This window comes from Gopherus evgoodei, chromosome 7, assembly GCF_007399415.2.
Source record: "Gopherus evgoodei ecotype Sinaloan lineage chromosome 7, rGopEvg1_v1.p, whole genome shotgun sequence".
NCBI classification, from domain to species: Eukaryota; Metazoa; Chordata; order Testudines; family Testudinidae; genus Gopherus; species Gopherus evgoodei.
This window is the reverse complement of record NC_044328.1, coordinates 17,474,392-17,537,890: the sequence shown is the minus strand read 5'-3', so window position 1 is coordinate 17,537,890 and position 63,499 is coordinate 17,474,392. Positions and strand designations below refer to the sequence as shown.

Genomic DNA, 63,499 nt, shown 5'->3' with positions numbered 1-63,499 from the left:
TGTCTCTGCCCCTCTGATCGGAGATTTTAGGTAGCAGTATCTGTTTGTCCCACACATGTGCTCTGCCTCAAGCCTAACTAGCATTGTGCAGGCAAACCCCTCTTAAGCTGGGGCGGTCAAGAAGGAACTGAGACCAAATAAGTCTCTCTTTACCTTACAGTATAGAGTTAGCTTGATTTTTTTTCTTAGTTATATAGTGTTTCTGTTCTTTTTTTCACCATGTTTAAATTTTTTTTCCCCTCATATCCCTGTTCGCCCCCCCCCCCCGTCTTCCTGTCTGGGGATCGCCCCCAGTAAAGGGTATGCTCTGCTCCCCCAGGTTTAAATTGTACCTTTCCTGCAGTGAGCACACTCCCGCTGCGTCTGGTTCCTTGGAGAGGCTCACATTCTGCCAACAATTCAAGGTTGGATCCTGAAAAAACTGGGAGTTAAAAATGAAACTTCTCTTCATGGAGGGGGTTACTCTTAAACCGGCATCCAACCCCGATCCTGAATCCCATCCATGGCAAAGATTATCCCAGATCCTTCTACTTTTAAGGACGGAGAGCCAAGGAGGAAATCAAACTGACCCCTGACCAGCCAGAGCAGATTGCCGTTGCAGTTGGTCATCTTTGGACCGATGACTCCAAAACAGTACCCACAGGATGTATCACTCTCCCAGTGCAGACACTGCATGTAAGCATAAAGACTTAAAGGGTTGAGGCTCTGAGGTGGGTGGCACCAGCTGTCAAAGGCAAGAGCAAAGACCATACTATCTCTGCGAAGGTGGTACTGACAGGGAAACTGCTGGAACTAACTACTTCCAAACAATCCTTGTTGGACCAACCATTTCATGCAAGATCTCTACTGATTTCCTTGGTACTGGCAAGTCTGCACCAGCAAGCCCTGATGGTACTGATCTCCACTGTACCACAGGACTTGTTTTTCCTGAGATCTCATAGTGAATGAGACTCCAGAATCCTTGTTGCATGGTACCAGCACATCTTGATTCTCAGAATCACCACGAGCACCGTGGTGTGCGCCTCCAGTCTCCTTGTGAGCTCTACCACTATCCAGCAAGGACTCAGATAGTGACGAGGAGGATATCTTCTCACCATGGTCCATCTCTACATCAACAAGGGCCCTCCTAGTTGCATGCTCAGTCTGAACCTCAACCTTCTTGGTATGACCACCTATGGATACCACCACCCATGCCCTTTCCCCCACTCCAGTGGCCATACTGGGACCTGTGGAAAGCCTACAGGCACCATAATTCTTGGGCGTTTAGTGTCTCCTACCGGGACTCAATAAGATGGTCTCCTTAAGCCTCTATTTAGAGCACCAGAACCTCAAGAGGAAACTCTTGAGGAAGAGGAGGTCAGACTAGAAGAAGAGGCTATACCACCAATGAATATCCTTCCTCCCCCCCCCTGGTGAGGCAGTGATGCTCCCTCCGCCACCCAGGGCGAATGATTTTAAACTTTTCAGGATCTCACAAAAAGGGTGGCAGATAACAGTACAAATTCCTCTTGAGGTGAAAGCAGCTCACCACAAGTTGATAGATATATCGCACACCTCCTCTGCCGCCTGCTCGAGAATTGCTCTCCCTGTCAACAATGTACTTCTGGATCCTGCTAAGGTCAAAAGCCAACCTCTATCACTCCAACATGTAAAAAGGTTGATTAAAAAGTACTGTGTGCCCTCGAAGGATGCAAATTTCCTTTTTTCACATCCTCCACATAACTCCATCGTTATAGACGCTGTGAATTCCTATGGCAGAAATTGGAAAAGACATGATTTATTTGATAGGAAGGCATACTCCTTGGTAAGTTTGCAATTCAGGATTGCTAATTACCAAGAATTAATAGTGACGTATGACCACATGAAGTATGCTAAATGTTGCATTTATTGATCATCTGCCAGAAGCACAACAGGACGTTTGAAGCCATCATACATGAGGGACAGTTAGTAGCGAGAACAGCACTCCAGACCACACTAGATGTCATGGATACAGCAGCCCACTCACTATCTCTGACAGTGATGCGACAGGTGTTGGTTACATGTCTCAGGACTGCTGAAGGAGGTGCCAATGACACTCATAGATCTCCTTTTTGAGGACTCCAAACTTTTGGAAGACAAAACCGACTCATCACTCCATACTTAAGGACTCAAGGGCCACACTACACTTGCTAGAGATGGACACACTAGGACAGAAAAGGAAATTCAGTCCCCAGTCATCCTATTGATCCCGACCACACCAGTACCCACCACCATAGTGTTAATATGAGCCATAGCAAATGAGGCCTAGGATTCAAAAGTGAAAATTATCAGACCCGCAGTCCTCAATATCTCAGCCCTTGTCCTCAAAATACCAGTTTTGATGCCTTGGTCGAGGCTCCAGGGGCCACTCCCCACAACTTCAAATACCACTTACAGATCTTCTACATCCCTTTTAGATATCACCTCACTCTTTTCCTCCAAAATTGGGAAAATGTAACTTCCAACAGATGGGTCTTAGAGTATTCATTGGAAATGATCTCCATCTACTTCACTACCTTCCCTCTTCAGGGACCCTTCTCATGAGAGACTTAAGACAAGAAATGGATCACCTGCTATGCATAGAACTTGTTCCTGTATACCTCGGAGGCAGCCACTTTTATTTCCAATATTTTCCAGTTCCCGAGAAAAAAGGTTGGAGACCCATACTAAGAGCACTGAACAAATACATGAAGGCACAAAAATATCACATTAGCAGTGATTATTCCATTTATTGAGCAGGGATATTGGTTGTGAGCCCTGGACCTCCAGGATGCCTACTTCCATATATCAATCTAGCCATCCCACAGACAATTCCTCAGGTTTGCCTTCAGTCAGGACCGTTGCCAGTACAGAATACTTCTCTTCAGACTCTCATCTGCACCCAGATTATTCTCCATGGTCCTCTGTAGAAGTTGCTCATCTGTGTATATCAGGGATCATGATTTACCCTTACTTGGACAACTGTCTTCTGAGAGCCCACTCCTTCAGCGATGCCCTATGGACCACCCAAAGGACTGTGGATCTATTCACACAATTGGCTTTGCAAATCAATGGCTAAAAATCTACCTTTATTCCAGTAGAGTGCTTGGAGTTTATAGGGGCCAATTTCAACTCAGTACAAGCTAGAGCACTCCTCAGATGACACAGATTTCACACCTTCTTAGAGACGGTTCAAGCCAACCATGCCTACGCATGGATCAGGTTGGTCTACACTCCAGATAAACAGACTAGACAAATCTCTGATACTCTCCAGGGTTAAACGCTCCCAGAAATGGTGGAAAGACCCTATGAATATCCGTTCAGTGGTCTCATTCACACAGCACCATCCTCCCCACATTGCTTCTAACAATGGATGCATCCCTAAGAGGCTGGGGAGCCCCACAGGTTCCAAATGATCCCCTACAGTTGACTCTTCATATCAACCTCTTAGAATTAAGAGCAGTCAGAAATCCTAGTGCACACTTTTGTCCACTAATCAAGGACACTCATATGAAAATCATGACAGACAAGATAGTGTGCATGTTTTATATAAATCAACAAAGTGGCACCAGATCATCCTCTCTGTGCACAGAACCACTAAAGTTATGGAATTGATGTATTTGCCACAATGTTCTCATATCAGCCACTTATTTGCTGGGAGTACAGAATATAAGTAGCAGACAGTTTTAGCTGCAAGTTCTCACATGGCCATGAATGGGAAATGAACCCAGCAGTGCTTCACTGCATATTTTGTCACTAGGGAACCCTAGTAATAGCCTTGTTTGCCATTTACCTGAACAGGAAAGACCCACTCTATTGTTTCAGAGTCAGCCTCGGCAAACACTCATTAGAAGATGCTCTCCTTCTCCCATGGGACAGAAGCCTTTTCTACGCTTTTCCTCTGTTCCTTCCAATGCTGAAGGTTCTGATAAAAATAGAGAAAAAGCAAAACTTGTCATAAACATGATTTAAGGGTTAATGTCTCTTATCTGTAAAGGGTTAAGAAGCTCAGTGAACCTAGCTGACACCTGACCAGAAGATCAATGGGGGGACAAGATACTTTCAAATCTTGGTGGAGGGAAGTCTGTGTGTGCTGTTTTTTTGTTGTTGTTCATTGTTCGCTCTTGGGGCTAAGAGGGACCAGACATACACCCAGGTTTTCTCCAATCTTTCTGAATCAGTCTCTCATGTTTCAAAATAGTAAGTAATAGCCAGGAAAGATGGATTAGTCTTATGTTTGTTTCCTTAACTTGTAAATGTGTCTTTTGCTGGAAGGATTTTTACCTCTGTTTGCTGTAACTTTGAATCTCAGGCTAAGGGGGGGGGGAGGTCCCTCTAGGCTATATGATTCTAAATACCCTGTAAAACATTTTCCATCCTGATTTTACAGAGATAATTTTTACGTTTTCTTTCTTTAATTAAAAGCTTTCTTTTTTTTAAGACCCTGATTAATTTTTTCCCTTGTTTTAAGACCCAAGGGGATTGGGTCTGAACTCACCAGGGACTGGTGGGGGAAAAAGGAGGGAGGGAAGGTAAATTCCTCTTTGTTTTAAGATCCAAGGAGTTTGGATCAGTGTAGCCTCTCAGGGTAACCCAGGGAGGGGAAAATCTGGGGGCAGAAAGAGAGGGGAGGAGGGCTAATTTCTCTTTGTGTTCAGATCCAAGGGGTTTGGGTCTTGGGTTCCACAGGGAAGGTTTTGGGGGAACAGGAAGTGTGCCAAACACTATATTTTTTGGCTGATAGCAGCGTACCAAATTTAAGCTGGTAATTAAGCTTAAAAGTAATCATGCAGGTCCCCACTTTTTGAACGCTCAAGTTCAAAGTGTGGAAAAAACCTTGACAATACTAATTTCTTCCCCTGGCTGAAACAGACTGTGGCACCCATATCTGTCACAGCAAGCAATGTGTCCAGTCCCTCTTCAGCCCACTCCACACCTCTCAGAATTACAGACAAACCTACAGATCCTCCAGCTCAAGGCTTGGCTCCTTCATGGTTCCAGCACAGAAAGCTGCTGCTCCAAGTAGGTGCAAGAAGTATTATTACATTGTAGAAAATCAGCTACCGACTGCACTTACCTGAAAAAATGGAAAAAGATTCCAGGTTTGTTGTAATTCCAAACAAATTCCACCGGTATCTTCCTCCATCCCCTTCATGCCAGACTACATACTAGACCTGAAGAGGACGAGGATATCTCTTAGTTCCCTCAAGGTACATCTCGTGGCCATAACAGCCTTCTGCCAAGTGATAGAGGGATTTTGTATTTTTACCCATCCACTGACAGAGATTCCTCAAGGGAATAGAAAACCTCTTTTCTTAAACCAGGAACCCTGCTCCAACCTAAATGGGACCTAAATCTAGTTCTAAAAAGCCTAACTAGAACGTATGGTCACTTAGTTGTTCTCTTAGCATCTATCAATGAAGACCATGTTCCTAGTAGCCCTCACCTTGGCACGAAGACTAGAGGAAATAGCAGCGTTAATGGCACACACACCTTCACAATTTTCTTTAAAGAGAAAGTCACTCAGAGGCCACACCCAAAGTTCATCCCCAGGGTGACCCTTGTCTTTTCACATGAACCAGCACATTCACCTTCCCGCCTAAAAAATCTCCTCATGGCAACAGGGAAACTATATACTACATATGCTTGATGTTAGGAGAGCCTTGGTCTTTTGTTTGAACAGGACGAAGCTCTTCAGGCAATCTGCTAAGCTCTTCCTCTGTATTGCAGACAGGTCAAAAGGTACAATATTCGTTCAGAGATTTTCCAAATAGATCTCCAGTGCTATTAACTATTGCTCTCATGCTTATAATTTGCCAACTGCATTCAGAATTAGTATACATGCCATGAGATTTGTTTCCACCTCCGTTGCCTTACTAAAAATGTTCCCATACTAGAAATCTGTATGAGAGTGACTTAAGTGTCTGCTCATACTTTTGCAGGATACTATGCGATTACTAGAGACTCAGCTTCTGGTGCTATCTTTGGTTTATTGTAATCAATAATGGACTTGACTCCAAAGTCCCAATCCTCCATTGGGGATACTGCTCGGGAGTCACCTACAGTGGAGCACCCATAGGGACACTACTCAAAGAAGAGGAAATTACTTACTTTGTGCAGTAACCATGGTTCTTTGAGATGTGTGTCCCTATGGGTGCTCCACAACCCACCCTCCTCCCCTCTACTTCAGAGTTCTCAACAGGGGCTCTGCAGCAGAGAAGAACTGAGGGTGGTTTGCCAATGCAGCACTAGTTAGCCTTGACAAAGAGCACGAGGGAGGAATAGTGCATGTGTAGGCCGAACTGATACTGCTAGGTAAAATCTCCAATTAGGCGCAGGGACACAGACACACCTACACTGGAGCATCGATAGGGAGACCTCTTGAAGAACCATTATTACTGCACAAGGTAAGTAGCTCCCTCTTGCAATCATTACTAAGCATTTTTCCTGTAATAAAATAGGTACAGCTCTTGTACTATTCCTTTTGACTACAGGAAATCTCTGCTGTAGCTGCTCAGTTTGAGCTCCCATTGTGTAAAGAGATGCCTACAATTTCCATCCGCTGAAACGTAAATATAGATTTCAGCTTGTCTAAAGAGTAAGTTGAATTTCTCATTTTAACTATGCATCCGGCAATTGATCTCCTAAGTACACAGGCATTAAAGCAGCAGTCTACAAACGGTTATGCAAAAATGAATAATTAAACACAATGGAAAAATTAACTGACGCTTTGATTATAAAGTGTGAAATGGAAAGGCATTGTTTACATTTGGAAACAGTAACTGCAGCTATGATGCTGTTTTAAGATTAATTCTGCACTTCCTCACTTTAAATAGCTTATGGTAGCGCATGTTTGTTTCTTTGTTTTTTAAGAAGAGTTCAGATATGGTTAGTACCATGAGCAGGGCCCCATGATTCCACGATCTTGTGCTGTAATATATTGAGTTTTCATTTAAAACAAATTCTCTAGTTATTGAGTGTAAACTGATGGCAGATTCAGAAAGAGAGCAGTAACAATCTCAGATGATGACTGGGAGGCTTACTCTGCCTCATTTCACTTTGATAACCCTGAAGTCTAATGACGGCAACTTTAATGTCAGTAGTAACTATTTGACCACTGATCACTTTAGCTGCATTATCCAGCAAATGAGTTCACTCATCACATACCTAGCACATTGTGGGGATTTTTGTTTTCTTTTTGTTTTTTTAAAAAGACCTTTATGTGTTTGTAGCATGGGAAGAAAGGTTACTGCATCAGTCTACCAGGGTTCTGCCTGTATTCATAAACAATTAAAATTCCACTAAAACTTCTTATTCTTGTGTATCGGAGTAAACATAAAAAGTTTTGCAGTAGGGAGGCTTTAAGGAATTAGAAGTTAGTATTGATCTGATTGGATTGTTAGATTTCAAATAGAAATTTTTATCCATATCTTGCCAACATTTTAAAACAAAACTAATTAAACATTACAAAAGAAATCCAAGATTAAACTTCACTAGCAGCTAATTATAGGTTCTTTGGTGTTTTTTCTTCTGGAAAAATTTGTAACTAATGTTTGGAAGCCAAGCTGGAATGCATGAGGAGTTAATGAAACATGAAAGAAACAAATGCTTTGGGACAGCTGTTTTTAAAAACAAACAAACATGGTGTTAAGTGGTCATGGTAGTAGATCCAGCTGCTGTTGTGTGTTGGTGTCTGTGTGTACCTTCTTGCACCTATCTCTTATGTTTCTAGTCACTGGTAGAAATTTCAAATATACAGGAATGTCCTCAGAGTAGGATTCTTATATAGCATTCTCTTTGGAGCAGAGTAGAGGTAAAGTCATGTAAAATAACTAGAGCAGCACCACTGCTAACCTGTTTGATTTTTTGGATGGTGTAAGAGAGGCAGGGGGAGGCAAAGTAAGGGATGAAGCCGGCATCTTCTAGATGAAAACTGGCCTGTTAATGCCATATGTACAGCTGTTTAAATAGCACGCAGATGTTACTTACAAGCTGTTGTATAAACATGTAACTTTTGTTCCTGTGGCTAGTTCTTGGTTCCCACAAGGAGAAAGCTAGTTTCTAGGAGCTCTGTTCCCTTGTATCTATTCATGCTTCTTGATTTCTTTTTTTTATTGTAGCTAATCTTTAAAATGGGTGAAGTTTTAATCTCCCGCAAATTAAGCCCTTTGTCTAACTAGAGTATTAAAGGGCCAGACTAAAGTAATTGGTTGTGGGCCAAAGCTCCATATACCAGCCACAATCTGTAATTGATATCCTACACCTGAAAAGAGGAAGTTGTAGACTGATCCTTTCTGTAGTAACTAGACTTTTAGTTATGAAAGATATTTGCTTTGAGCATCACTCAGCGGGGTATGCACTTCTGAGTACTATTTTGTCATTTTTTGGGCTGCATTTTGCATATGAAAGTACTAGATGTGGGTACACAATTGCCCCTGATGCTGTCAACACTAATCTTAGGAGTCAGCCATTTCTCTGAGGGATATCTACACTACAGCACCAGAGCTATGGTGGCATAACCCTGTAGTGTAGACTTAGCCTACAGTAATGGAAGGGGTTTTTCCATGAGCAATGCTAGTTAGGTCAGTCTAGCTGTATTAACATATGGGCTTAGGATTTTTCACACTTTTGAGTACCATAGCAATGTTAACTGAAATTTTAAGCATGTACCAGGCCTGAACTGGTGAAGACCACTGCAGTGGTTCCTATTCAGACATTTATCTTTGCAATCATAAGGGCTGTAGGTTTGGTATTTTAATGAAACAGCATTCTGCAGAATGCTATGAAGGGTGTGTAAGTACATATAGGGGATAGATGTTTAGGGGTTAGGAAAGTGGTGTCAAATATATAAGTATCAGTTAAGGATAGGGAGAAGGCAGAAATCAAAAGCCATGCTTCTGTAGAGGAAACCCCTTCTACAGGTAAATAAAAGGTCAATGAAACCTTTTCAGGCCTGTTAAAAGACTTCGTAACTATTTTCAAATAGACATTATCAAAAATATGAACAAGTCCAGTAGTTTGAATATTCCCTGGACTACTCTTGAAAGTACAGTAGAAATTCTCTTAAACCTTTCACTTGAAAACACCAATTTTTTAAAGTCAAGTCCTTTTGGCAAATCTAGGCACTATTTTGATATCCATAATACATTGCAAGTCCCTGTTTCCATCACAATAGATAACAGCACCAGCTGCTGGTGGTTGTAACAGTGTGATAGCGTTATATTTGCGATTTTTGTATTTTAGCTTTCAGTTTTTAAGGACAGAGGAAAACTTTTTGTCAAGGAATTTGAGTACAGTATGAAAAATGACATTTTTATAGTAGCCCATTCAATATTTGGCCATATGGTGTTAAAATAACTGCAGAGCCTGTTGATGAGAAGGCATGTACCTGATTGCTCAGGGCCACCAAATGTGGATAGCTGCAGAACTTTAACCTCATATTGAACCTATTTTACAAGGTCCAAGCATTTTACAACAGATCTAGTGTATCATGTCTGTCTTTTTCAGACAATGTACATGGGGTCAACATACTTGTACAAGGAACCTTATTCAGATGTTTGTGCAGTCATCCTCCCAATTGTCACATTCTCCTATATTCCCTTTTGTCCTGTATTAAGTGACCTTTCTAATTTGATCACTTTTCTTTTTGAACAACAATTGAAAAGGCAATAGAACATATTAGATACAAGTATAATAGCTGTCATTTTTAATCTTCAATTTGCACATTGTGTATTAAAAGACCAAAGCTTAGAATTTTACAAATACCACTTAATCCATTACCAACCAAGTAAATTTCCCTTTATAGGGAATTTTTGCTGATATTTTCTTGATTAGCATTCTAATAAATGTGAACACTTATGCTTGCATGGCTCCCTTGGCTATAATTCAATGAGATATTTCTCACTATTGTTTACCAGATAGTATATAGCCTATTCCATTTATACTATATTGTTCCTCTTCATTACTAATATATTTCTCAACACAGTTATACTTAATATTTGTCTACAAAAAGGGACAGTCTTGATGCACTAATATGTCCTTAGCAGCCATTATTGACTGCTTGTGTTGAGATATCATTTGTAATGTTTCCAGTATAGGCCTAGGGCAAGTGAAGACCATGCTGTCCCTTCCACCCTGGACCACAAATATATGCATTCCTATCCTTATGGCTGCTCTGTATGCATGTAAATTTATTTTAAAAGGGGAAGTGGAATGCCTCACGTCTTCAGCATTGAATCAATCTGGATATGATTAATCCATGAATTCTGAAACATATTTGAGATGGTTTTGTCATCAGTCCTATGACTAATTGAAAGGCTTTAGAGTGTGTGTAAGCATTTGACTCTTGTGTCTTTAAAGTAATTCATTTACAGCTGAAGCAACTGCATTGACTCACTGAGTTGAGTTCTGCACTGGGGTTTCTGTTGACTCTTTGAAGCATTAGCAATACTATGAAAATAGCTGATTAGCAAAGGTCTCCGCTACCCTTCGTTCTTCCCCACCCTGTTTGTAGTGCATTGTGCCACTTTGAGTTTTTTAAAAGGTTGCTTTGAAGTCTTGCAGGTATATTGGAGGAAAGGAAACAGACCAGCCTTGCAAGGACATCCTTGATCCTTGGAGAGATGTCTAAAATTACTCCATCTGTAATTCAAAAGTAATGGAAAAGAAACAAAGTGCTTTTCCCTCAACCTTTTTCCTCTGTTTAGTCAGGATATGGATGAAGGCCCGTTGGTGGTAATGAGAGAAGCTATGGAAAAGTAAAGGTTGCTGTTGTTTTTAGTAGTGAAGCATTTAATGAGCATGACTAATTAGTATTTAACTAGCCAATAGAGGTTTTTCATTTCCCTCATTGGCAGGCACAAATAAGAGCCACCGAACTTTGCTCTAAAAAATGCTTGTTCCTCCCATTATCATTCATAATGATAAGCATATTTATGGAATTATCTGTTACTCTAACCAGATGTGTGCTGGAAGTAAACGCAAAATTAAAATGAGTGGAGAGTGCTTTTTATCAAACTCTGTCTGACAACTTATACATTTGGATTTGAATAACTTCAAAACCATTCTGCACGCAAAGGATTTTCAGACTGCCGGGCCATGTAGTACTCTAGGTGCTTTTGCAGGCTATTGCTGCGTCTGAGAGGAAGGCACAAGAACCTTGTCAAAAATTAAAGCCAAAAAGAGGGGCTAGCTTTGCCAGACACTAGTGGGATTTGCCAGAAAAGGATCCAGGAACTGGGGTGGAATACAAGTGGAGAAAGAGGTGGAAGCTTAAAGTAGTCAGTTTACAAGAACAGGTAAAGGATCAAAGCAACAAGGGGTCTGGGCAAGGAAATGAGGAAAAACAAGCGGACTGTACCATCTGCAGGGGAGTGAAGAGTTAGCTCGCAAGGAAGCATTTGGAGGAGAGCAAGACTAGATGGCAGGGGACTGTGTGCTAAGGAGCAGGGGCAGAAAAGATGGGGAACAAAACTGCTGGAATATGATTTTTGTTTTGGAAAGGACAAAACCTGTATCATATTAAATACTTTCCTGATATTTTACTTTTCTATGTAAACAGTGATGTATGCTTGTGAATGAGTGCTGGGGGTTGGGGCACAGTTCATGTGATTAGAGAGGAGAAAAGGCCAGACAACAATCTCTGCTCCACACTGGAAAAAATCCAGAGACTTTCTGAACTAGAGATTCCTAGAACCTTGAGCATTTCAATAGTAGAGTGAATAGTAATCCTGTGCCTGCTCCCCATCATGCTGCTCTCACGAGTGCAAAACCAAGTATTTATTGTTTGAGAATTTGAGCCACATAGTCATTAGAAAGATCATTTCCCTTCAATTTGAAATGAGGTTTCATGTTTGACCTTAGTCAAGAGATATTCATGAGGTTGATCTCTATGTGGGCATAAGATGCAGGCTGTGACTGGGGTCCTCATGGGGAGCCAGCCGAGGTCACTCACTTAAGGTGAACTGCAAAGAATGGGGCAAACAAACACCAAAGCTAGTGGATAATTCAATACTTAGATTTACCAAGCCAGCACTAAACAGCTTCTATTATACCTTACTGGTTACTCAAAAGTCCTAACAACACAGTTCCCTTGAAGTAACCCAGCCTTCATCAAGGTACCCAAGTCAAATGTGCTGAAGATTTCTGAAAATCTTATTTCATCATATAAAAGAAAAGCCTCTACCACTCCCAAAGGATCAGACACATTACCTTACAGGTTATTGAATATTCCAGATTTTACCCAAATACACGCATACAGCCAATTCTTATTAACTAAACTAAAATTTATTTAAAAAGAAAAGGAGGAGAGTATGATTAAAAGATCAATATTCATACAGACATGAGTTCAAATTGTGAGGTTCAGATACATAGCAGAGAGGGTGAACATTGTAGTTGCAAAGAGTTCCTTTAGAATTTAGTCCATAGGTTATAGTCCAATGTTTATATTTTAGGCAGTAGAGTCAGAACTGGGATCTCAGTCCTTGTGGATTAGGCTTCCCCTGCATGAAACCTCAAGCAAATTTGAGAGAAACAGGATCAAGACCCAAGGGTCTTTTTATATGGTGTTCTTGCATCCACTTGACTTTACAGTCCTGGGTAAACAATAGGCTTTTGATGTAACTGTCTCTTTTCTAAACACCACCAGTAATTAGCTACACAAATTAACATAGGATAATTTATCCATTAGGCAGTCTATCACAAACTTCAAAGAGACACATAGACAAGGACATTATTTCACCCAAGGTTCATCTAAATGTTAATATTAGTAGCTATAGTGACAGACAGGAACTGTCTCTTTACAGGGGTAGTATCTTAGATTTACACAATTACTATCACTTCTAACGATATAGGTTTACCTTTCAAAGTTCTAGCTACAGAATGGCCTTAATTACCATTTCTAACACGTCTTTAAAGGCCAGCCTTGGGTTAGTTAGCCAGCAAGCTGTTTAACCCTTTCTGGCCATGAGTTCTATTTTGTCTAAGATTCATTGCAATTATATAACTGTGGTAGCAATAATAATTTGCATGGTTATATTTAATTAGACAATGTCACGCAGGCCAAACAAATATGTGTGTGTAATCTCTGTAACTTTATCAGAGATTAGAGATTAGATCCCTACCCCAAGCTACAGGATCTGTATCAAGATGTCTTCGCTGCCCACCCCCCCAGCTTCTCCCTGAGAAAATGTTAGCTAAGCTAATTTGGGTTAAAATAGCAGTGAAGATACAGGAACTGGGGTGAGCAGCATGAGTTAAAGCCTATAGGGGAGGCTGGAGTTGATCTCGAGCTGCTAACCTGAGTTAAAGGTTGAGTTGCCATGTCTTCTGCTATTTTAACTGAGTTAAGAACACTCCTTTCCCCTCTTCCTCCAGTAAAGCCATACTATGTGTGGCTCTGAACAAGTAAGCTCTTCTCAGCCATGTTCCGAACAGCCCTGTCAGTCAGCCTGTTTGATATTGGTGTGACTCGCTCCTTCTCATTGCCCAAACTCTTTCATGGTAGAACTATCATCCTGTTGCTCTCCTAGGAGCCTTGTCTGACTCTCACTACCCTGCTTGAATTTCACCCACTGTGTAGGTGGCTTCACTTTGCAAACAGGGAACTCTCTCAGACTCAGGTCAGGGTGTTTTGCATTTTTGCCCATACCCCTGCAAACACTTGAAGCACACAAGTGGCCCTCATAACTTCAAGGAGATTCTTCCATGTTTAAGATTGCCCAAGTGTATGCAAAAGCTGCACCTTTGTCTGGATACCCAGTTGTGGAGGTCTTTGAAATATATAAACAGCCTTGTCCAATGGGTAGAAGCAGAGAAGGAAATTAGAGAAAGGAAAGAAGGGTAAGCACGAACAGAACTTCTTTTAGATGCTCCAGGCAGGGTATGGAGGAAAAGCAGCAAGGGAGTAAGTGCAGTTCTTTTTCTAACCCATGTGTTGTGTAGTGGGAGGGCTGCGAAAAACAAAGGGGAAGGAAGGGAAACAAATGAGCAACATTTCTAACTAGCCCCTGAGCTATGCTCTTTTGCGGGGGAAGGAAGATCCCGGTAGCAGCTCCTTCCCAGCCCCTCCTGTGACCGGAGCCCAGGGTCTCCCTGGGGCTGAGTTCCATGCTGTGCAGAGTCACATTCCCCACATAATTCAGAATTGACAACTCCCAAGCATTCAAAAAAATCATGAGTCAGGTCTCCGTAAATCATGAATTTGACTAAATTGGAAAATTGATTAATGGAATTTTTAAAATAAGTGACTGTTTTTCTTTGTCTTCTGGGTTCTAAAACTTTTAGGGTGCATGTGGATCACACATTAAAGCTTTCTTCCACAACCCCGAGGGCTGGAAAGTCTTAAAAAATGAAATGTGAGCATTTTCCATGATGGTTTGATTCCAGGAGCTGGGACCTTATGAAAAACACCAAATATTGCCATGGTTTGCAACACTGATGTCTCCTTGTCCTCTACTTCCAGTGCAGTGAAACCTCACTAGTCCCACTGCATGGGGAACTTCCACACCCGCAGGAAAAGGGATTGGCCCCTCTGAGCATAATTTAGAGTATCCCAAGGAGTATCCTTGAAAATCCTAGGCACTGGTCCTACAAAACCCTCTGTGTACTGCTCTCCCATTTGAGTCACTGGGAGCTGAACACCAAGGACTTGCAAAATTAGGCTCTTAATGTCCCCATAGAGAAGAGGGAGATCACAACAACTATACCCCATTTTCCAGCCACCTTTTTTTGTCCTTTGCAAGTGGACTCCTGCCTAACTTCTCAGTAGCAGATTCGGTCACCACCATTTGTATGGTACAGTACAGGAGGAAGGACAGCTTTGTGGTTAAGGCTCTGGACTATGACAGGAGATCTAGGTTGCAATTCTTAGCTCCATTACAGCTGAGAATTGCAACTCACTTAATCTCTGTGCCTCAGTCTCCAGTCTTCTCCGTTATGACCCTTTCCCCTCACCCTTTGCCTGTCTAGTTGGATTGCAAGCTCTTCAGGACAGGGACTGTCTCTCATGCTGTGTGTTTGCACAGTATCAAGCACAATAGAGTCCTGATCTTGGTTGCTGTCTAGGCACTTCTGTAATACAAACCATAAACAATACAAAAACCTGCTTAAACTGTAATTAAATTCCTGCAAATTAACATTTCATTTAGTTTTATATCATATATTTAGTATATGTAACGTCATTAAAGCATGAAGTGAATATAATTTTATGCTTCAAACCCATATGACAAGTCCAACTGTAATGATAATGTAGTGGATAAGATAATGCTGTTCATCTTTAAGACTCTTTTAAAATTAAGGAATTTTGTATCAGCTACTCCTTTCCTGTTATAGTTTTGTGTACAAGTACATAAGCATCTCAAAGGAGTGGATGCATTTAACTGATACCTACAATATGAAACTGTTACCAGCAGATGGTTTGCTCTTCCAGGGTTAACATTTCCAAAGAATGGCTCTTGGGCCTTGAACATTGCTACTAGAAAATGAGCAACATCCAGGGTTGTGGCATATGCTTCTTTCTTCAAGAGGAGTAGGCTTTACAAACCCACACTCTATAGTGTATTCAGCCATGAGCCAGTAGTGATCTGTCACTGATTCCTCTGTATGTAAACTGAGAATATACAGGAGGGATTTTTTACTCTAAATATTTTTAAAGTCTCACTGGATACAGGGACTCTATGTATATATTTCAAGAGTCACTTTCCTGGAAGACAAAATGTTTTAAAGGATGTTTGCCAAAACAACAATAAATACAAAGATACATTTGATGCTTTAAAGCAAGCCAATAAAAATAACATGTCTAGATTTAGGGTCAGAAGCATATTTGATATAACTAAACCTTCATGTCTCCAAGATCTAATTATGCTGTGATGTCAGTGTTTTGGTTAAATAAAACAAATACCAAGATTGTTCTTTTATATCATGGATTAAAATGACATTAATCTCTGGTCAAGATATCTATCTATCTATCTATCTATAAATTTGGTACCGCATAAACTGATTATCATACACTTTCTCTCTTTTTGTTGACCAGTAATCATATCGGTTATGACACAATTGCTGTTTCACTTAACCTCTCTGTAAAATGGGTGTAAATGGTATCTAGTTTGTATATTAATTCAAGTTCAGCAGTTTCTTGTTAGAGTCTGTTTCTGAAGCTTTTGAAAAACTGCTGAACTTGAATTACTATGCAAACTAGATACCATCAATTTAGGCTTAAATAGAGACTGGAATGGCTGCACCATTACACACACTTAATCTATTTCCCCATGTTAAGTATCCTCACATCTTCTTGTCAAACTCTGAAATGGGCCATCTTGATTATCACTACAAATGTTTTTTTTCTACTGCTGCTAATTGCTCATCTTAATTAATTAACCTCTTAGAGTTAGTAGGATAACTCCCACCTTTTCATGTTCTCTGTATGTGTATATATACGCTATATGCTCCATTCTATGCATCCGATGAAGTTGGCTGTAGCCCACGAAAGCTTATGTTCAAATAAATGTGTTAGTCTCTAAGGTGCTACAAGTACGCCTCGTCCTTTTTGCAGATACAGACTAACACGGCTGCTACTCTGAAACCTGTCATAACCCCTGGCAGTGAAAGTGGTGCCAGGGGACAAGCTGTCAAGGGACAATTTCAGCTGGGAAGGTAGTATGGCAAGGCAGCCAGAAAATGTGCTGATTCAGCAGCTTCTGTCAAAGGTGCTCTGGTGGGAGTTAAAGCAACCTTCCCTGGCAGGCACCTGAAGGAAAGTTGGCATCAGACACACCATCTACTGGTATGAGCATCTCCTGCAGAACAGATAATGTAGGTGTAATACAAACCAGTTAATGCTCCTATCATGCATTCCATCCTATGTTCTCAGCGTGCTGTACAAACCCATAGGGTGTGCCATGTGTGTCTCTCAAACCCACTTCTCACTTACCCCCTAGAGTCCCTGTTCCATGTCACAGCAGAATTTGGCTCTAAAGGATTTTCTATATAGTCTAGAAAGGAAGTCTTTATCTCAGGACTCGTTGTGCCACAATGTGATTCCAGCCCTTGTCTGGGGAGCTGGAATGGTGCTCCATTATTTCTGGTACTATCATTATAATAGGGAGGCGGCAGGTCATGGACTGGATGGTTTACACTTGCCTCCCTCCCACCTCAGTGAGTCTTGGAGCCATTTCCCACCCCCTAAACCAAGAGCTCCCTGCTTTGTACCAGCTGCCAGGAGCTGCTGGCTGTGAGTGTGGTTCCTGCTAGCTCTGGCCAGAGACTTCAGGGAGCTCACCAAGGGGGGGTTCTTCTCGCTCACTTGCTCTCTCCCAAGTTGCAGGAAGGAGAAGGTGCTTCACAAGCTGCTGGGACACACTGCTGCCAGTGCTAGAAGGGAGCCTGAGTGGGTGTTGGATTGTGATGTAGGCCATGGGCTGGCTCCAGGCACCAGCGAAGGAAGCCTGTGCCTGGGGCGGCCAATAGAAAGAGGTGGCAGTCCATCTGTTATTGGGGAAGCACGTCCAGGTCTTCAGGGGCAATTCGGCTGCGGGCCCTTCACTCCCTCTCTTCCTCTTCGGCAGCAGCTCAGTTGTTTCTGGGTTTTTTTCTTCGCTGCTTGGGGCGGCAAAAAAGCTGTAGCCAGCCCTGTGTATGCCCCTTTTGGTGGGGGGAGGGTGCCATGTGGAACCCAGTGCCCTGGGCTTCCTTGGCCTGAGCAAGCTGCCTAGTCTGCATTATTATCACCTATGAGAAGGGTGTTCTGGCACGCTTTTTTTTTTTTTTAAAGGACTCAAGGACTGGGCTACTGAATCCTTTCAAAGACCTGTTTTCATTTTAAAAGAAAACCCAACTGTTTCTGACTGTAAATGTAGGTCCTGATTCTGCTCTCACACTTGTGTAAATCGGGAAGTAGCTTCACAGAAACCAATGGAGTTACATTGGTGTAATACATGTATAATTGAGATCAGGCCCTTAAACCGACATCTCCAATCGCTGATATTACATATTGCTCCAGTTGCCACTGAATCCTATAAAATTTTCTGAATCCTCCAGTTGGAATTTGGCCTTTAAATCAACCATCAACCATCTGCTGTTATGTAAGTTTACTCATGGTAAATATTGCCACAATAGATTTTATATGAAAGACAACTAAGCAGAAGTACTTTTATTTCTTTGCAATAAAGAAAGTGTTTAAACTCAAATCCAGGACATGAGTAGCATTTTTAAATAATAAAATCTGCTTGCATGATAGCACAAATGAACTGAACACATGCCCGATCTTGTGGATGTTTTGCACATTTTCATTTTTTTCTCTTTGTTGGTAGAGAAGCTATATTTTTATTGTTCAGATTATGTACTTCATTTTGATTTGAGAACCTTGGAGCCAGTCAGAAGCGCTGGCAGTCTTTTTGGCACCCTAGGCAGCGGAAGGTCCCCCTCCCAAAATGGCTCCCCCGACAAAGGGGGCGGAAGGTCCTGCCCCCGAAATACCGCTGACGATAGCAGTGGCTGGATGTTCAGCCTCCGCAGTTGCCACCCCTGAAATGTCAGCACTCTAGGCGACCGCCTAGGTCGCCTAATGGATTGCGCCAGCCCTGGAGCCACGGCCTAGTCTCATTGATGTCAATAGGAATTTTGGCATTGATTTCAGTGGGACAAGGAATGGGTCAAAGGTTTCATGTCCTACAATATTTTCATGTACTGTATTGGTTCAACAAATGCTGTCAAGTACTCTATACCCAAAATGTGGGGGGAAATTTGGTTTACAAAACCTAATACAAATATACCTTTTTAAATGAAATAGTAAAATGCTAACAATCCTAAGGAGTGGGTTTTTTTTTTTTAGATCATATGTAAACATTCCCCAGGAGTGCTGCAAATGTACATTGTACATGATCAAAGAAATTCAGACCAACTGGTCTGATTTCACTGTGTAAGCTAAGTGCTGAAAATTAAATTTTCATGCTTTGTTTTAATCATCTGCAATGCTTCCAGTAGCATAAGTAAAGAAGGATAATGACTTAAAAATGGGGCTAGCTCCCCACATGGTGTAAATTGGAACAGATGTGCTCATGAAACAGAGAAGCGATAAAGGAGAAAGAAAGGGCACAACACTCCAGCCAACTGCTGTCTCCTTCAAGATCATACCTGTCACTTCTGTAGGGAAAATCTGCAGGGCAAGAATTGGGATCCTCAGCCACTTAAAACCTCACCAATGAACCCCCTTGGCAGACATTCTCGTAACAAGGGCTAGCCGAAGAAGAAGAAACAGGCATAGTAGCTCCATTGACTTCAATGGAGCTACGTTTAGCAATGTTTTTGTTGCTGTTGTAGCTATGAGGGTCTGATCTTGCGAACACAGACGTGATATTCTTTCATGAGTAGTTCTGTTGGCTTCAGTGAGACCACTTACAGGAGTAAAGTTGCTCCTGTGCATTTGTGTTTTCAGGACAAGGCCCTAAATTTTTAATCTGTAAAATCCATAGCACAAAGATGCACCTATCAAGTTGTTTTGTCAATGGTGGTTGAGATTTCTCAGTGTAAAGTTGGGAAATCCTGGCTGCTGGAGTCCAGAGGGTCTGTGAAGACTAGCCCCATTTCAGTTTGACAGCTGAGGATTATCAAACATATTGCTTTGGGATTGCTTTAGCTTGGTTTTTGTTTTTGTTTTTTTGTTCTGGGTTTTTTTAAGGGTGAGTTCAGCACTACAAAACTTAGTGAGGGGGCTTGAGAGAATTTATCATCTGCACTCGGAAAAAATGTGATTGATTTAACTTAAAAATGTGTGAACTCTGTTAATGTACTGTAAGCTATAGCACATGTAAAACAGAACATGGACAATATAATTCCATTATACTTTTATATGTACACAAGTGCCAGATTGTAAGGACCAAGTTCCTCAGCATTTTAGTCCCAAGACTCTGGCAGTATAAGGCACAAACTGACATGAGTTTTGTAGATACTGATCAGAATGGCACTGAATGTCTGCCTGGATTGTTTTCCCAGCATTGTCACTGACTGTTTGCCTTGTGCAGCCTTGGAGCCTGATTCTCAAAGGGGCTGAGCATTCACTTCTGGAAATCAGTAATTCACAAATGTGAAAAATGGGCATACCGATGCTTATCCATGTAAAGTGGTTCAAGATCTACAACTGAAAAGTGCTGTATTTAGATGGTGGTGTGTCCATAACTCACCTGAAATCTTTGTACAGAATTTAGAATACAGTACAATTGAGCTACAGGCTTCTACAGCTTTACATTGTGCAGCGTGACTACAGCATATTGCTACAGGAAAGGAAGTAAAAATTAGAACCTGGATTATTTTAAGTGAACTTCAGTTGCTGCACTGCAACAAAAATTTTTTCAAAAGTCTTCAGAAGTGCTATTTTCTCAAGAAGATTTTTTAAATAAAACTTGCCCTTCTGTACTTTTTCAGTATCTTCATGTGCTTTACATAAACTTAATTAAACCTCACAATCCTACCATTGAGAAAGGCAATGATATACCTGTTTTACAGATAGAAGATCAAACAAAAATACAGCAAGTAATGAACTGTAATATGAAAAAAACCTTTTAAATTAGGTGCATGTTTATTGCAAACATATAAATATATTATACAACCTCCCTGCCTCCCTTTTCCTCTTCTTTTTGGTTGAACAGCACTGCATCTGACTCTCCTCTCTCCATTCATGTTGCTGTCATCTACAATCTGCCCAATGCTTTTCTATCAGCCACCTTCTCTGATTTCAATTCCTCCCTCTTTTCCTCTCCTCCCCTCTTCATTCACCCGGTGACACTAGGTGAACTCTCTTACTCACCAAAAGAGCTGTTCACTGGACTTGGTCTTCACCAAGTCCTGCTCTCTCTTCCTCTGTGTTACAGAGTTTCCCTTCTCAGACTGTCACCTGGTTTCTTTCAGCATTACCCATCAGCCTCCCCACGCCCTTTCCACTCATGTCTTGTTACTCATCATTTCTGTGACTTCTAATCCATCAGCATTGATGACTTCTCTGCTCTCAGTCCGTTCCTTCCTACTCTCTTCCCATTCTTTCATCTATATGGTTGTTTCTCTCCATCCTTCACTCTCCTCCACCCTTGACTCTTTTGCCTCTCTCCAACTGCAAGGTCCACCTGGCTCACCCAGCCCTGGCTTACCCCCAACATCTGCTTCCTCCACTCCACCTCTTACTCTCTAGCAGAAGTCCTGTGCCCAGACTGCCTTCCTCCATTACAAATTCAGTCTCTTCTCCTTCACTTCTGCCATTTTTTGAGCTACATAACTCTACATTTCCAATTTAATTAAATCCCATGCCCTCAATCCCAGCCACCTTTTTGCCATATTTCACTCACTCCTCAGCCTTTCCCCTCCTCCTGCCTCCACACCTCTCTCTGCAAAGGATCTCACAATTTCTTCCATGAGAGAACAGACAAACTATGTGACCTTCTCCCTCCCCACCCACCACTCTCTCCTTTCTCCCATCATGGACAAGTCTCTTGTCAGTTGTCCTGCTCTAAACCCTCCACTTGGCCCAGTGACCCCCATCTCATCCTGATCTCCCTTGTGTCCACTCTCATGCCCTCCCTCTTCTCCTCAACCTCTCATTCTCCTCTGGTTCTTCCCCCCTCATAAATATGATCTAACCTCTCCCATCTTAAAAAAACTCAGCCCTTTACCACACTTGCCTCTCCCGCTACTGCTCTTTCTCCCTTCTCACTTCCTTTTCTGAGCTCACTGAACATGCTGTTTACAATTGCTGTCTGGAGATCCTCTTTTCCAGTTCCATCCTGGACCCTCTTCAATCTGTATTTCGACCCTTGTCTCACTAAAGTCACTAAGGATCTCTTCCTAGCCAAAGCTCAGAACCAGTACTCTGTGCTCAGCCCCCTTGAGCTGTTAGTCACCTTTTACACCACTGTCCATGTTCTTCTTCTTGAAATCTTGTCCTAGCTTGGCTTCCATGATTCTGTCCTCTCCTAGTTTTCCTTCTACCTCTCTAATCACTCCTTCAGTGTGGCCTTCAGAGGGTTTTCCTCACCTCCCTCTAACTTTCTCTGGGGGTTCCACAGGGCTCTGTCCTTGGTCCCTTCCCTTCTCCCTCTACACCTTATCACTGGGTAGTCTCATTTGCACAGACATTCAACAATCTCTACCCTAGCAACTCAGTTATTTACCTCTCTGCTCCAGTCCAACTAAAATCTCTGCCTATCTCTCTGACATCTGCTTGCAGATGTCTAGCTGTCAGCTCAAGCTTGATATGGCTAAAACACAGCTCCTGCTCACCATCCCCCACCCCTCCCATCTCCAATTTCTTCCTACTACCTTCTTCCCAATCGCTGTGGATAACATCACCTTCCTGTCTGTCACTGAAGCCTGTAACCTGCGCGTCGTCTTTGACTCACCCCTCTCCATATCCTCACATCCAGGTTCTGTCTAAATCTTTCTGCATAGCATCTGTTAAAATGTGGCCTTGCCTATTTATCAACACAGCCGAGACTCATCTAGCCCTCATAACCTCATGTCTTGATTAGTGCAACATCCTTTTTTCTGGCCTTGACAAATCGTCTTGCCCTGCTCATATCCATTCCCAATGCTGCTGCAAAGATCATATTCCTAGCTCAATACTTTGACTGCCTCATCCCTCTATTTGTGTCCCTGCATTGTCTCCCCCTTCACTATCGCATCACATATAAGCTACTTATCTTCACTTTCAAGGCCTTTCACAGCCTATTCCCACCCTACCTATCATCTCTCATTCACAATCATGATGTTGACTCTTGCCTCTGACTGTCCAATGATGCAGCCTCCATTGCCCACTTGTTAAATTTTCCAGCAAGCACTTTTGTGTTTTCTCCCATGCTGCTCCCCATGCTTGGGAGGCAGTCCCCATTAACAGTACAGAGGATCCTAATTATCTTCCTCCTGAACCCTCCTTAAAATTCTGCTTTGCCATGATGCCTATAAGCAATTTGACCATGCTTCGGTTGCTGGAGTGCTCAGATCACTGCTGATCATGTTAACCAATATTGAATCATTGCTTCCTTGTACTCTCCAGTCGCTGTCTATCTGTCTCTTATTTTATACTTACATTGCAAGCTCCTTGGGGCAGGAATCATCTTTTTGTTCTGTGTTTGCCCAGCACCTAGCACAATGGAGTCCTAGTCCATGACTGGGGCTCCTAGGCACTACATTAAGACAAGTAATAAATATGATTGTATTCAGTTTATGGAGACATGTATTAATCCCTCTTCACTCTTAGGGCTTGTCTTCACTTTGGGGCTAAATGGCACCATTGTGATCGATGCAGCGGTGTTGATTTAGTGGGTCTGGTGAAGATGCAATAAGTCAGTGGGAAAGCGCTTTCCCATTGACATCAGTACGCCACCTAAGTGAAAGGCAGAAGCTATGTCAATAGGAGAATGTCTCCCATGGACAGAGCACAGTGTAGACACTGTTAAATCAATGTAAGTTACGTCGCTCAGGGGGGTGGGTTTTTTAACACCCCGGAGGGTTGTAACTTATATTGACTTAAGGGGTAGTGTAGACAAGGCATACATCTATAAAGCCAGTAGAAACCCTTGTTAAAACTACTGACCTTTCATACTGTTTGATGTAGTTAATGCTATGCATGCACAATTAACATGTACAACCCTCAAAATTAAACCTTCTTACAGTCCTGTCACATTGATTATAAGAATAATCCCTGGCTCTTATTGAGTGCTTCTCAAAAGTAGGTCTCAAAGTGCTTTGCCAAGGAGGTCAGTATGATTATCAATAAAATGGGGAAACTGAAGCACAGAGGTGCGGTGATGAGATTCAATGTTACAAAAATGACATTTCTATTGATCCTCTTTCAACAGTCGCAGATGCTATCCTTAGCACTCTCATTTTTAATTATACTGCAAGGTGGCAGAAGTGTGTCTTCACAACCACGTAGACTAAATCCTTTGTTCAAAATCAAAGCTGTATGAAAGTTAGGCCCTCAAATCTGTGTTTAGGCACCTATATGGAAGGCCTGGCTTTTGAAAAGCTCCCATTGATTTCAGTGGGAACTGCAGATGCACTGTCATTGGGCATTTAGAGTCACAGAGGCACAAGTTCCAATCTTGCAAGATCAGCATATGGATTGTGAACATGTGCTAGAACCTACGGAAGGTCTAAACTATCATTGTTTCCTTTGTTAAAAACTATAAATGTTAAAAATATTTTAAAATTAGCTTTATCTTTTTAACTACTCTTTTTTTTATTACTGAAGCTTTAAAAGATTCCTGGACTATGTCTATTTCTGTACTGGCCCTTGCCCAATCACAAAAGATTGCACAATAACTAGTTGTGACATGGTACACCACTGAAATGCTGACCTAGGGAAATAAAACACAAAAAGAAATTTCTCTAAACCATAAGATTTCTTTAAACCCATAAAGGGAAGATCTTGGAGGCAAGGTGGTGCACAAACGTATTAGTACACAAAGCTTTCCGTTCCATAGACTTTAGTTCAATTTTGACATTAGACCATATCTAAAATATGTTTTACAGCCTCAAACTAGTTTCTAATGCATGCAGCGCCAGTTCCATGCCACTGTTGGTCTCTATTCAGGAAAGATGTATGGCTGAAAATTACAAGAGTTGCAAGCTCAGTTTACAAGAAAATGATTTTTCCTAACTGCCCATCCTGCAAAACCCATCCGTGCTCTGGAAATCAAGCTATGTTCATTCTTAATAATCATCACTAAAAAGAAAGTTTCTGCTGGCATAAAACTGCCATCAGTTACATCGGTGCAACCTGGTGCACCTCAGAGGGTTTGCAGAGTTGTCAAGGATGATGGAATTTGGACCTGCATTCTGATCAGGGAACCTAAGACTTCTTGACTATAGACTGCAAAGGGAATGAGACTGTGTTCTTAGTTGATATTTCTGCTGAATCCAATGCCCAAATATCTCCATTGATTACAATGGACTTTGGTCTGGCCCTTGAGCAGGAACATAATCAAGCTTGCTCTTTGATAACTGTGTTGGCTCTGAATGCTCACAGGAGTAAAAAAGTAGTAAGATTCTCCCCTACCCCTGTGTGATGTGATGAGTAAGAAAGTGCTATTGATATATGGTCACTTTCTAAGTAGAGTTTCACTTTATGGCTATGAATATCTTACAAAAGGAAAGTTTTTAATGGATGGAAAGAGTGCTTCATTGTTGAGATGATGTGCCAGGCAAGTCATTTGGGTTTTGCCACCTAAATTGTTTAGAAAGGTACCATTAGAGCTGATAGGCAGGAAGCACTTGGTGTTTTGGACCATAGACTATCAGGGTTGGAAGGGACCTCAGAAGTCATCTAGTCCAACCCCCTGCTTAAAGCAGGATCAAACTTCAGACAGATTTTAATCTTAGATCCCTAAATGGCCCCTTCAAGGATTGAACTCACAACCCTGGGTTTAGTAGACCAATGCTCAAACCACTGAGCTATCCCCCACTCCGTCTAGCACACCTTTAGGGATAGCTATAGCTGGAAAATGCCCCAGGCCATGTCTCCAAATGGTGGGCTCCTAAACATTGGTACGATGCACATTTCCTCTTCCTTTTTTCTCCTCTGGATGTAACTCTACTCTGGGCCTCCGGGCACTGTTTGTACCTTATTGTTCTGGGTAAGTACTCGTCTCACACATTAGGCTGACAGTTGCACAGAAGCTGCAATTATATTCTAATTATATGTGCCAGGGTCAATCTTACATCTGCTTGGAAATGCCACTGTGTAGCTCTTCTGCAGTTGTCCATAGCGGTTTGTTCATATTCCCCTCCCCCCTACAATTTGTTTTCAGTCCATGTTGAGGAGCTAAGAAATCACCAGTACTGCTGTTGGCCCTGGTACTCAAGGCAAAAGTCCAGTATTGTACAGGCAAATCATTGCAGATAGCAGGCAAAGTGCTATGATTTGTGTGGCCAAAGAGAGACATAAAATATAATCTACTTACGGAGTCAGCATTCTGATATCTCCAAACTCCCAGGGTGACATTGCTGTCCCAATCAAGTCAATGGAAAAACTGTCATTGATTTCAGTGGGACCAGGATTTCACCTCCAATGCTCATGCTGAATGGAAACTGTCCTTTAATTATTACATTTTGTAGGTAGGGCTTGAAATTTGGCCGGGAGGCTGCCCTTGTACCAGCTTTTTGCCATTCCAATGAAAAATTGCTGAAATTTGGCCAAATCATAATCCTCCAAAAAGTCTCAGCTTATACGTGCTTAGTAGAGACTTTTAAGTAGAGTCTGGCAGGTGAATTCTCTGAAGAGTCTGGCCATGCTAAGCATGCTCCAGCCATGCACTCAGTGCTCCTCCTGCTCGTTCGGAAGCAATGTCAAGGAGGAAGTTACCTGACTCAAATGCAGAGGGAACAAGAGCTGGACAGGGCTGGGGCTGGGGGAGTAGAGTGGGACAAGGAGCCTAATGGACTGAGTCCAGTGAGAGGGAGATGGGGTCGGAGATAAATTGGATGAGGAGCCTGGGGGTGAGAGACTGGGACCTCTTGGGCAAGAAGACTGGGATGGAAGAGCAAGGGGTGAGACTGGGCAGAGACAGGCTGTAGAGGACAGGGGCAGAAGGGTTAGGTGTGGGAGGGAACAGGGACAGAAGGGGGATGACTAGATAAACTCTTCCAGAGCCTGACATGGAACCCAAGATTTTGGTGTCTTACCCATTTCTGCGCTGTCAGCAAATATCTGTAAAACCCGTAGGCAAACTGTGTGTCGCATCCCCCTCTCTAGCTCCTGGTCTGCATAAAAGATGGCAACATACTACTGCTATCAGTTACTCCATTAGCTAAAATGGCAGAGGTCTTTGCAGTGGATTTAAAGGTTCCAACTGCTGTGCCGATGCCCCTTGTGGGTGTCCATATGGTTCCACGTGTTGAATATGTTTTTTTCAGTTTGCTTTTTTAAAAACATAGGAAATTACATACACAAAAATGTCATTAAATGAATTTTAAATGTGCAAAGTCAAGCATTCAGAAGTTAGGCAATGCCAGAATTAAGGCTGCCTGTGCAACCTTAATTGGGCCCCTTTGCATGTCTGCATTATGATAGTTTAATTACATGCTATTTTTCCCACAGAACCCTTCCTCATTCAGTGCCCAGGCTGGATGGTGCTCTGGGGTGAATCAGCATATGAAGGAGGCTATTGGCTATAGGACTTCGCCTATTTGTTGCTGAAGTTGGAAGGTGTGTAGTGAATGAGGCAGGGGAAGGCAAAAAGACAAAGGAGAGTGTCACAGTTAAGGCAATTAAATGCTATCCTGGGAAACTGGATTCTATCCTTGCTGCTGCCACACAGTCTCTGTGAGAGGTTGGGCAAAGTCATTTAAACCAAACCTTTCATAGGTGGACATTAGTTTCCTTATTTTCTGGGTACCTGATCTAAGACCCTAGCATCTGAGCTGCAGAAGTGCAGAGAACTCACAACTACGGTCAATGGGAACTGTGCTTTGAACATGTAAAGTGATCATAAGCTAAGTCCTCTGAAAAACCAGGCCCCTGGTGTCTCAAATTTGGTTTCCAAAATTAGTGGACACTTGTGACCTTAATGTCTCTGCGCCTCAATTTCCCAGGTGTAAAATGGGGATAAAAATACCAACCGATCTCATAGTTGTGTAAATAAAATCATTAATGTTTGTGAACCACTCAGGCGTGATAGTGATGAGCACCACAGAAAAGCCCATGAGGAAATTAATCATTCCAGCTTGGGGATAGTGTGCTGTAACGAAGGCATGGGGCTGCACACTGAACAACAGGGACAACACAGAATACTGAGCAGCTGCTTGCTCAGTGAGCACCATCCAGTCTGTGCACTGAATGAGGGTGAGGACCAGTGGAAAAAACAGTATGTGAGCATGTATTTAAAGACTGTCATTGTGCATATATGCAAGGGAGCTGGATTAAGGCCTCACAGGCAACCTTAATTATGCCATTTCCTAACTGACACATGCAAGACTTTGCAACCTGAACAGTCTTTGAACATAGTTTCTGTGTGTAATTATAGTTAAGCCACTAGAGACTTTTTGTTCTTTCTCTGCCCTATATCACACACAGAGGTAGTGAAGACTGGGTGCAGGCAGGGTCAAATCTGTCCTGAAAGTACTACTGGTTAGCATGGGCTACAAAATGAATTTGTCTTGATTGTTTCTGCAACAGCAGCATGCACCATCAAGGAGGGTTTTCAGACTCCCCCCCTGCAGCCTGAGCCAAGACAATATAGGGGTCAAGTCCAAACTGCCACAGACTGTGATCTAAAATGTGCGAGGGTGAAACAGTTTAGCAGTTCCAAAGTTTGCAGGGACAAGGAGACAACAAAGGAGAGGGGGAAAAAAGAGGAAGTGTGAGAGAGATGTGCAGAATGATTCAGTAACACGCGGTAAGCATCCCGGGCAGGCCTGGAGCTCAGAGAGCTGATGGGGGCAGGGGACGGTGGTTATAGCTTGAGATAGCGCTGTGATAAATGAAATGCTGTGACACATGCATGTTTTCTGTGGGTTGTAAGTAATCGTGGTTGCAACTGGGCTGGATCCATCGGGGCTGAACATAGACGAGCTTTTCACAGCCTCTTGCAGAATCGCACCCATTTTATTAGATTTAACTCATGTTTTTAAATCATCACAAAATTAAAGTTGGCTACACAAGCCTACTATGAAGCACTATATCTACATTCTTTTTGGTTTCTTGTTGTAATTTTGCACAACTCTGTTAATGAACTTCTCGAATGCAGTATATAATTAATTTCTGGTGGCTTCTCATGTGTCTGGTACCTCCAATCCTTCATGATATGCTCATGGTCACGCAGAAGGCAACTTCCTTCAGAACTCAAAATTCTATTCAATGAGAAAAAAGAATGCTCAACTGTAGCTGTGGTGACTGGGACTAGAAAGAGATGAATTCCTACTTCTTTCATCCCAGGAAACATAGCACAAAAATTGGGTCGAACCTCCAGTGATGATAAAGAAGAAGTTGAAGTTAAATTTTCATTAGTTCATAATATGATATTCCACTCTGTGTTCTAATTCTCTATTCTGTCCTGACCACAAGGCAGCTCCATTGCAGGTTGTGCCTCACTCACTTTATAAGACAGGCATCTGTAAAAGCTATGTAGAGGTTGATAGAATCCAGAAGTTGGTGGTGTAGAGATGTAAGAATCAAGGCCTTATACTTTACTTCTTCAGCTGGCTTAATAAACACTTTTTGTCCTCTTAATTTAAGGAGTCAGTATAAGTGCCCTAATTAGTCAGCTTCTGGACTGATGTCTTTGCTTCTTCCAGTATGTTTTCAGTTGATATCTCTCTGATTGATCCAAGTGTAGCTTCTATTGCTGGACAAAGATCTACTACTGTTGTAGCAGATGCCTGGATGGCATTGTTTAATGACCCAAGTGGTTTCAAAGGTAGACTTACAAGAGCGAATGGCTATAGTCTTTTCTGAACTTAGTAATAAAAGTAGTCCACTAGCCTCACTACTTAGATCCATCCCATCTCAGTAGATACTTTCCAAAGCCAGTAATAACGGTTGCAGTAATTTTAAGACAACAGCCAAGGATCGCTCATGAGAGAGCCAGTGGGTTTTCCCAGGTTGAAATAATTTGAACTTCAGTCCCAGTGTATCTTCAATTTGTTTCCAAGATGTTCAGTCCCTCTGGACTCTTGCTGAAATAAAAAGAGTATAATGAAGACATTAAATTTATAGCTTGTTAAATGGCTTTTGGAGATTATGCAACTCGTTCTAGTGCTAGTTGGAGTAGATGACATCTGCATTGTGTACAGGAGAGTTTAGAGTTACACTTTTCTCTAAGCAAAGATTGTACTTCACTATGTCTCCCAGAGAAGTTTGCAGTGCCATCAAATGCACAAGCAGCCATCTCTTTGGGGTTCAATTTACAAACATTTAATTCTTCTAAGATGCAGCCGATGTGTCTTCTATAAACTGAACATCTAGAAATGCATCTACTGGCCTTCCACTGACATCAAGGTAATGCATGCAGTGACTTAATACTTGACACCCATTTTAATCAGTGCATTCATCAGCCATGTATGCACATTTTCTGAATATGGTGAGAGAATTCATCACTTTTTCAATTGCTGAGTTCGCTGTTGCATTGCCCGCTTCTAACCAGTCAGTTGAGTTTCTTGCAGAAAGACGGTGAGCAATTGCTGGTCTTAGTCAGAACCAGTGTCCAACTTCAGGATTAACAAATGACAATGCACTTAACACTGGCCTCCAGTTTGTAGTGTTGTAGTGGTATCTCTTGCTTAAAGAGAAAGTATGATGTGACAGTCATGGTTGTTCGAATAAACTGTCTCCAGCATTTTTAACAGCCTTGGTTAGCACTTCTAAAATTGGCTTTGACAATGACTGGCTTATAAAGCTTTCTGCATATCGATGCAGTCCAGAGGACTGGTGTTTTGCAGCCTTTTCACATAGTTTGTCAGCTTTGGCTTTGCAGCTCAGTCTGGCAAACCAAGCTTCTCCACTTTTATTATATAAACCCATAGTATGCTCACATCTTGTATACTGCATGCAGTTCTGATTGCCCCATCTCAAAAAAGATATATTGGAACTGGAAAAGGTACAGAGTAGGGAAACTAAAATGGTTAAGGGTATGGAACAGTTTCCATATGAGGAGAGATTAAAAAGACTGGGACTTTTTAGCTTGGAAAAGAAAGGACTAAGGATATGATTCGACTGGTGTGGAAAAGTAAATAATAGGCCGCAGGTTTAAAACAAACAAAAGGAAGTACTTCTTCACACAACACACAGTTGTCAACCTGTGGAACTTCTTGCCAGAGGATGTTGTGAAGGCCAAACCTATAACATGTTCAAAAAAGAACTAGAAAAGTTCATGTGTAAAGGGAAACTTTGGCAAACCAGTAAAGTGCCGGAAACCACTATGGTTTATTATTAAAGACAGCCTAGTCAGCAAGCTATTAAAAGCAAGTATCAGCTTGACCAAGGCAGGAGGGGGAGGGGTTGGGTGCCACCGAAAGAGCAGCTTGACCCGTGTCCTTCCTGATAAGAATTGTGTTAAAATTGCTGATACATGTGTTTTCAAAGAGTAGGATATGCCCCAGGAATGTCTATTGAGGTCTCAAGGCTACAAGTTCTGGAAAAACCCACACCTGGTTAATCAATAATCAGAAGGAACCTCTTGCTTGAAACCGTTTACTTAACAAGGTTTCTTTAATTACTAATGTATAAATAAGAGGGAAAAGGTTGAGACGGGGGGGACTCATTTTGGGACTGGCCTGTCCCTTTGGATGCATCTTGTGTTCCCCAGCGGCAGACGGGCTGCCACTGTATCACTCAAGAGCCACACTCAGCTTTGGTAATTATGGGTTGGGGGTGTTTTACTAACTTGTTGCGGACGTGTGTAAGTGCTTGAGACTAAGTAAAGTTTAGCTTTAAGTGAAAGCACTCTTGTGTTGTCCTGTTTGTGCCAGCCATCTATCAGTCAGACAGCCGTGTCTCCCCTGATTTATTTCCTGACATCTCCTCGCACAGAGTAAAGTTATCAAGAGCTTTGGGTTGAAAGAACCGCAGGTAACACATGGAGGATAGGTCCATCAATGGTTATTAGCCAGGATGGGCAGGGATGCAACACCATGCTCTGAGAGCCTCTGCTTTCCAGAAGCTGGGAGTGGATGACAGAGGATGGATCACTCAATAATTGCCCTGTTCTGTTAATTCCCTTTGAAGCACCTGACACTGGCCACTGTCGGAAGATAGGTACTGGGCTTGATGGACCATTGGTCTGACCCAGTATATCCATTCTTATGTTCATATGTAAAAATTAATTATAATAAAAATGTTTAGTACAGAAAATCCCCAAGACAACAACCTCTCATGATAGCAACAATGTGAGATAATGACCTTGGTAAATAATGCATTTAAAAAAAAATCTTGGCCTACTAGGAAATGTATATTTATATAAGTTTCTTAGTCACAAATCTAGCATTCTGGAGCAGAGTCACTGAATCGTAGTCCAACAAACAAATGTTCCTTTAATATGCCCCTCCCTTCTCCCTCTACTGCACCCCACTCATGGTTGTTGTCCTTGGTCAGTGAAGACTCAGAGTATAGAGGTGCTTTCACATGAGTTCACCTCCCACCCTGGGAGGTTGTGGGGGAGAAACCACCTTGCTTGTTCCTCTAGCTGCTCACCACTCGCTCCAGTCACTCACTCTGGCCACTGTTGTTGGTCATGCACTATTCACTCCACCACTCCATTGTCGATAGCCATGTGCCATCACTTTCCGCTGCCACCTGCCACTGTGGCCTCTGCAAGCTGGTCTCTTCAGGTTCCACTCAGCAATCTGATTTCAGCTCTCAGTGGGGGAGCCTCACAACAAGTGCAGGCTGGGTTGTTTTTTCCACAGAAAAGGTGTCCTGCAGCAGGTCTAAGCACTTAGACCTGATTATTAGTGATTTCAGCTCTAGTGACCACATAACAAAACAAAAAAGATTCTCTATGGAGCCTAATAAGCTCTATCTTTAAATATGTGAGAAGGGCAATTCAAATAATGCCTGTGCCTCTTAGGCAGAGACCACACCACCAAGCATAACCCCTATCCCCTCCTCTCCTCCACTGGGATCTGCCATTCAAACCCTTTGCTTAGCAAGTGAAGTTCAGTTGAGGGTGACCAGTGCTTAATTTATAATTAAGAGGTGGTCAGGGCTCAAGCAAGTTTTTTACTTTCATAACTGATGTGGCAAGCCCAGGGCTATGAACTGCCAAGCCCTGGGCTATGAACTGCCAAGCCCTGGCAAAAATTAAGCATTGAGTGTCACCCCCTCAGGCAGGCTAAGCACAGTTCTGCTGCCCTTTACTCAGACAATAAGGATAACAACATTCCATGACCCCCACATTGAATACTAAAGTGATTTGTAACCCAGGACCAGCCAAAACTGATCACTTGGGCAGCACAGCACTGTCTGCCGGATACCTAGGCAGAGTAGGTGAGTTCATGTAAATACCATCTGGTCCTGAAGCCTCCCCTCCCCTCCCAGGGCTCATCACTAGCTGGCAGCGAGAGCTCATTCACACCTTGCTTACCAATCATAACTATAAATTATTCTGCTGGCCAACATTGCTGAAACAAATGTGCCGACATTGTCAGAAAAAACAACAGCTGTGTGAAGACGTTGTCTTTGTTCATACTTTTCAAATCTATTATACTTTTCAAGGTACAATATTTTATCATACTCTGTATATGCTTTTAAAGTGTGTATTAATGTTGCAATTTCAACTCAAATTTCCAATCAATGACTACATTGGCAACACTGATGTAACTAGTTGACCATTGGGGGTGGGAGGGGAGGGTGCTCGGGAAATTCGGGGTGGGGGTTACACCCCCACTGGGAGGGGTGTAGGGAAATCCCTGATTGGTCCCCATCACCCAGCTCAGACTCCTCGGAGGAGGAGGGGGGAGGTGTCCGGAGAGGTGGGTGTTCGCTGCACAGCTGGGGAACAGGGAAGGGGGCCCCGCTTGCAGACGCCCCTGGCGGCTCCTTGGTGCTTTACCTGCCCCTGCTCGCCCCTTTGCTGGGGTCGATTTTTTTTTTAAACTGGAGGAGGAAAAGGAGGCAGCTGCGCTTCGCATGCAGCTCCTAACCGCAGGGAGCCCGGCGGCAGCGGCTGTGCGCGGGCGGAGGAAGGAGGATGCGCCCAGCCCCTGAGTCAGCGCCCAGCCCCAGACTGGCAGCGGCAGAGCGCGGGCGCCGGGGCCGCGCGCGCAGGGCGCCTCCTAGGGCAGCTGGAGGGAGCGCACAGGGGGCGCCGGAGCCCGGCAGCCCGAGGCGGAGGGCGCAGAGCTAACGCAGCCCAGGCGCTTCCCCGGGATGGCCGCGCACAGGGAGCGCGCCCCGCCGGAGGTCTCCTAGGAGCAGCGGGGAGCGCCCACGTGGGGCGCCTCCTAGGGGCGTCCCGGCCAAGGGAGGGCGCTCACGGCAGGCCCGTCTCATTTGGCTGGGGACGTGCCGGGAGTGCCCGGCCCTCGCCGCGGGACCAGAGGGCGCGCAACTGGAGGCGCCTCCTGGGGCGCAGGGAGCTCCCGTCGCGGGCACCTCCTCCTGCTCCTGGCCGGCCGGAGCTGGGCAGCGCCCCCGGCGATGTTCACCCGGGCTGTGAGCAGGCTCAGCAGGAAGCGGCCGCCGTCAGGTGAGGGGAGCTTTGCGCGGAGGACTCGGGCGAGCCGGGGTCCGGAGCGGGACCGCCTGCTGGGGGGCTCCGGCGCCAGGTTAGAGCGCTCGGGGCGAGCTAACCCCGGGACGTGAACCCACACCCCCAGCCTCCCCAGGCCAGCACCAGCCTCCTGCCGCTGGGGCCAGGTTGGAGGTGAAGCTCCCCCGGCACCTTTGTCTCGGTCCCGATTATAGGGTTTGCCCTCGGGTGGTTTTTTAAACCAATGATTAACCCAAAGCAGGAGCCAGAGGTGCTGGTGCCTCTCCAGACTCTTCTGGTTTGCAGGCGCCTTTCGGCCCGGGAAGCTTTGGCTTTGTGTTGAGAAGAGACCACCGCTTCTCGCTTGCGGCTGCGAGCGGCTTCACGGCGAAGAGGAAGTTTAGCTGTAAGAGGAAGGATGGAGTTTTCTTTTTAGTGTCTCTGAAAAAATAAAGCAGCCGGAGTGGAATCCGGAGCCCCGCTTCCAGATGTGCTTTGGTTTGTTAACTGTCTTTTCTTTCTCTGCACATGAGTCATAGCTGCTGTGTGACAGAAGGGAGGCTGCATTGTAAGAAACTGTAACAAACACCAGTGAAAGTAATAGTGCCAAATGGCATTAGGTTCAAATCGGGCCTGAGTCTCAGAAGTGCTGAACCCCCACAGCTCCGCTGAGTTCAATGGAGTTGTGGGTGCGCAGCACCTCTACAAATCAAGTAGATAAAGTCTCATTCGGGTGCTTTAACTAGCTGAGTGATACAGAGGAATAGAAAGAAGGTATGAATGTATGGTTTCATTGTATCAACCTGCATATTTTACTGCCTTTCCTCTCAGTTATGCATGAACTACAGCTTTTTATGAGGTTTAGTATGACTGTAAAAGTCCACTATAATTTCTCAAAGTATGCAATTGTGCAGGGCTGCCAGGGGGGGTGGGTGGGGGGGAGGAAGTGGGACAATTTACCCCAGGCCCCAGGTCCTGCAGGGGCTCCCACAAGAATATAGTGTTCTATAGTATTGCAACTGTTTTTTATGGAAAGGGCCCCCAAAATTGCTTTGCCCCAGGCCCCATGAATCCTCTGGGCTGCCCTGCAATTGTGCAGTTCTAAAATAGCGAATACATAGCTTTAGCTATCTAATTCTCATGTAATGGACTTAGTAATACTTATAAAGCAAATCAAAATATGCAGTGGCCGAAAGCAGTGGTGGCAAGTTTCAAATCTGAAACGTCAGTGTATCTGGATTTTTACAATATTCAGATATAATGATGTTAATTAGACGTGAGCTAACTGAATACAGGGCATTATTGATGATTCATATGGTTGTAGAGCTGTCCATTGCTTTTAAGATGCTTAAAGTGAACTTTGGTGGGAGGGGGTCATACATACCTCTGACGTTTGTGTTTGCCCTCACTGTTGTAGATGGACACAGTCCATGTAGCATTTTCTGTCTTTAGGCACTTTTTTAATGCTTTGTATGCTTCTGGGGCTCTAATATAAAACTGGTAGGTTATGTTTTAAGCACAAGATTCAGAAACTATAATTTAGCTGTAGCATAGTCTTTTCCACTGTAGAGGCTCTACAGGAGGGAGTTGGATTCTGTTGTAGCTCATACATCAACCAAAATTTTAATTAAATTCTGATTAGATAATCTGTATTACTGGTGGTGACTTCCTAACCAGAAAGAACCTAGTTTGACTTTCAGATCCCAAGTTGACTTTGGAGAGCTGTCATCTAGAAAGACCATCTTCTTACATTTGATATGGAAGTCATTGACATGGAACCGCAGAATGCCATTTTTACAGACACACTTTCAGAATATTACAGCACTTTAATACAGAACATTTTACAACAGAATTTCACTGACCCAGCAGGTTCAGTGGCTCAAGGAAACTAACATAACATATATTATTCTTTGTGAAATAATTTGGATAAAAATAACAAACTAAGGATCTTCGGTAGCAACATTACTTCTGGATTGTACAATAAGATTACGAACTTGCAAGTTCCTCATTAAAGCCTTCCAAAGAAAAATCGAGTGTGGCTTTTAGTCTAGGTTGTTTTTGTTGTTGTTTTGTTTTTAGTTATGTGCTTGGGTGAATGCTTCCAGAGTTGCTACAAATGCAGAACATACTTTTAATTTCCTTCCGTATAATTAAAACTAGAATCCCGTTGCCATCTGTTGTTGGAGACACTCAAAAGAGGATGTTAAGGCTTATGCTGTGAACAAACCAAAGTGGCAAAGGACAACTCTTTGTAGCCCATAGGTCCTTTAAAATACAGCAGCTACTAGAAAAAGTTGATCTATTGGACTCATCAAGTGGCACTTGGATACATGGAAAGTAAGGGGATTTTCCCTTGTTAAGGGGAACAGTTAAGACAATTTCTCATTGTTTCATAACCTTGGTTTATTAATTCAGGACTGTTGCTTGTTAGTGGAATGGCATTCTTATGATCACAGAGAAATGTGGTAGGCTAAGTGCACTTTTAAAAACAAAAAGCCCATCTGTCAGTATTCACAGCTTTCCAAAGGACCCAGGCCTGATTCAGTGTGAAGAAGGAGCAAATGCATGTGGTGCAATCAAAGTTCTCTCAAGATAAGTTTGTAAGAGAATGGGAAGGATTTTGTTAACTGTTCTGTGAATTGATGCTATTTGTTTAAACACTGGGAACAAAGGAAAAATGCTATTTATAAGATGCTATATCGGTACATACTTGGCTGATTAACTGGTCATGTCTGCTGTCTTTTGTTAATAACTTTGCAGAAAACATATATGGAAAAGGATAAGCAAAGAACAGGCATTAAATGGTTGATGTAACAAAGTTTTGTAAGATGCATGAATTTTTGCTGTGTGATATGTTGCCGCAAGGCACAGTTTATTAAAAATTTGTTATATGTCTGTAGTTGCAACACTTCAGAATTATGGGCAGGGTTTTCCAAAGTGTCTATCTAACAGGTGCACAAGTTTCCACTGAAATTCAAAGCGGACTTGTGCTGCTAAATCACTTAGGAGCATCTGAACATCTCACCCCAGGTACTGAATCGCCTTATTGTTTGAAACAGTAAGCATGTAATGCTAATGTTTGGTGGTTTCTTCTGTTTTTTAACACTATCCTTTCAAAGCAAGGTCCGGAGCCTGGAGTTCTGATTTGCTAGTTAATGTTAGCATGGAACTTCTTGTTTGTATAATACAAATATTTGCTGTTTCAGATACTGATAGTGTCAAGTGTGGTAATTAGAACATTTTAAAAAATTACCATTGCCTTTTCATTTATCACTTATAAAAATATTTATTTACAAGGTATTTTTGTGTCTTGTGTAATAGTATTTTGTGATGGTCAAAAACAGATAATATAGGATTGCTCCCTAAAATAATGCTGCAATTAGTATAAGTGCCAAACATTAGCTTTGTTTGTACAAGCAACTGGCCACTGCACATAATATAAGAAAATGCGCTGTGATCCTGTAGTCAGCGGAAGTTTTGTTGAAGTAAAGACTGTATGGTGGGGTCCCGTGTACAACTATGTTGTGAATGTTTATAATAGTATTTTCTCCACTTATTGGTTTCCTTGTCTGTTGAAAAGATAGTGAGTTTTTTTCCACCAAAACAAGAAAGATCAGAGTTATTTTACATCTTTATCTACTACTGTACATTTTTATCTTCTACAAAAGTTCAAATAGAAAAGCTCCCTTTTTCTGTAATTCTTTTGCATTCTTCTTACTGGTGCACATAATTATCTGCTGTTTAAAAAAGAAATGAATTACTCTATCATTTGGATATTAGGTATTGCTGGCACTGGCAAGCATGCAGTTTGTATGTAAACTACATGTCAGCATAATTGCAGGGCTTCTGATGGAATAAGATGATCTTATGACAAGAAGAGGGACAACTAAGGATCAGAGAGCATATTTCATATACTAAAATAAATTTCACTGTTATATTCTAAAAATAAATTAATTGTGAAGAATTGTATATAAATTCCATTATAAGTGTGATTTTTCAAGAGAGTTCAGTAGAACTTTGATAGAAATGTAGAGATTAATTCCTTGAGTAAGGTCCAGGCAAACCTTTTGCCTATTTTAAGACATAAAGAAGTATTCTCTATATGGAACACATGAACCTGTTGAATCAGACGGATTTAAGCAATTGTGTATAGAGTGGAGAGCTATGATCCTATTGGGGGCAATTCTTATACTAGAAATATGTATGTGAGTGCTCGGTAACTGAGATGAGGGTGCCTTAGAACTGTATATAGTGAAAATGCGGAGCTACAACGATTCTAATATTATCAGAAGTATTTTGGGCCTGTTTCCCTACGGCTTTGTACCTTTGTAGACATTTACACTTGTGCAGAAGGGGAAAGGGCCTATTATTTATTATGTATATTATGGAAGTGACCATCTGAAAATGGGGTCCCATTGTGCTAAACTCTGTGCAACACAGTATTGGATCGCTCCTGCCCCGAAGAGTTTCTGTGGAAGTAGACGGGAAAGACAAAGGGTCAGGGGGAAAGGGAAGTAACATGCAAGCAGAGTGAACAGTGGTGGTCTGCAAACATCCTGTTAGTGCCACAGTATTTTTGGGAGGGGTGGGGGGAATCGAGAAGTGGGTATATCTCATTTACATTTTTTAAATTCTTTCGGTATGGTTTAAGGAGAAGGAGAATAGCTAAATGAAAAGACAAGAGAGGGGACATTGAAGAGTACGGCAGAGGAAAAGGAGGAGGGTAGGAAGCAGGGGAACTTAGAGGGTAAATAGAGTAAGACTGAAATGAAGAGACTGTGAAGGAGGGGTTGGAGTGGATGGCCAGTGAACGCAGGGGAGAGAGATTGTAGAAAGCAGTCTGATGATATTGCCTGTGCGTGCTGCAGTTGCTCCTTCTGGGTAGAGAATTTCTCTGGCCCGGATGGGCTGGGTCCTCCCTTGAATTTCTTTTTGCCCAAGCCCTCAAGGCTTGTTAGGGAAGATGGCTGCCACATGGGACCGTAGCCCCACCACTCCATGACCACTTGGGAGAGGTTAGCATTGCCAGTGTCACCAGACTGGCATGATCCTTGTGTCCTGTCCTTGCAGAGAGGCATCAGGTGGGGAGGAAGCTCTTTGCCTTTCCTCATCCCCAAGGCAGGCCACAATGTGGTCTGTCATCTAGTGTTCTAGAGATATCATGGAAAAAGAGAAGCACAGGTCTATCTTGGGATTCTGAAGTCAGTCTGCTTCAGAGTCCTCTCAGAAGTAAATATCCATATTGCCACTCATCTCTCAAGTTATGTGCTTCTGCCATGCTTTTTAAAAAACAACGGATGAGTAACCATTACTGTCCATTTTGCTTGGTAGAGCAAAAGAAGACTAGACATAAAATCCAGCTTCCATAAAGGGTATATCTAATAGGTCTGGTTCGCCACTGCTCTGCCCATGGGGTAGTTATTTACGCTTGTGGGTGGAAAACACTGCCATTCTGATTTGGTCACTGTGTACAGACAGTGGATGTTTGCAGAACATGAGAATCTGACTCTATACAAGTGACAATATTTTGCACATTCTACCCCAGGATCCCAACATGCCTTGTAGACCCATTAATTAAACCTCACAACTTCCTTTTGAGGAGGGAAGTATTATTATTTCCATTTCCCAGAAGGGGAAACTGAGGCATGGAGAAGTTAAAGTGCCATGTTCAAGTTCACACATCAAGTCAGTGGCAGCTGCCAGGAAACAATCTAAATGTTCTGATTCCCAGTTCTGTTCTTTCACCACGAGACCACAGTTCATCTCAAGGGAAACCTTTTTTTCTTTTTATTTATATGTACAACATCACAGATGTTCCTGGTGCTTTACGGACAAATAAATTACAGTTCTGGTCTGAAGAAATTACATGGTCCAGATCCTTCTTATGCATGGTCTTCTGCATCTCTATGAAAGAAGTGCAGGATTGGGGGCTTACTTAGAGATGACAAAAGGAGAGATCACAACAGATGAAGGAGCGACATGCTAATGAAATGGCTTGTGTATTATAGTATACTCTTAGTATGTGTCCCACTTGCTTTGTTAATTTAAAATATCCTCCATTTATTCTCTTTATATTTGATTGATTTGGTGCATGAGGGTGGGTCTCTCCTTCTCCTTACGCTGTGATACGTGAATGGAGTCTGTGCAACTTTAGATGCTTTGACCCTCTTGCAGAGTTTTATTCCCTATGGAAAGAGAAACTTATATGAAAGATGTCCATCTGACTGTTATCAGAGACAACTCATCAAAAGACTTCAAAAAAGCCTCCAACAACCAAAAGCCACTTAGCACAATAGGCTTTTCTGGAATGCCAGTTTTCCATAGGTTTTCAGTCTTGGCATTTATCATTCTAACTATCTGCTGATGTTTGAATCTCTACTCTGTATAATGCTTTTTCATTTTCTTCTTCTTTTTTTTCTTTTTGGTCAATTGCTATAATAGTTTTAGCTCCACACTTGAGGAAGAGCCCTAACCTGGGTCCAAATATGTATTGAGAAGATCCATATTTTTGAACAGTGGCTTTGTTAAGGTGAAATGAAGGACTTATAAAAATAAACATGCCAATAAATAGAAATGCGATACCAAACTGTTAATAGAATAGGGGTCTGATCCTGTTCAAATTCCTTACATGAATAGTCCCATTGACTTCAATGGACTACTTTGGTGAAAAAATGAGCAGGATTGGTCACTACTTGTGTAGTTTCAATCACAAATGCCCTTTTGTATTTATTATTAATAAGGTGACCTAAGTAAGAGCGTTATTGATTACAGTGGGGTTTTGAGTGTGCAAGGAGTGCGTAATTAGACTCCCAATCTTATAATGTCTAGCAATCTTAGATAGGGTTTTAGGACTGACCTGAATGGCCAAGACTCCCACTGTCTTTATTGGAAGTTTTGGGCATGCAGCGAATGGAAGATCACACTCGCTCTGTGTTTATTATAAAGCTTTTCAATTCAGCAGTAAAATACTCGGAGCCCTTCCAAGAAGAAGGACTGCTGAATGGTAGCCAGTGAAGAATTTGTTTCTATTTGGCCTCAGCAGCCTGCGGTTTAATAAAGCCATCTCTTGTTAGTCAGTCAGATGTCGATTCAGCAGTTAGACCATCTCTTGCTTCTCCTCAGACTTCGGAACATTTGTGAGAATGCTGTCTGGCGTATTAGTCGGATACAACCCTGCACTCTTTATTCAGGCAAAACTCCAGTTGACTTTAGAAAATCAAAAGTAAACTGCCAGACAGTATGTGTCTTCCAAGACTGTACGAGACCATTCCACTACCTGTCTAGCTGCCCTCCCAGTAAAATGGTTTGATCTGTAGGCCTCATCACCTCCTAAACAAAGCATCGCTTTTCTTTCTCCATCTGTGGCCCCGACTCTATCATGGGAGTGTTCATTTCTAAAAGAAATCTCATCTAGGCAGCTTACCAAGATTTGTCTCATAACTTCGATGTGTGTGATCTAAACCAGCCAATAGCACTGACAGTGCCAGAAACAAGCTCGCAGCCCTTTTACAGCTGAGGCCCTGGTAGTAATGTTACATGTCCATAAGGCAAATTAACTCAGATAAGACAATGACATTATCCGCTCTTGAGTTCCCTGATTGTAAAGCAGCTTTTACATTTCTTAGGCTTTGCCTTCACTGCAGGGTTAGCTTGAGGTTTTGTCCCCAGCCCGACCCCCATCCACACACAACAATTTCTATTCTAGCTCATTAACTGGGTTGTCAGGGTGGGCTGAACCTTGAGTGCTGCTGATGCTTGAACTTGTAAAGCTGTGGGGATGCCACAGCAGGAGTTACAAGAGCGCATCAGCTGCTAATCAAATAGCTCTTTTTAGCCTGAGTGGTGTTTGCAGTGTGGTCGCTCCACTCGAATCAGGTTGGTGTGAGTGGAGTAACTGGATTGTACTAACTCTGAGCAAACTGTAGCAGCGAAGACAAGCTCTTCGAGACGATGCAGAATGGAAAAATACATGTTTCTTTTCAGTGCAATCACATCTCCTTTTAAGAAAGCAGCTATGACTTGAAGGGGTTGAGGAAGGTAGTGATGGGATCAGAGAAATGCATGTGAGACTGTTCATTGTTTTAAAGCTGGTGTATTTATTTTTCAGAGATTAATGACAGTGATGGCAAACCAGGCGGCAGCAGCCAACAAACCCTAAAAGGAACCTCAAGATGGACTACGTCACTAGAGAACCTCCTAGAAGATCCAGAAGGAGTGAAACGATTTAGGGTTGCTATCTTAACTATTAATGTTTGCATAGACTTAAACAGCATTTGACGCTTAATATGTATCCGCATTAAATAATGGTGATGTACCAATGGCATAAGGGTATATACATTTGTATATAACTAGATGTGTGAATTAAGCATTGGTGACAGAATAGTTGAGTTGGGGCATTTGCTATGCTTTTCACATGGTATCCTCTGCCAACAGCCTATCCTTGGGCACAGGGAAAAAGACTGGTTGCACCTTTCTAACCAGAGAACAGATGACAGGCAATGTCATGGGTACGACAGGAGTAAGGGTTAGAAAGCCACAGTGGGCTAAGTAATGGAGCAGAAGGAAACTTGGTCTTTTCTGAAATATTACTGTCTCCTGTCATGTAATATCCACTACTGGGGCCTGATCCTGTAACCTTTCTCCATATAAATTATTCCAATGACCGCAACTGAGCAAGAGTAACTGAGTACAGGCCTGATCCTGCATTGTGACCTGGGCAGGTGAACTGAGCAGAGCTCCTTTAATTTCAGTAGGGCTCCGTGTGGGAGCAGCAGCCTGCCCACAAAGATCACAATGCAGGATTGTGACTCAAGTATGTTGGGGGTGGCCCATCAGCCCTCAGTCTTGCAAGCCTTTTATCATGCTAGTAATCAGCGTAACTATTTGCATAAATAAAAACTATTTACTTGAGTAATGATTTGCACAATCAAACCCAGAGGCTGCGGTGAAATGATTTTATACAAGACCACTCTGGAAAGTGCTACTACTGTTACTAGACTGATCCAAATGCTTTTAGAATTCCCGGTACCAGCAAATAATTTAATCTTTCTTTTTTCACATTTGACAGTGAAAATTGAACATCCCAGAACTATAAATATTTCAGTCGTTGTTTTTATACACATGTTAAATATATATATATTTTCCATTTTAAAAAATGCTTCGCTTTAGGAGGAATGTGGTTTGTTTAAACACTGTCTGGAGAGTGCAAATACATCTTTTGATTTAATTTACTTTAAGATAATTTATTGTTACTGATGATCATGTTTAGAAGCACTTTCATTTGCAGTTTTTGCCGGTAAAGAATGTCAAATGAAAATAGACTAGAATCACAAGTGATCTATGAAGCTCCTTAAAACAGATCTTTATGCTTATTACTACTGAATTTGTGTATTTCCTGTGTTCTTTTTGAATAACAATTTTAAATTGATCAAGTTATTTAATGATAATAGATACATTCCTCTCATTAGCTGGTTGACAGAATTTAAGACTAGAATTTAGATAGGCTAGTTCTTATGGATTGTATTTTTTAAAACATTGAATATGTTGTTTATTTATAGTCCAGTAGCACCTGTTGCTCCCTAGGTGGTGGCCTCATTTTGTGCTGTACAAAAAAATAATAAAAGACAATCCTGGGCCCAAAGAGCATCTAGTTTCTACAGACTAATAGTGGGAGGGGAAATAAACATCTGAAAAATCAGACCCTAACATTTTACTTTTTTTTTCTTTCCCCAGGAATTTTTAAAGAAAGAATTTAGTGAAGAAAATGTTTTGTTCTGGTTAGCATGTGAAGAATTTAAGAAAACGCAAGACAAGAAACAGGTATTTCCTTCAAAATTAAACTTTACCTGTTAAAAAAGATTCCATGGTAGCATTAGGGGTTATAACCTGTCTCCTACTTACCTAGTTAGTTAGCTGTATTTCATGTACGTGCAGACAAATATATTGAAGGAATGTATCAGAAATCATTAAAACTAGAGCTCATTGTAGCTAGCTAGTAAAACAAATTTTATTCTGAATCAGAATGAAAACCAAAATTGATATTTCCTGTGAAACCAAAATTCCAAAAGAATTCAATTTGGAACCACTGAAATGTTTTGTCTTGATAATGTCTAATCATTGTTTTTTGATAAAGCTAAACATGTTTTGTTTCAATAATGGTGTAACTTTACAATATAAACTGTATTATAATATATTTAATATTTGATATATAATACATATAATTAATTATTTTACCATATACAAATTTAAATAAAATGAATAAAAACAAGAAAGTTGAAACATTTTACTGTCTCAAAATGAGATGTTTTGACATTATGGAACCAAAACAGTGGAAATCATTTATTTAGACTTTTACCCCTCTCAAAAATTTCTTCAAAATTAGCATATTCCTGTGATTTGTTTAGATTTTGACTGAATTACATTTTCGACAGAAAACTGTTCTGTTGAATATTTTTTGGTCAGCTCTAATCATGACCTCTTTATGCTGCATAGGTGCCAATCCTGCAATTGGATTCACATAAGCACAGGGGTCTAATTGCATTTTCTGATTGTGGGATCAGAAGCACGTTATGTGGAATCAGGCCTGAAATGTTTACTGGTTTTCTCTTTTTTGCTCCTGCAAATACTGGAGAATGTTTCGACAATTAATACATGTAATTTGATTAATGTTTTAGGCTGAGACATCCAAAGGAAGTTAGATGCCAAAATGCTATTGACTGTCAGTGGGAGCTGGGTGACTAATTCCCCTAGGCCTCTTTGAGAATCCCAGCTTTAGACTTTCTATCAGGCCATCAAAGGCTAAATTATGGCCTTTGTTGCTGGACGAGCACTTTGCAGCTGGATAGTCCAAGTGATGGTACTCTGCAGGGAGATAGCGCTAGGGAGTTTGCTGAGCAGAACTCTTTACACCTAATCTAGAAAGGTGCATTGTACACTCCCCAGTGTGCCGGCAACCATCAGAAATAGGAGGGAATGGGGACACAGGTCTCATCCCCATGGTACCCTCAGTACCATGAAATTGTTAGCCTTCAGAGGGAGTCTTGCAGGTGTAAGTCAAGGCTGGATCTAGACTATGATGTTTGCTCCCACAAGACACAGGAATGACTATGGATCAAGGCTGGTTGAAAATTTTCCCGTAGAACTCTTTTTTAGTGGAAAATTGGGTTTTCAGCAAAATTAAGTTTTTTGTGCAGAGTTTTTCTGTTTGCCAGAAGCTGGGAATGGGTGACAGGGGATGGATCACTTGATGATTACCTGTTCTGTTCATTCCCTCTGGGGCACCTGGCACTGGCCACTGTTGGAAGACAGGGTACTGGTCTAGATGGACCTTTGGTCTGACCCAGTATGGCTGTTCTTATGTCTGCTTTCCACAGGAAATTTTGATTTGTCATAAAAAGAAAAAATTTACAACTGAAAACCAAAATATTTTTCAGTATTCAAATTTCTGCCAAAAGAATTTCTGCAGCAAAGGAAACACATTTTTCAACCAACTCAACAACAGACCTCACTATGCCTAGAACTACACAGAAGTAATATCTTGGGCTTGGTTGTCCCTCAGTAAGGTCTATGCATACACATATAGATGGACATACTCAAAACGGAAACAACTAATCAGGTTGTTTTTCCTATAGTCTGGAAAGGAGAGAGATTGGGATGAGGGGGGAATGATTTTTGTTTCTATTTTAAATATTTCTGTTCTGTATTTGAGGAAAAACAGATGATATAGTCTCATCATATGGTGATGATAACACTCTTTCCATTCTGCTAGTATCTCTGCAGGATGTGAAACAAGCTACTAAAGTTTGACATTGTAAAATCAGAAGGTCCCAAAAACTTGCATCCAAGAGCTTGCTGGATCATTAATGTTGATCTTCACTAAGTCTTGGAGCACTGGGAAGTTCCAGAAGACTGGAAAAAAACTAATGTGCTAATTTTTAAAAAGAGTCAGTGGGATGACCATGGTAATTATATGCCTGTTAGTCTGACCAAGATAACGGAGTGGTTGATATGGGACTTGATTAATAAAGAATTAAAGGAGGGCAATGTAATTAATGCAAATCAACATGGGTTTATGGAAAATATATCCTACCAAACTAACTTGATATCTTTCTTTGATGAGATTATAAGTCTGTTAAAGTAATAGTGTTGATGTTATATTTAGACTTCTGCAAAGGATTTGACCTAATACTGCACGACATTTTGATTAAAAAACTACACTAATATAAAATTAACAGGGTACGTGTTAAATGGATTAAAAACTAACTGATAGGACTCAAAATTTAACAGTAAAAAGAGACTCGTCATCATGTGGATATGTTTCCAGTGGGGTCCATGGGTATTGGGTTTTGGCCCTATGCTATTTAACATTTTTATCAATGACCTGGAAGAAAACATAAAATAATCATAAAGTTTGCAGATGATACAAAAATAGGGGGAGAGGCGAATAATGAAGAGGACAGGTCACTTGGCAAACTAGTTGGAACCAAACAGTATGCAGTTTAATATGGCTAAATGTAAACATCTAGGAACAAAAAATGTATGTCAGACTTTCAGGATGGGGGACACTATCCTGGGAAGCAGTGACCCTGAAAAAGATTTGGAGGTGGTGGTGGATAATGAGCCGAACATGAGCTCTCAATGTGACACTGTGATAAAAAGAGCTAATGCTATCCCAGGAAGGATGCATAAACAGGAAAATCTCAAGAAGGAGTAGAAAGGTTATTTTACCTCTTGGTTTGGCACTGGTGCAACTGCTGCTATTTTACCATGTCCAGTTCCAGGGTCCACAATTCAAGAAGAATGTTGATAAATTGGAGAGGGTTCAGAGAAGGGCAATCAGAATGATTAAAGGATGAGAAAACATACCTAGCCATAGACTCAAAGAGCTCCATCTATTTAGCGTAACAAAGAAAAAGTTAGGGAGTGATTTGATTGTAGTTTATAAGTACTTACATGGAGAACAAATATTGAATAATGGACTCTTCAGTCTTTCGGAAAGATATACAGGCGAGTCTCATCTTACGCCCATTTAACGTGCGCAAATTTAGCTTTGTGCGGTCGGCAAAAGCAAAAAAAAAAAAAGAGAGAAAAATAACAATTTTAATACTGTACCTGTAGTGCGGGCGATTCCGCCCACCATTACACTCAATGTAATTTTGACTATAAGCGATTTTCACTTTATGCGCTGACAGAGGAACGTAGCCCCAGAGTATGATGAGACTCACCTGTAACACCATACAATGGCTGTTAGTTGAAACTAGACAAATTCAGAATGGAAATAAGGTGTACATTTTTGATAGTGAGAATAATTAACCATTGGAACAATTTAGCAGGGGTCGTGGTGGAGTCTCCATTACTGACAATTTTGAAATAACGATTGGTTGTGTTTCTAACAGATCTGCTCTAGGAATTATTTTGGGGAAGTTCTCTGTGTTATACAGGAGACCAGACTAGATGATCACAGTGATACCTTCAGAGCTTGGAAGCTATGAATATGTGGGAGCTGCTCAGATATTACCATGATGGCAGCTATTTAAGTTAGATAGACTGGCACTGGGTACATTAATTAGCTCTCACTTCAAGCCTTCCTAACACAAGTGGCAGCATTCTGCCTGGCTGTTGTCCACATGGTTGAGAAGCTGTCTGTGCCCTGTCTTCTCCTCAGCATGCTAATTGCAAGACAAGACTCGCGGGGCCTAATTTAGCCTTGGCACAAAAGCCATTACACATAGCACCTGTTCGGTCCTTGTTATTACAAATCAGTGCTGAAAGTAACCCACTGTGCACAATATCACTTTGGTATGGTATGTGCAGTATATAAGGCCTGGTGTCTAGATATGCTGGTTCCCTTCCCTCTTCTTCCAAGAGAACTTACTTTCTTCACTGGTGGATGTGGATCTGGCATTGCAGCTGGTTCGCAAATAGGGAGTATCTTTTTCTTCACACAGGCTAGATGTTTTCTGACTGTATGATGCACAGTGGCCCAGGCCCTGCTCAGGAGTTAGGTATCCTCCATTGTAGCTTAAACAGGTATCAAATTGTATTCTAAGATGGATACTGCATGAAAAGTCCTTCTGTAGGATTTTGCAGTGGGATGATGACACTTTTTTCCTTTATAAAATAATCCACATAGTTTTTTCATTGTTTCTGTTTTAGGACTGGGCACACAGACACAGGAAATGGTAAACCGACATACAGAGATAATAGTGCAGTGACTCCTCAGATGAATTGCCATATTGAATGGACAATGATTAACTAGTTCCCATTTACCTTCAATTATTCAGTACCAGTTTTTATGCAATGTATGCTGTCAGCAGTCTAACAGTAACAAAGCTTCTGGAGGCTAGAAGAATTATAATACATTATGGATTTTCAGTAGGGTTTGAAAGTTATTGCAGATCGATCAATCTGCTATCTGCTTTACAGAATTAAACAGAAACTTTAAAGATAGAAATCATTCTGTACAGTGTTTATTATAGCATGAAACACTAATTTGTCTCCTGAAAGTTATTACTGCAGCAATCACTGTAATACTACATCAGTGAGGGAGTTAATTTATATATTATGCTAATATGATGCTTCCCAGGGATACTCAGAGTTGTGAGGCACCTTGCCACAATGTGCCCTTAGTGTGAGGAGGCCTTATCTGTCTCTGCTGGGGCCCTCACTGTCACTCTGCAGGTTAGCAATAAGCCCCACTCCAACACTGAGCCCTCTGAATGACTCCCTGGAGTGTCAAGGCCTTGGTATTCACAGATTTGCTGCTTCCAAGAAGCAGGATACCCAGCTTACCAGTTCCCCTCAGATCACCACTCCGCTTAACACACAACACTTAGGGTATGTGTACACATTCAGTGCTGTAGGGCCACAGCTGTGCCATTACAGCGTGTCTGGTGAAGACGCTCTAAGCTGATCAGAGAGAGGGCAGAAACTATGTTGGTGGGAGAAGCTCTCTCGCCGACATAGCACTGTGCACACAAGTGATTATGTCGATGTAACATATGTCACTATGGGGTGGTTTATTCACACCCCTGTGTGACATAAGTTATGCCGACATAGGCTGTAGGGTAGCCGTAGGCTGTGGTGTGTTTACAGTGAAATCGAACATAGGGTTATTTAACAAGGCATACAGATTCAAGTAATAGTAAGTAGAACATTGGAAATAAATTGTTACATATGAAATAAAATCATAACATGCATGCTAGAGCTTAGGTTTAATTAACAAGATACTCTCATGTCTAATAAAATATTGCAGACCAGTGCTTTACTGTGGGGCTGTGAGCCTCTTTTCCCGAGACAGCCACACCATTAGCTTGCATCCATCCTCAGTGGAGGATAAATCTTGTCCCTTCTGCTGTGGTTTTTTTTTTTTAACACAGTTGCAGACTATTGTCTCTTACCCAAGGAGGTCTCCTCTTCACAGAATTATTTTGGGTTTCTTTTTAATTTGTAATCCTTAGGCCAACACCTGGCCTATTCAGTAAACACACTCGGTTCCATGGATGTCCATTATTCTATATGCTGATTGAGGTAGCCCTGAGTCCTAGCCTTTTGGGCCTATTTTCTTGTCAAATGGGGCCTGTCCTGCGGTACTAGGGGTCAGAGGCAGGTTTGAGGAGGTGTACTGCCTTACTAGCAACAGCTACTGGAGACATTATGCCTGCAGAGACCAGGAGCTGGCATGGTATCTCCAGGCGTACTGTGGAAAGTATGCTCACAAGCAACAGTTACTGCCTTCTGTAACAAATACTACATATGCTCCTACATCGTAACCTTGCCTATCCTTATCAGTGTGTCTAGTGGGCGAGGACAGTGTGTCTAGCTGGCACCACTGGAGCCTCCTACCCTCTACCGGAAGGATGCCAGCTGCTAAATTCGTGCACAGCAGTGTCTTTTGCCTTCCTCTTTTAGTGCCCTGCCACAGACACTGGAGTAGCCATAATTTGGCCCTATATAATTTGCAGTGTTTTCTCTCACAACAAATACTGTTCACAGGCAAAAACGTTTAGGACAGAATGAGAGTTGCAAATAAATGCCACTGGCTTACAATGTTAAAATTCGAAGAGAACACAACAAGCTGGTGGCAGAACCAGGAACAGGACTCCTGGCACTCAGCCCAGGGCTTTAACTGATAGCCTGATCTGCTCCTTCATGTGTATTGAAATGCCTAATGTGGCAGGATGGTACCTTGCATTCCCTACCCCTTGGGCAGTAGTTTTCACTATAAATTAAGAAGTCCAGTTCATACTCTTATAGGGCCGTATCCAAAGCCCATTAGTGAGAAGGGGAAATACTCCCATGGGCTTTGGATCAGTCCCACAACTGTTAAAAAATTTCAAAGAATGAGACTTTCCTGCTCTTTCCTTCCTTAGCCACCTAAGTCTTTTGTCCCTATTTTTCTACATCTGTGTATTCAAAATTTATTAAAGTCATCTCCCACCACATTTTACATATTTGTCTTTTCCGACGGCTTCTCTACACACACCTGCTCTGATTTAACTTATGATGTCATTTAAAAACCAGTTTAAACTGTCACTGAAGGCTGTGTGGACACTCTTATTTTGGTTTAAACCAGACTTATTTCGATTTAGATTAAACCCATTCTTTATCAAATTAAGCTAAAGCGGAATAATGGTTGGTTTTTTTGTTTTGTTTTGTTTTTTGGTTAAAGCGTTCACACACACAGGCTGGTTAACCAAACTGTTGCAAATTCGTGCACAGACACCCTCCAGGTGAGTTCAGACCCCCCTAGTAGCCTAAATGGCTTAAAAGCATCTCTCTATGACACAATATTATTATGACCTCTTGTGTCAATCTGTAGCATAATTTGGCTTTGGACAAGTCTGAATAACGTCAGGATGATGATTACATAAATGCGCTGGTAAAAAGTTTTTGAAATGCCTTTACTGCTTATATTCATTAATTGAGGGTCATGCTACCTCTCCTCAGCTTGTCACCATCAGTGCCCTCCACAATTGGGCTGATGACTCATGCAGTGTCATTTTCAATACCTCTTCCACATTAACTCTTTTTTTTTTATAGTCACCCCTCTGTTAATTAGTTAATGTCAGTAAAGCTGATCACCGGATGTGCTATATAAATGCTGATTAGTGTTCTTAAGTAGAAGTATTGTTACGTTCAGTGGCCAGCTTTCAAACAACTCAACAGTTTTAAAAATATGTTAAAAACAATAACAGAAAGCCCCACCACTAGTGCCTGGTACACTTCTTCTGGCACCTGGACACTATTATTTTATTGATCAAAACTGATTCTTGTTTAATTAACAACATTTTTTTAAATTAAAAATAAGGGTGAGCATTTCATTAGAATCGGTTGTGTGCAGTTGCTGTGTGTTCATGATTTAAAAACAAACAAACATCAAGACCTTTTGTATCTGCTCATAATGTTAAAATATTTCTTCCTTTTCAAATGCACTTTAAAACTAAACACAGATAGGGACTAAGAACTATACAATCATATGGAATCTTTTTACTTTTCAATTATGGGAAAAATTTAGCAAAATGCTACAGTGAAGATTCTCCTGTTGCGTATGGTAGCAGAAATATATATAGCACCTTTCATTTCAAAGGGTCTCAAAGCACCTTGCAAACTTCATATGTTCAGGAATCTCTGCTGCCACTTCTAGGCTGGAACGTGCCAATGGTTAAACAGAGCTCAGCAATGCTAAATAACAGTTTAAATACCAGAGTCTAGCTTCTGATGAACATCTGGGGTTCCCCAGTTATTTCTTCTGGGAACCGTTCATGTGTCTGAGAGCAGAACTTGACTCTGGGAAAGGAAGTAAAGAGGAATATTATATCCATTTGAAACAGCAAGGGGGATTTCTGTAGACAGAAACCTTATTGTCCAAATTGGAATTTGGCCAGGACAGTGGGGCAAGCACATGTATACTAATGAAAAGTTCCAAGGGATCTTTAATGACCACACGAGTAAGATCTCAGTTTTAAATCTTATTTATAAGAAACACAGTTCTTTTTTATCACCCAGCTGACACACAGAAGGATGGAAGAGTGCCATCTACTGAATCACTGACATCGCTTCCTTACTTCCTGCTCAGCAGTGGTTTTCCTGGAAGGTCTCTGAGGGCATGTCTGCAGCTGGGTGCTGTGATTCTCAGCCCAGATAGACAGACTCACAGTAACTTCACTCAAGCTTGCATGCTAAAAATAGCACTGTAGGTGTTGCAGTTGGGCTAGCCACCTAAGCTGGGATCCAGGGAATCAGGTGAGCTTGGACTTGGGTGGCTAGCCTGGAATGCTGCCTGTGCCACAACATCCAAACTGCCATTTTAGTACACTAGCTCAAGTGAAGGTAGCATGAATCTGTCTACTTGCACTGGGAATCACACCTCCCAGCTGCAGCGTAGGTATACCCTGAAGCAGGGGGTCATCAATAGGCGGACCGTGGGTCAAATCCAGATCACCAGACACTTCTCAGTGGACTCTGAAATCTTTTTATTTACTTATTATCACCATTATTGTTATTTTTTATTATTATTTTCTCCGGAGTCTGGACCTTGACTATACCTTGACTAAGAAATTTGGACTTTGATAAAAAATAATTGACTGCCCCTGCCTCAAAGGCTCCTCTACATTAGAAAATGTTGCTGCTTTAACTATACTGATGTGATTAAAGTTATCTACCTTCGCTGTTCCAGTGTAGAAGAGGTTTTACTGATATAGAAGTGTTTTATTGGTATTGCTTATTCTGGTTGAGGAAGTGAAATAAGTTATCCTTGTAAAAGGCACCTTTATACCAGTATACTTGCATTTCCAGTAGGGTTTATATCAATATAATTGTATTGGTTAAAAACCACATCTAATGGATATAGTTATATCAGTAAAAGCAACAAGGAGTCTGATGGCACCTTAAAACTAACAGATTTATTTGGGCATAAGCTTTCATGGGTAAAAACCCCACTTCTTCAGATGCATGGAGAGCAGGCCTGAGTGACCCTACCCTCTTTAGTGTGAAATTGACAAAGATCACAGCCCTGGGCAGTATGGCTCCCCAAAATACTCCTTCAGTGTGAGTTACTGTATCTGTTATATCCTAAGGTTTCATGCTCCTGATGAATAGTCTCTTAAAAAAAAAGGCTGCTGCACAATGCGTGCGTGCTATCAGCTGTGAGAGGGTTAATTCTTTAGACCTTAGGAACACACTAAGATAGTCAGACATGTATAGGTTTTTTTTTTTTTTAATTATCCCCACATGTCTATTCTGAACTGTAAAACATAAAAGTATTTCGGTGATTTGTTCCTGGCCAAGGGTTTAAGTGCTTTCCTCTTCAGTCTCACTTCCCATCACAGATGCAGTGTTCTGGCTTGTGCTGCTCTATGAATACTGTTCCTCATTAAATAACAATACAGAATATTTATGGTTACCCATTGCTAATTATCTTCTAGTGTCTGCTGGTATGCAGCTCTAAGCATGAAAAATTTAGAACACCAGTTTGAGATTTACATCTCAGGTGGCTTTAAAATAATATAGTCTCCCACTGTGCTCATTCTTTTATCTGCTTCCATGAACTTCCTAAGCAAGGAGAGTTTTGTAATTGATTTCAGTGGGAGCAGGATTGGGGTCCTTATAAAGTGCTTTGAAGTGAAGAGTGCTGTATGAGTGCTAAGCATTATCTTTATTATCCTGCTTTATGAGAGAGAGGCCACTGAAACAGAACCTATGTTGCAGTCAGAGCAAATGATGAAAAATAAATTACCTCAAATAAGCCACACCTAACCTCTTCAGCTACAGTGGTAAGCCCTCTCTGTGCAGTTACATAATTGAATGATCAGGGCTTGATCATTACAAGGTATTGACTTCTTGAATGAAGTGCTGAGCTCTGTCAGCTCCATTAAAGTCAATAAACACTCAGCATGTTGCGGGATTGGGCCTTCATGAAGGAGTTCCTCTTCCTCAGTAATGAATGAAATGATGTATATGTCAGTGTTAGATATAGTGTGGCCACAAGTATATGATTTCTGTTGGTTGCTCTCTTTGCTGTTTCTTTCTACAATACAAAGAGGAAAGAGAATTTACTGCATGATGTAGCATTCTGGGGCCTGATTCTCCTCTCCTGCCAGTTTTATTCCTGATTTACACCTGTGTAAGTGAGAGGAGAATCAAGTCCTTTGTATTTAATCATAAACGTTTCAGAACAGACATCAGGAGCTGGGATAGTCAAAGGCACCTAAAGGAGTTAGGTCCCCAAATACGATCTGGGTAACTAACTCCCTTGTGATTCTTTGGAAATGCCAGCCAGAATGTACATGAAAAGACTGACTTACTGCATACTTCCTTTCTTTTGACTAAATACCTTATTTCTAAGATGTTGCCCCTGATAGAGGCATCTCACATGCTGTTAGCATGTCTTGAAGGAGGACTCTGGCAAAGTTACATGTTCCCATTGTAAATATTTGACCTTTCACAGATGCAAGAAAAAGCTAAAGAAATTTACATGACTTTCCTGTCCAGTAAAGCTTCCTGCCAAGTCAATGTTGAAGGGCAATCCCGTCTGAATGAGACAATATTGGAAGAACCTCACCCACTAATGTTTCAAAAGCTGCAGGACCAGGTAAAGTTATTACATTTACCCTGCTCACTTGAGGACATATTTATGGTTGGTGTGGAAGGATGCAATGAAGGTGGCGGGGATAGGGAGGTGTGGGATTATAGGGCCTGGGCTGTTGTTGTATATAGTGTCGGTTCTGCCAGAGCATGCACATTGCCAACTAACTGGTAAAATGAGCTCCCATGTATGTATGAAAGCAAATGGTCTTACAAGATACACAGGGATGCACGCTCACTGGACTCAGGGCAGAATGAAGGGTTGGATGCCATGGGCTGTACTGTGTGGTGGCTTGCTGACCTGGGCACTTCAAAGGACAGAATTTAATCTGAGGGAAGATGAATGAGGCAAAGTGGGGCAGAGGAGTCCTGCTCTGGCAGCCTATCAGTGTGATGGAGAGGACACTGCCCGCATACTGGCTAGCACAGAAGAGCCCAGGCTCCAGGTAGGTCTATTCTGGCCTAGTTAGCTTTTAAAAAATGACAGTGAAAAGCTCTAAGAATAAACAGCTTGCTAAATTCTTTGTTCTTCTCAACTGCATTCCATACCCTATAGGGAACATTATACATTGTGCAATCTCTACAGAGTTCCTGCTGCTGCAACCCTCGCTCAGGGAAAACTCATAAGCCATCTGTGATAGCATAAGGTTCCTTAATAAAGTTGGGAGCTGGTGACTGCATGCCACTCTGCATTTGTTATGGATCAAATCCTCAGTCCAGCTCCTGGGCTGGGCACTTAGCAGATGCATGGAAGGTGGAAGTGGAGGAGTCCCATCCCCATCAGGCATGGAGAGGTGCTTCGTGGAGTTTACTTCTGCTGAAATAATTATCATGCAGGAGTGAGTATCTGAGGCTGTGTGAAGTGTCACCATCCTTTCTCCCCACCTCTGCCACACTCCCAGAATATGATGCCCCCACCTGTTCCGCTGAAGGGGCTTTCAGTGAAAGCTCGATAGGATTTGCCTCTGTGTTTTTTGTCAGAATCTGGAGAACCCATCAGCTGACTGATTTCATGCCCATGTTTTGCTGTGCACTCACTTAGACTGAGACACTAGTGATGCTGATTTCAGTAACAATGAATTCTGTTACTGGCTGCCTTGTGGTCGCTGGAGTTTGCTTCAGGACTTTTCTCCTTGGTTGATTTCATCTGCTCATTGACTCAAAATGGGACAGATGTCCTGGAATACCCCCTCTCATCTCCTTGTGCTTTAGAGAGGGGGGCTGAGCTGGGAAGTGAGCCTCTATGTCCCAATCCAAAAATCTCTATAGCTCGAGGAAGGGTTTGGATCTGCTAATGCAGATCTGAACTTCCTCAGAGCTTGAGAGGGCTCGTTCCTAGGATTCCAATCCCAGCTCATCTGGCAATGCAAAACTTTGGGCAGAATTTTGTAGCTGTCCACTTTGGAGACAGGTTCTCTTCATTTTTTAACCCACTTTGCCATAGTCTGTGGAGTCACTGACTCTCATCTGCAGCTTCCAAAGAGTATGGCCATTGCCACTTCCAATTGCACCCTCCTCGGGACTTTTGAGTATTTGTATTTTCCCCTTGGCTCATGTCTTTTACAGCAAAGCAGTTCTTTGATTTAAACAGCATATTTAACAGAGTTAACATCCCATGCTGAATGCATCTGTCAGGTATTGAAGTGGGCTGAAGAGCAAAGGTTCAGCTCCCTTTGAAGTGGATTCCAAATGATTAACAATGGAAATGTCTAAAGCCCAATTTCAGTGTAAGAAAGCAAAATCTTTCATGGAAGAATCTGTTTGATTTAGGAGAGATGGCAAAGGAAGTGTCCTTGTAAACCCCGATGTTACTATACATAGTAGGTGATTACATGACTGTAACAATGAAATTGGAGAGAGTACAAAAGGCTTTAACTGTTCTCCATTTCAGCAGAGGGATCCATGCATAGATGGGAACAGCCAAAGAAGTATGAATTAGAGATATACTAAACCAGGTTCGAGGGGAGTCCCGTTAATGTGCTACTCAAGAATGTCTGTAAATGTTTTAAAACTAAACACAGGACATCTGGGGATTGCTGCAGATTTCCACTGTATGGAATGCAGCCTTTGTCTGATCCTGCTACATAGTATTCCAGCAGCAATTATGCTCTTCTGTGGCTTGAATCCTTATTAAGTCACAAGGAGTGGTATAATTTGCTCCACAAGGACAATCTGAGATATGACTGTGTTTATAAAGTATAAAAGGGCACAGCTTGAAGGCCAGACTCTGACCTTATTCATGGCAAGTAGCAATTTACTTCTCAAGTAAATCGATTGATTTCACTGGGACTTCTTGTGGGGGTAAGTTCTATTAAATGTTAGTAAGAGTATCAGTATTTGGCCCTGTGTATGTAGTTATTTGGATACAGCTTCAGCACAAAGGCTGCTATTCAGTATGGGGAAGTGGGACTTCAGTGGTTCATAGAACCCTTGTGAATTTCAAACTCTTTGCCCAGGTACATGCACCTGTACTGTGCAGAGATGCCAACGAATCTCATCCATTCAGTTTAAAGAGAGAGAAAACTCTCTTTCTGCACGTCTATAAAAAAACCTCAGCAATCTGCGTCGTTGTCACACTCCAGGACTGTTACCAACTTGGTTTTGATCTTTACAGTATTTGCCCACCATGAGAGGTGGGTGCCCTGTTGTCACCATGAAAAGGAGGGGTCTGTTAATGTAAGTCCCACACTCTGGCTCATGAACCTCTGATGGGCTGTGTCTTCACCACATTAAAAAAATGTGTATTTTACATTCAGATTGCTCTCTCGATCTAGAATGCTAGTGGACATGCAACACCGGTAATTTTTATCTTGATGTAGCTAGTCCAGGTCAACTGCAGGTGGGAAGTATACGGTTAACCTCAACTAGCCACATCAAAACTAAAACTAACTGCACCTTGTCACTGCTAGCATTCTACCTTGAGGTAGCCAACTTGAGTTAAAATTCATTTTAAATCCATTTAGCATTTAAATTAAAGCAGAGAGGTTTCATATGGTTTACATATAAAAATGAACAACAGTTAGTATGAAAGCCCCTGTGTTATTTATTTTACAGGCAGGATATTACAGCTCATACACACACATGTTTTATGTGATTGATGGTTTTCAGTAGCTAAGATTACTGCAGACGTGAAAAGAACAAGCTTTCTCTCTACAAGGCAGTAAGCTACAGTTGCATTAACAGTTTGAAACATTTTAGAAATGAGACCCATAAAGCTAAAGTTTCAATTATCCACACATGGAATTTGTAACCCTACGTATTGAAGCAGCTGAGAATCCAAAAATTCCTCTTGTGCTTTTGTTTTGTTTCAATTATGGTTTGCAGTTATGGTTTGCAGTATTTGTTTTCTCCCCTAGCTTTTCTAGCCCAAGCAAAATAGTCGCAACCTAGACAATTGAGAACACTAGAGACTTTTTGGTGGTGGTAGTAAAAATCCAAGTAAGTTATAGGAGTTTGCTTAGAAATAGATGGAAGTAGGAAGGGAGAAAATAACGGAGTTGGAAGATGAAGCTGAGTTCAAGAATGGCAGGGAACTAGAAGATCTGGAAGAAAAAAGACGATGTGACTAGCTCCCAAAAATACCTAAAAAAGGGTAGTGGGGAAATAGGGATAAAATACTTATTTTGAAACAAAAAGCATGAAGAATTTTCAGGTGAAATATTTATTATTATATAGTGCCTTGTGCCCCTGTACATACTGTGGGTCAAATCTTGGTCTCCCTGAAGTCAATGGCAAAATTCCATCGTCTCGAATGGAACCAGGGGATCATCCCTTGTGTGAGTAACAAGTATTGGCTAAGCCAGTCATGGATGTTCACTAAGCTACAGGAGTGTTGGACAAGCCAGCTATTTCAATCTGCACCTGCAGCCATTTGTCTGCTTAAATTATTTAGAGGCTCTTTTGTTAATATCTCAGTGCTGTGTGTGTGCGCTCAGGCTCTACTGTGATATTCAAGTGTGGTTACGATCAGAAAGGTGAATGTATCCAGTTCTGCCACCTCTGTGCATTCTGAGCCACACCTTTTTACTGTGCTGACCGAATGCCATCTTCATTATGTTTTTTCTCCTGGGGACCCTGCAGAACCGACCTTGCTATGAGTGGGAGCTGGGTTACGTCCTCACTTGTACATAATATACAATTAGTAACTAAGTGCCAGCTGCAGACCCTTTACTACAGGTGGTGATGTAAGAGTCCAGCTTTCAAACGTCAGGTTACTTTTGCCGTGTTCTCAGGCAGGAAAACCATCATTTGGCTATAGGCTGATCGAATTTGATATGGACATTAATGAACATGGAACCTCATAATACTGTTCGTCATACACAATCACTTTTAGAGTATATAAGATTTATTTTAATGTCATGCTTTCTGGCCAATACATTTTTAGTGTATGCATTTGCTGACAGAACAAAATTGTAGAACTTTCCTATTATCTTTCTGGTTTAGGATCTATTTATTTGAGTCACTGCTTTTGTTTCATTTCCCTTTCCCAGATATTCAATCTCATGAAGTATGACAGCTACAGCCGTTTCTTAAAGTCAGACATATTTTTAAAACATAAGAGGGCCGAGGAACAAGAAGAGAATTCATCGGAAGCTCAATCTGTAGCTAAAAGAGCTTCAAGGATTTACAACACATGATCCAAAGAAACCCATTCAGACAAGCAACAAAAAATAACCTATCTCTCAGGAACAGTCTTTGGGTCTATAACTGTTGCATTTAATGCTTGAAAAGCACAAAATCCTTTTAGGGGATATTTACCTTCTTAATTGCTTGAACAACTAATTGTTTTTGCATGATGGCCAATACCAAACACTCTTGAAAAGACCATTTCCTAGGCTAAAATGCTGAGGTATCCATATGTGGCATGAATTACATCCCATATTTCACAAATTAAAATGTTTTCCAATCACTGTATTTGTGAGGCATCACATACATGAGAAATGGAAGATAGAGTTGCTTTGCCTTCTGTTTTTAGCTATCCTGTATGTACGTTTGTGAATTGTTGTGAGCCAGTGCAGAGTAGCATTTCTGAAACTGTGGATGAGTCATACATTGATTACCATTAGGGGGCAGTATCATGTTGGGTTAATCCTAATAAAACCCAGTTGCAGTCCTGCCAAACCTAAATCTCGTCTTTGAAACTAATCTGTCTGTGAGACTTTGAAAGGCAATTTCAATTTTGACTTTGAGAAGTGTGGGTTTGCCTTTATTTGAAGCAGAAGGCTGGGGTTTTTTTAGTCAGAATTTTCATTACTGTATTTCTTTGATTTCACGATGTTTCCCACAACAGCCAGTCAGCTTCTTCAGATGACAGAGGCTAATCACCAACTTTGACAGAAACAACATGTCAACTTTAAAAACACAATAAAACCTCTTGTGTTTTCATAACACCTAAACTATAATGGAACAAAAGCACCAAAATAGGAAGGATCCCTTCAAAGCACTCAAAAAGCCATAGGAGAACTGATACCTGTTGCCCACTTCTGGGCATCACATCTTCAGGTGGGCTCAGCACTTCAGCCAGGTAGCACACTTATTCTGAAGTCACATGCAAGTACTAGTAAGCATAAGGTCTTTCCCAGTCTTCCTGAGGAATTGTGCCCTGGCTGCCAGGAATCCTTCTGGAGAGGCACAAAACAAGAGTTTTCATTTTCAGTCTGGCTTTGCTAAAATCACTTGGTCACATACTACCTGATTTTGTTTTCCCCCAAGAAGTGTTTCAGGATTTCCTATGCACAGATGTTGGAAAATCCAACAGAACTGTGAATTCGCATTGTGATTTTAGCAATTCCCACTCCATGCTTGAAATGAAGGGCAGTATATATCTGCCCTGAGAAGATCAATGTGCAGTGATGAAATGTTAGGATAATAAAGGAACATGCTGGTGGAAATCTCCACCAAAGAGTTCTCTTTGTCTGTCTGGAACAGTTTTGGAACTGAAAAGCATTTTTGGCATAAATGTTTAATGTGTTTATATTTTTTGAATTCATTAATTCAATGCCAAACTATGGTACTAAATTGCTGTTTAGAATTGGGAGAACATATTGGCTGGCATGTTTTATTTACAAGCTTCACCATGTGTCGTCTAGCTCTGACTCACATTCACTCACTATTTACTTTTTTTTTCGTGTTAGTGCAGGCTTTTCTTGAGCTTGTATTTATGGGCTGTCTAGTCACATTGCACAATTAGCTTTTGATTATTTTAAAATTCTCTTTCTCAGGAAGGTCAGTTATATATTATACATTACTGTTGCTATCAGCATCTTAAAAGCCAGGGCTAGGTTGTAATTTTCTAGGAGGAAAACTCTCTATATAGCTTTATGACATATGACACTGTCTAAACCACCTTTACAGCCTATGTCTAAAGAAAATGGCTGCTGTGGTCTCTTCTCCCACTTAATCCATTCATATAATGGTAGTGGGAGTTCTGAAAACTTATCCAGGGATAAAGAGATTTGTTAATTTTTAGGGAATTGAGCAGGAGGGCAGTCTTTCAATTTGCACTTTCTGAGCTATAGGTCGGATGCACTGAGTACATTTACCCATCATATTTACAAAGAAATAAATGGCAGAACCAAAGGTTTAGGACCATGATTCATCAGTTTTCAGTGGGACATGGGCACATGCTGAAAGTAAAGCACGTATTTAACTGCTTTGTTGAATAAGAATGTACTTAAGCACATGCTTAAATGCTTGGCTGCATTGGGGATTGGGCGAGTAGTTATAGTCCCCCTCTGCAGCCAGCTGTTATAATACTAGATCTTTTAATTTAAATAATTTTGGTTATGTAACCACCACATCCTGTCAAATCTTTTGAGTAATGGGCCCAAACCAAGCCCCTGGAACGCAGGAAAGATGAAATCTGCCAACATTTACAGTTTGAACTTTGGTTTATAATTCTCATTATTATTATTATTATTTACATTAGAGTAGTGCTGAAAGGTCCCAAGTTGGGGGGAACCTGTCCCATCATGCTAAGTGGTACACAGTCCCTGCCCCAAGAACTTGCAGTCTAAAAGACAAGACAGATAAGTAATAATAGACAACAAACAAGCAAAACATTAAAGGTGATGTTAGATACACCTCTTGGGAATAGCTAAGTTAGGCCCTGATCCTACAAACACTGATGCACAGCTGTAACTTTAGTCGTGAAATTTCCATCAATAGAACTTTTCACGTGGGACATCCAGGCTACCCCGGCTACATTGCTATATTTAGCACACTAGCTCAAGCATTGCAGAGCAAGTATCTGTCTTCCCACACTTGTGGGGACTTGTCTTCATTACGGGGTAAGTCAATCTAAGTTACGCTACTCCAGCTATGTGAATAACGTAGCTGGAATCAACAGCTTAAGTTGACTTACCCAATGTCTTCACTGTGCTGCATCGATGGGAGATGCTCTCCAGTCAACTTCCCTTACTCTTCTTGGGGTTATCTTGTTTGGGTTAGTACTGCATATTACTTACCGTATTAATTTTGTAACATGTCCAGATCCCTTTTATACAGTAAGAGGCTGATACAAATTGCATGGATCTAAAACAATGTAAATTTCCACCTGCATAAAACCTTAATTCTGACTGACTGCAACTTTCACATCTCCATCCCAATTCTCTAAGTGACACAGTTTGAAATACATGGGAATCATAAGAGCTAACTCTTTCCAACCTGCCCAGTGGCTACCCTCACATATGTTTCTGAACTAAAAATGAGACTCATTTACAAATAAGAGCTGTGTGTTGAAACTTGTTTAATGTTTTAAATACCAGTTGGGAGGATGCTGCAGTGTATGATGTGCCCCTCTGCCAGTTTTCTAGATTCATGCCTTCAGAGCCTGTGTCCTCTCACTTTCCCATCACCAACATTTCTGTGATGGAGGAGGACTGGGGCCAAGATACTACTATGATGGGGACATTTTAGATTTGCAAATAGCTAGATTGGGACTCCCTTCAGAGGTAGAGAACACTTTTCATTAAATAGCAGTAGGGGTCACTGATGAACCCCATGAGGTGCTTCTTGCACCTCACCTTCTTTTTCTCTGTTCCTTTCCTTGATTCCACTGCATTCCTCCTGCATCCTTTTGTTTCAAACATGCTACCTGGCTACCACATTAAACTGGGGAATTGGGGTTGAGAGGCAGGGACCATTTTGTTTATGTGCTTGTAAAACAACTAGCATGATGGGACCTTGTCCATAACTGGGACTCCTCTGTGCTACAGTAATACTAATAATAATTAATACAATGTCTTGACAGCAGGTTCAGGAATTTTCATTGCTGCAGCATAGAAACTATAACTATTTTATTAAGATAAAGTCTAAGAGCCTTTAAATCAGAGGTGGGCAAACTACATCCTGAGGGTACATCCAGCCCATGGGACCATCCTGCTGGCCCCCGAACTCCTGGCCCAAACTAGCCCCTAGCCCCTCCCCTGATTTCCCCCCTCCCCTGCAGCCTAAACTCGCTCACTCTGCCGCCGGCGCAATGCTCTGGGCAGTGGGAATGTGAGCTCCTAGGCAGCGCAGCTGCAGAGCCAGGCCTGACCTGGTGCTCTGAGCTGTGTGATGGCAGTGTGGCTGGCTCCAGCTGGGCAGCACGGCTGTAGCGCTGCTAGTCACTGGTGCAGTGTGGTAAGGAGGCGGGAGGGGGTTGGATAGATGATGGCAGGGAAGTTCGGGGTGGTGGTCAGGGAGTAGGGGTGTGGATAGGGATTGGGGCGGTCAGGGTGGGAACGGGGTTGAATGGGGGCAGGGGTCCA

General features: G+C 41.8%; 1 protein-coding gene across 3 annotated transcripts; it reads left to right on the top strand.

Annotated features, from left to right (window-relative positions):
- Positions 1-33,851: 33,851 nt before the first annotated feature.
- On the top strand, positions 33,852-63,230 carry RGS10 (regulator of G protein signaling 10). 3 transcript variants are annotated; one of them, XM_030570875.1, is made up of 5 exons: positions 33,852-34,160; positions 42,271-42,392; positions 43,896-43,982; positions 54,610-54,753; positions 59,237-63,230. In XM_030570875.1, exons 1-5 carry the CDS (start codon positions 34,112-34,114, stop codon positions 59,381-59,383), a joined length of 549 nt encoding a protein of 182 aa, XP_030426735.1. In that variant the 5' UTR covers positions 33,852-34,111; the 3' UTR covers positions 59,384-63,230. The 3 variants fall into 3 exon arrangements, with proteins under 3 accessions (XP_030426735.1, XP_030426736.1, XP_030426738.1); XM_030570876.1 differs by lacking the exon at positions 33,852-34,160 and adding an exon at positions 34,594-34,661; XM_030570878.1 differs by lacking the exon at positions 33,852-34,160 and adding an exon at positions 36,378-36,500.
- Positions 63,231-63,499: the final 269 nt, after the last annotated feature.

What these genes read in the sequence shown, in the direction of transcription:
- RGS10 (XM_030570875.1), top strand. Translation starts at nt 34,112, where the DNA reads ATGTTCACCCGGGCTGTGAGCAGGCTCAGCAGGAAGCGGCCGCCGTCA. An exon ending in AAGGAGTGAAACGATTTAGG is followed by an intron (nt 42,393 to 43,895) that starts GTTGCTATCTTA and finishes TTCTTTCCCCAG; the next exon opens with GAATTTTTAAAGAAAGAATT. An exon ending in AAACGCAAGACAAGAAACAG is followed by an intron (nt 43,983 to 54,609) that starts GTATTTCCTTCA and finishes GACCTTTCACAG; the next exon opens with ATGCAAGAAAAAGCTAAAGA.